This window comes from Taurulus bubalis (genome assembly GCF_910589615.1).
Source record: "Taurulus bubalis genome assembly, chromosome: 15".
NCBI lineage: Eukaryota > Metazoa > Chordata > Actinopteri > Perciformes > Cottidae > Taurulus > Taurulus bubalis.
In genome coordinates, this window is record NC_136603.1 from 6260829 (window position 1) to 6332917 (window position 72089).

The 72089-nt window shown below is 40.5% G+C and overlaps 6 protein-coding genes and 3 pseudogenes across 9 annotated transcripts; 8 read left to right on the forward strand and 1 right to left on the reverse strand.

Annotated features, from left to right (window-relative positions):
- Nucleotides 1-1213: 1213 nt before the first annotated feature.
- Nucleotides 1214-2078, forward strand: LOC306748071 (olfactory receptor 11A1-like; annotated as a pseudogene). The gene has a single exon. The product of its transcript is annotated as an olfactory receptor 11A1-like (transcript).
- An 11121-nt stretch (nucleotides 2079-13199) lies between these two features.
- Nucleotides 13200-14064, forward strand: LOC306748047 (olfactory receptor 2AT4-like; annotated as a pseudogene). Its single transcript has one exon. The product of its transcript is annotated as an olfactory receptor 2AT4-like (transcript).
- Nucleotides 14065-19098: 5034 nt separating this feature from the next.
- Nucleotides 19099-22416, forward strand: LOC306747497 (putative olfactory receptor 13C6; the record flags this gene model as incomplete). Its single annotated transcript, XM_079230554.1, has 3 exons — nucleotides 19099-19381; nucleotides 21788-21925; nucleotides 22187-22416. 3 exons carry the CDS (start codon nucleotides 19099-19101, stop codon nucleotides 22414-22416), a joined length of 651 nt encoding a protein of 216 aa, XP_079086680.1.
- Nucleotides 22417-26866: 4450 nt separating this feature from the next.
- Nucleotides 26867-28489, reverse strand: LOC306747498 (general transcription factor II-I repeat domain-containing protein 2; the record flags this gene model as incomplete). The annotated part of the gene is made up of 1 exon (XM_079230555.1): nucleotides 26867-28489. The coding sequence occupies one exon, from the start codon at nucleotides 28487-28489 to the stop codon at nucleotides 26867-26869; it is 1623 nt and encodes a 540-aa protein (XP_079086681.1).
- Nucleotides 28490-29710: 1221 nt separating this feature from the next.
- Nucleotides 29711-30628, forward strand: LOC306747728 (olfactory receptor 11A1-like; the record flags this gene model as incomplete). The annotated part of the gene is made up of 1 exon (XM_079230813.1): nucleotides 29711-30628. One exon carries the CDS (start codon nucleotides 29711-29713, stop codon nucleotides 30626-30628), a length of 918 nt encoding a protein of 305 aa, XP_079086939.1.
- Nucleotides 30629-32100: 1472 nt separating this feature from the next.
- Nucleotides 32101-32965, forward strand: LOC306747456 (olfactory receptor 11A1-like; the record flags this gene model as incomplete). The annotated part of the gene is given in 2 exon segments (XM_079230514.1): nucleotides 32101-32940; nucleotides 32942-32965. Coding segments are annotated over 2 exon segments (864 nt in total).
- A 2886-nt stretch (nucleotides 32966-35851) lies between these two features.
- Nucleotides 35852-36760, forward strand: LOC306748054 (olfactory receptor 11A1-like; the record flags this gene model as incomplete). Its single annotated transcript, XM_079231175.1, has 1 exon — nucleotides 35852-36760. The coding sequence occupies one exon, from the start codon at nucleotides 35852-35854 to the stop codon at nucleotides 36758-36760; it is 909 nt and encodes a 302-aa protein (XP_079087301.1).
- A 7690-nt stretch (nucleotides 36761-44450) lies between these two features.
- Nucleotides 44451-45315, forward strand: LOC306747499 (olfactory receptor 2AT4-like; annotated as a pseudogene). The gene has a single exon. The product of its transcript is annotated as an olfactory receptor 2AT4-like (transcript).
- An 8074-nt stretch (nucleotides 45316-53389) lies between these two features.
- LOC306748181 (olfactory receptor 11A1-like) lies at nucleotides 53390-54254 on the forward strand (the record flags this gene model as incomplete). The annotated part of the gene is given in 2 exon segments (XM_079231315.1): nucleotides 53390-54229; nucleotides 54231-54254. Coding segments are annotated over 2 exon segments (864 nt in total).
- Between the last annotated feature and the right edge of the window lie 17835 nt (nucleotides 54255-72089).

Below are 72089 nucleotides of genomic sequence, written 5' to 3' on the forward strand. Positions count from 1 at the left end.
AACACATTTTGTTGTTTTTCATAATCTGAGCCAGTGGACGCATGTAGATGTTGAACAGAAGAGGCCCCAGTATTGAACCTTGGGGAACACCACAGGTCATCCTAGTCAGCTCTGATGTGTAATTAGCTACCGACACAAAGTATTGTCGGTCCTCAAGTAGGATTCAAGGATTCAATCTAGTAGTATGTCATGATCAACCGTGTCAAATTCAGCACTGAGATCCAGTAATACTAAGACTGAAGTTCTCCCACTTTCTGTGTTTAAGTGCATGTAATTGAACACCTTAACAAGAGCAGTTTCAGTGCTGTGGTGCTGACGAAAGCCGGACAGGATGACATCAAATGTAGATGAAATAAACACATCGATCACAGAATCACTACCTCCTTTAATAAACAACGTCACCATGAAGTGTAATTGCCAAAGACTCTTCACTTCATTTCACTATGCATGTGTAGTAAATATTTGTTTTAGTCTAAGTGAATTAGGCTCTGATTGAAATAGTTATTGTCCTACTAGTGAAATGCTTGTTCAAAACATGCTTGTTCAGAATGAGCTGAACCCTTGGCCTGTGGTGCTGCTGCTTGCAGCTTTCTCAAAACAACTGAACATGGTGCTTCCTCGGGTTTTTGAGAAATACATCTGCCATGACACACTTGTGCACACACGCATTACATTACATGGCTACTCACGGTCTAAAACAGGTGAAATTGGCCTACGGTGTTGTTCACTGGCAAAAAACACCAGGGAAAAACTTTACTGTTCTGCAAGGTCGGCGACCTGAGCCTGGGGCGCTCAACTAAAAAGGCCCCAAACCGCTATAGATTAGTTATGACGTTTACATAAACTGATTGATGGGAAATTCACTATAAAAACCACATGTGCGCCAACAAAACGGTTAATGCAAAATACAGTTTGACACTTGTTGTGATGATATGTTTTTTCATAGGGCATGGAAAACATGTATGACTTCATGCCTCAAGAATCAAGTTGTTTACTTAGCTCAATCTTTGGAGAGTTTAGTGAGATCCATAGAGGATGAAGAAATCTTATAAAAACATCAAACCGACTCAAACAGATCACTTTCCTGGTCCTGTGTCTGCTGGATCACGCCAGTGCATATCCAGGTCAGGCACTGAAGACTGAATAAGACAATCTAGTGCTGGTTGCATGAGCTCCTTTATTTTAATTTATCATTTCATTTGATATATCATTCATGGATATTAGAATAAATGTGACGTATATCACTTTTGATGGGCATGTGGAAGTGCACAAATATAGATATCTTTATTTTGTGATCATGTTTACAGTGTATATTTTAATAATTAGCAGTAATTTAACTATTGTGTACATCATAGTGATTCACAAATCCCTCCATGAGCCAATGTACATTTTCATTGCAGCTTTGTTAATCAACTCTGTTCTTTTCAGCACTGCTATCTACCCGAAGCTTTTGATTGACTTTTTATCAGAAAAACAGATCATATCTTATTCAGCCTGTCTCTTGCAGTGGTTTACATATTACTCTCTAGGCTGTTCAGATTTCTTCCTGTTGTCGGTCATGGCCTATGATAGATATGTGTCTATATGTAACCCTCTGCAATATCCAACCATCATGAGAAAAACAACTGTTTGTATTTTGCTGATTTCTGCTTGGATTCTGCCCGCTTGTCAGGATTCAGTCATGATAATATTAAGTGCTAAAAAGAAAATCTGTAACTTTCATTTGAAAGGAATACTTTGCAACAGCACAGTTCACGAACTTCACTGTGTGCGTTCAAGAATGCTGAATATTTATGGCTTGGTTCTTTTTGTGAGTGCTGGACTTCTCCCTGTGCTCTTCATACTTTTTACATACACCAGGATACTTGTAGTAACCTATCGATGTCAAGGAGTCAGGAGAAAAGCTGCACAGACATGTTTACCCCACCTGCTGGTTCTAATCAGCTTTTCCTGTTTAAGTGCATTTGATGTACTTCTTGCTCGACTGGAATTTGATTTTCCGAAATCTTTCCGTTTGATAATGGCTTTACAAGTAGTAATATATCATCCACTTCTTAATCCAATCATTTATGGACTAAAAATGAGAGGAATTTATGAACACCTTAAGAGGCTGTTCTGCAAAACAATCTAATGTATTCACACTGAGGACTGAGCAATACACTGCTGTGATTTCACTGCAGTTTAAAAAAAAAACAAAGTTAATGTTTAGGACGAACAGATAACCACAACTTAATATTACATTTTCAAGTTTGATTTTCGTTATCGGTAAGTGGATTGCTAAAGTTTATAATTGCTCTCAAATTAGATGAGATAAGGCAATTCAGTGTTTTAGCAGCAATAAATACACATATGAGAAATAAAAATAAGTATCATGATATAGTATGTGGTGCAGTTTGACGGCCCTCTGGCTTCAGGCAGGGCCTGCTGTGTGTGTAACTGGGATCACCTGGCCAGAGTCCCTGAAGGTATCTGAGGCTTGTCTGCTCCAGCGCTGGGGGAGCTGGATCTCCGTTCCGCCAGCACTCTGTTGTGTTGACACTGTAATTTGCTGTGTGCTGCTATTAAATGTTTGTTCCTTGTTTAAAACCCCATGTGTCTCCCGTCTTTGTCGTGACCTAAGAGCCGGGTCATGACAGCAGTGAGCTGTGATCTGGCAGTGTTTATTATGAGGAGGGTGGGGGTCGGGAAGTTTTTAAAATGCTATAGTAAAAATGAAAAAAGTGTTTATTTCATCATTTTTACTCCATCTGGAGTACATAATCTAATTTATTAAAAAGTTACATTTTTATATGTATGCTGGATTTAAAAAGTGTGGAATTTTAAGAGCTGAAAGTATAATGTTTTATGTTATATTTGAGTGTTTTTAATTGAACATTGTAGGCTGGAATCTTTGTAAAAAAACTGTATCATGTGCTCACCATCGTAACATCCAAGTTTTGCCTGTGGGTAATTTCATAATCACATCATATTGACTACTTATTAATGTTTTTAATACATGGGAGGTAAACATGGGTGGATTCAAGCTCATACTTTCCGCTTTGTTGACCTTCTTCTAATGTTTATGATGTTAGTAAAACAGACAGCTTTGCAAATATACAATGCTTTGACACATGACTATGCAGACATGGTGATTAAGTTACAGTTGAAATACCTTCATAATAAAAATATTCTGATCAAAACTACATGTATGATGCTCTGATTGGGGTCAGCTCCCTGAACTGGTGGAGAAGTGCTGAGGTAAAGGCAAGAACAAAATAATAAGAAAAGAGTGATTCCTTTTCATCTAAACATTTCTCCAATATGTATCCAAACAGGATGTTTATTCTGGAACATCCCTTCACATGAAAACTAGCAGTCTGATTAAGCCTCTCCATAGGGAAGTTAATTGTTGTTCATCCGGTTACGGTATGGTGCCTCAGTTTTCAATATGACCTCTATAAAGGATTACTTGAAGAACTGTGTAACCAATCTAAACAACCCAACCCTTACAAGCAATGAAGAGGTTTATGGTTCACACATGCACTGCTTTACTATTCAAGATTCAAGATGGTTTTACTGTCATATGCACAGATAACAGAGTTATTCTATACAATGAAATGCTTATTTTGCTGGGTCATCCTAACACACAGAGATAGAATAAACTTAAGGTAAAAAAATAAAAATAAGGCACAAAATATAAAAGATATAACAGTATTGCACAACAAATATGAATAATAATATAATACTAATATATGAAACAACATAATTATAATTAATACAATACTAATATATATATATATATATATATATATATATATATATATATATATATATATATATATATATATATATATTACTATCACCACACGGTGCCAGCCAACACAAGACAATAACTGATGAATTCAGTCTCTTTCAGTCAGTCTTCTTGCAGCATGCACAGTGGGATTTTTAGGCCCCTTCAATAAAAATTTGGAAAGTCTTGCATACTTTTCTCTTACATGCACAATGCAGACATAAGAAGTATGAAGCTGCTTCCACTGTGTTTTAAGTACATATAGAACATCTGATATTGTTGAACAGTGTAACTCAACAGTGTTTAATCCCTTCCATATTTCATGATTTTCCTTATTTTAATGAGAATTTATTGTTAACAAGTTGTGTTTTGGAAGTTCTCTTTAGAAAATTATACTTTACTTCTATGTGGGATATCTCAGTTGTTAGTTAGATACAGTCATACAGTTTGTACTTTGATTGATGTGGACAGTTCTTTACTACCTTTACAAATCCAATGTAAGTCTAATCTTATCATAGTTAATTTATTTGAAAACCCCATCATTTAAAACGGGTGTAGAACTATATATTATTTATGCACATATATTTTTGATGGCAAAATGCACCAAAAATATGTAGAAACTGAATTCCCGAAAAAACAACTCAACATTACATTGAGGTTGTTCAACATCTAATTCCAAAACATGGCATTAATACCCTGCTTTAACATCCTCCACTCTTCTTGTTTCAGGCTCCACATGAACCTACCCACACATCAATCAATTTACATGAATGCACATACGTGTGAACAGTGGCAATTTTTTTTGTTAGGGCCATCTAATCAATTTCAACAAACATCCCGTATATATATTACACTTATATGCAATGTATAATGTACCAGCCTCTTATTTTATTTTACCATATTATGTCATACTGTTATACCACTTTACTTAGAGGAGAGGTCGCTGTTAGTCTAGAACACTGGAATAATCTTTCTACCAGGTAAACCTGAACATGCACACCTCTCTTGAGTGGAACTATATAGATTTTAATTAACGTAGTCTCGTAGTCTCGTAGTCTCTCCCAACAACGTTAGCTAACGTGATAGCAAGCTGACGAGCTTGCCATTAAAAAGCTGGTGGGAGGGAAATTAAGCGATTTTTCTACCCATATCGATTTTTCTACCCATATCCCTGGCAGAGGTCGCTAAGGTAGTCAAAAAGCTCCTTGGTGGCAAGGCGCCGGAGGTGGATGAGATGCTGAAAGCGCTGGACATTGTTGGGCTGTCTTGGCTGACACGCCTTTTCAGTGTTGCATGGGGGTCGGGAACACAGCCCATGGACTGGCAGACCGGGCTGGTGGTTCCCATCTTCAAGAAGGGAGACCGGAGAGTGTGCTCGAACTATTGTGGCATCACACTGCTCAGCCTCCTGGGAAAAGCTTATGCCAGGGTGCTGGAAAGGAGGCTCCGACCGCTTGTCGAACATCAGATTCAAGACGAACGGTGCGGATTCCGTCCCGGCCGTGGAACAGTGGACCAGCTGTTTACCCTCGCAAGACTACTGGAGGGGTCCAGGGAGTTCGCCCAACCAGTCTACATGTGCTTTGTAGACTTGGAGAAGGCCTTCGACCGGTCCCTCGGGGGGTTTTGTGTGGGGTGCTGCGGGAGTATGGGGTGCCGGACCCGTTGGCACGGGCCATCCGGTCTCTGTACGCCTGCAGTAGGAGCTGTGTTCGTATCCTCGATACTAAGTCAGACACATTCCCGGTGGGTGTTGGCCTCCGCCAGGGCTGCCCTTCATCACCGGTCCTGTTCGTGACTTTCATGGACATATCTAGGCGCAGCCGGGGGGCAGAGAAGATCCGGTTCGGGAGTCTCGGGATCGCCTCTCTGCTGTTCGCGGATGATGTGGTCCTGTTTGCCTCCTCGGACCGTGACATCCAGCATTCACTGGGGCGTTTTGCAGCCGAGTGTGAAGAGGCAGGGATGAGAGTCAGCACCTCCAAATCTGAGGCCATGGTGCTCTGCCGGAAACCAGTGGATTGCTCCCTCCAGGTGGGGACAAACTGCCTACCCCAAGCGAAGGAGTTCAAGTATCTCGGGGTCTTGTTCACGAGTGAGGGTACGGTGGAGCGGGAGATCGACAGGCGGATCGGTGCGGCTGCAGCAGTAAAACAGGCGCTGTACCGGTCCGTCTTGGTGAAGAGGGAGTTGAGCCGGATGTCGAAGCTCTCCATTTACTGGTCGGTCTACGTTCCAACCCTCACCTATGGTTACGAACTCTGGGTCGTGACCAGTGGCGGCTGGTGAAATTTTTTGGGGGGAGGGGATGGGGGCGCAGTTGGGCGGCGCGGTTTAAAGAGCACTCAATAACACCTGAAGTGGCACCCCTCATTACACTGGCACCGTCATATGCCTGGCAGATGAGTTTACTTTTCTGCTCACCTGGGAGGATGGCAGCAAGGCGTTCTTTTAATGCCACGGCAATGGTCTCTGCTGTAGCTGACTGCAGAGGGATGAACTCAAATAATCTTTCCTCCACATTAGCACCATTGATGTAGCGAAGCACAAGCACAAGTTGGGTTTGTGTGCTAATGTCCATGGTCTCATCTGCTTGGATCGATAGAAAATCGCTGCTTTGAGCTCATTCTGGACTGTTTTGGATGTTCCCTTTAAACACAGTCACGCTCTCGAGATGCTCTTTCAGTGCACTGTCAAGTGAGCCAACGACGTCCACCAAGCCACGGAATATCCATGGGTTAGCAGAGTTCTCGCTCTCATCAGGACCACGCAGAGCCAACTCAAATGCACCACAGAACTTTACACAGTCCATTATTCCAAACAGGCTTAGCTTCATGCTGTTAGCTAGATGGCTGCGGCAAGATTCGTGCTTCTAACACTTCTCGGTGAAGTGCTTAAGATCCCTCATCCCCGTTGTAGTCCAGAGTGTTTCAGTCCCAGGACTTTGGAACAACAGACAGGGGAAACAAAAAAACGCATTACTCACTGAGCATCCAGCTAACCAGCTCCGGTTAGCATATCGGCTATAGTGCTTTGCTGCTGAATTTTTAAATCCGGACGTTCGGGTCCCAACTCTTTCAGCCTCTTCTTGTCAACATCTGACCGTCGGTTGAAAGGTGTTTCGTGTAGAGATACCACAGAGTTTTCAGCCGCCATACTAACATAATCAAAGTCTCTGCTAGTGTTGCTCGCGTAGCTACGTGGGAGCTGTATGGGCTGTGAGGGAATGATAAAGGTCTCTGATTCGACGAATAGTCCAACCACGTTGCAATAAGAAACGATGTCATTGGCTAGGGCACACTTTTGTGCGCCCGAAGATTCTTGTTTCATCCGTCAATGAGAAGCTGTCCTCGCCGTAACGCCCCTGAAATGTTTGCTCGCTTCCATAGACTTCCATTTGGCCGGCTCCCCGAGAGGGGAGGGGCTTTTCTCAGTGATGATGAATGCCGATATATTATATTTGGTCACATTTAAGTGGTTGTTAACAGGGGCTTACGGTCTCCCACACACATTTAGCGCGTCAACACGGTATATTCTTATTTAAATTATTTGGTATATAATGTTTTTTGACAATATATATTATATATTTTGTTCTTCTTTTTTTTTTTTTAATCGCAAAATTTTAAGAGGGGCGGTGCCCTGGCATCCTCTATTGACGCACCGCCACTGGTCGTGACCGAAAGAACGAGGTCTCGGATACAAGCGACCGAAATGAGATTCCTGGGCTGAGGAGTGGTCGGGGCAAGGAGCTCGGACATCAGGAGGGAGCTTGGAGTCGAGCCGCTGCTCCTTCGTGTTGGAAGGAGTCAGCTGAGGTGGTTCGGGCATCTAGTCAGGATGCCTCCAGGACGCCTCCCATTAGAGGTTTTCCAGGCACGTCCAACTGGTAGGAGACCTCGGGGAAGACCCAAGACACGCTGGAGGGATTATATCTCCCGGCTGGCCTTGGAACGCCTCGGGATCCCCCAGAATGAGCTGGAAAGTGTTGCGGGTGAGAGGGAAGCCTGGGTCGGCCTGCTGAACCTGCTGCCACCGCGACCCGACCCCAGATAAGCGGCTGATAATGGATGGATGGATGGGTGAATCAAAACATAAGAAAACAAGATTTAAAAACAGTTACACACTATTTAGCACTAGTAAAGCACTTAATTCAAAATTTATAAAGCATTATTCCAACACGAATACTCATTAGTAACTCATTTGTATGCAATTCATAAACACAATAATAAATGTGATCCACTTTCCTGGTCTTAGTGAGGACTTGGGCTGCAGCGTTCTGTATCAGCTGCAGCTTTCTGATTGACTTTTTACAGAACACACCGTTACAATAGTCAAGTCTACTGAAGATAAATGCATGGACAAGTTTCTCCAAATCCTGTTGAGACATAAGTCCTCTAAACATAGATCTATTCTTCAGGTGATAATAGGCTGATTTTGTAATTGTCTTGATATGGCTGGTTGAGGTTTGAATCCATAACTACACCTAGATTTCTGGCTTGGTTTGTGGTTTTTAACTTCAGTGATTGAAGCTGAGCGCTGACTTTCAATTGTTCATCCTTGGGACCAAAAACAATTACTTCTGTTTTATCTTTCTTTAATTCAATAATTTTCAGGCACATCCAGTTGTTGATTTCTTCAATGCATTTAGCCAGCCCTTGTATGTGATTATAGTGACCCGGTGATATAGTTATGTAGATTTGTGTGTTGTTTGCCTAATTGTGATAACACATTTTGTTGTTTTTCATAATCTGAGCCAGTGCAAGCATGTAGATGTTGAACAGAAGAGGCCCCAGTATTGAACCTTGGGGAACACCACGTCATCCTAGTCAGCTCTGATGTGTAATTAGCTTCCGACACAAAGTATTGTCGGTCCTCAAGTAGGATTCAAACCAGTGAAGTGCTGCGCCAGAAAGTTCTACCCAGACTTTCAGTCTATCTCGTAGTATGTCATGATCAACCGTGTCGAATCCTTGGCCTGTGGTGCTGCTTCAGCTTTCTCAAAACAACTGAACATGGTGGTTCCTCGGGTTTCAGAGAAATACATCTGCCATTGTGTCACACACCCAAGACACGGCTACTCATGGTCTAAAACAGGTGAAATTGGCCTACAGTGTGGTCCACTGGCAAAAAACATCAGGGGCAAACTTTATTGTTCTGCAAGGTCGGCGACCTGAGCCTGGGGCGCTCAACTAAAAAGGCCCCAAACAGCTATAGATTAGTTATGACATTTACATAAACTGATTGATGGGAAATTCACTACAAACACCAGAAGTGCACCAACAAAAATTGATTTATGCAAAATAAAGTTTGACACCTGTGATGATATGTTTTTTCATGGGGCATAGAAACATCTATGACTTCATGCCTCAAGAATCAAGTTGTTTACATAACTCATTCTTTGAAGAGTTTAATGAGATCCATAGAGCAGTGTTTCTCAAATGGGGGTACGTGTATCCCTGTAGGTACATAGAGGCACTCCAGGGGTTACGCAACATATTTTTTTAAATCTATTTAAAATGAGCATCCATTTAAAAATCCTTAAAAAATTGTAATTTAATAAATATTCAACAAAGTGTAAGTGTAAATTCATAAACTGAATATATTCTAGATTAAATTAGACCCTGATAGCATAGTGCTGTGTATTAGATATTTCTTTCAATCAAAAATGTGTTATGATGGTTAGGGGGTACTTGGCTGAAAGCATTTTTCACAGGGGGTACATCACTCAAAAAAGGTTGAGAACCACTGACGTAGTGAAGTGCATGAGAGTCTGCTTAGGACATGTGCATCGAAGAAACACAGGGCTTTCTTGTTGACCCGCTCCGGAATGTCTCCATGGTAATGGAGCCATGAGATCCCAAGAGATGTGTGTTGTTTGCGAGTGTTGGTGTGACATGTGGCTACAACATATGCACCACATATATTGATACTATCATATGATTATCATAAAAACAAAAAAAAACTATAAGAAAACACAATGCTGCTGTCGTTATTTCCTTAATATGCATAATCAACAATTGGCTCGTCTGTAACTGCAGAACACCTACAGTAAAACACACACATTAAAACCTGACAATTGGAGCTCCAACAGGTCAATGTTGACTGAAGCCGTGCCAGTCAGGGACACCTAGCTGTTCAAAGGGGGGGATATCTATCTTTGAATTGTGTCTCCCAAAGTTTCTAGGTCAGGATCCTTGGTGCCACTTTCTAACGCAGTGGGCAAGGCAAGTTAATATGTAGCACATTTCAACAACAAGGATATTCAAAGTGCTTCACATGAAATCATTAATAGAATCAAAACATAAGAAAACAAGATTTAAAAACAATTAAAAACATGGTAGCACTTTATAATAAGTACACACTATTTAGCATTAGTAAAGCATGAATAATCACTTAATTTATCATTTGTAAAGCATTGTTCCAACATGAATACTCATTAGTAACTCATTAGTATGCCATTTATGAACACATTTATAAATGTTTCATTCTTGATTAATAAGCTTGACAATTATGCATTTCATGATTGGGTTTTCATACTTTATAAATTATGGATTTCCTATTTGTAAATGAAGTACTAAGGACATCTAGATGATTAATACGATAATTTATACGTGTTAGTAAATGATACAACAATGATTTAAAGGTCATTTATTCATGCATTTATTTATACATATAAGGATTTAGATATGCATTTTATGAATGCGGTTTAATACTGCAATTCATGATTAATTGAGGTAGTTACTACTCGTTAGTTAAGTAATAGTTAAGTATGTTCTGTGACCTCATTTAAAGTGAGGACTATCTATACTTTGCAAAGCATTTATAAGCAGTGCCTCAAAGCTAACACAAGTATCAGTTACCTTCTCAACAGAAAAGGGAAATAGACACAACACGAAGTGATAAAGAACATTAATATGATTGTGATGGGGGGGGGCGATGCCCGTCAGTGGCACGAGTGTTCCATAGTTAATTATTGATTATGCTAGCAATGGCTAGCTTGCTATTTAGCGGCCTAGCGAGCTAGTCCAGAGATAGGCACCGGCACGCGCCACCTCAGTTGTAAGTAGACCAATCCAGGTGATAGCGAGATACTCATAATCAATCATTTGTACCAGCAAACTGAGAAACATGCCACCACTCGTGCTACTGGTGTGCGTCGGCTCACAACACCTGCCAGCTCGGGCCACAGTGGTGACACGTCATCAACGTGGGACACACGTTTACACTCTAGGACCCGGTGTGTCCCACAGTGCCGGATCAGAAAGTTTCAGTTCCATCACCTGGCTGGAGTTATTTCTGACCTGGCACCGTGGTGGGACACACCTGGTCCTAGCGTAAACGTGTGTCCCACGTTGATGACGTGTCACCACCGTGGCCCGTGCCGGCCAGGTGTTGTGAGCCGATGCACGTCAGTCTTCAATCTGGATTTAACGGAGCTTAGGCTTTCTGCAGACCTGCAGCTTTCAGGGACCTTGTTCCATATATGTGGAGCGGAAAAGCTGAACGCTGCTTCTCCGTCTTTAGTTCTGACTCTTGGAAAAGAAAATAGACCCGTCCCAGACGACCTGAGGGGTCGAGATGGTTCATAAGGTAGCAGCAAATCAAAAATGTATTGAGGCCCGACGCCATTCAGGGCTTTTTAAACCAGCAGCAGGATTTTAAAGTAAATTATTTGTTTGACAGGACGCCAGTGCAAAGACCTCAGAACTCGAGTGATGTGATCCACTTTCCTGGTCATAGTGAGGACTCGAGCTGCAGCGTTCTGTATCAGCTGCAGCTTTCTGATTGACTTTTTACAGAGGCCTGTGAACACACCGTTACAGTAGTCAAGTCTACTGAAGATAAATGCATGGACAAGTTTCTCCAAATCTTTTTGAGACCATAAATCCTCTAACCCTTGATATATTCTTCAGGTGATAGTAGGCTGATTTTGTAATTGTCTTGATATGGCTGTTCAGGTTGAGGTCTGAATCCATAACTACACCTAGATTTCTGGCTTGGTTTGTGGTTTTTAACATCAGTCATTGAAACTGAGCGCTGACTTTCAATCATTCGTCCTTGCGACCAAAAACAATTACTTCTGTTTTATCTTTATTTAATTGAAGAAAATTCCGGCACATCCAGTTGTTGATTACTTAAATTCATTTAGCCAGCCCTTGTATAGGATTATAGTCCCCCTGTGATATTGTTATGTAGATTCGTGTGTCGTCTGCATAATTATGATAACACACTTTGTTGTTTGTCATAATCTGAGCCAGTCGAAGCATGTAGATGTTAAACAGAAGAGGCCCCAGTATTGAACCTTGGGGAACACCACATGTCATCCTAGTCAGCTCTGATGTGTAATTAGCTACTGACACAAAGTATTGTCGGTCCTCAAGTAGGATTCAAACCATTTAAGTGCTGCGCCAGAAGGTTCTACCCAGACTTTCAGTCTGTCTAGTAGTATGTCATGATTGACCGTGTCAAATGCAGCACTGAGATCCAGTAATAGTAGGACTGAAGTTCTGCCACTGTCTGTGTTTAACTTAACAAGAGCAGTTTCAGTACTTTGGTGCTGACGAAAGCCGGACGGGAAGGCATCAAATTGATGCATCAATGTATATGAAATAAACACATGGATCACAGAATCACTACCACCTTAGTACGTCACCATGGAGTGTAATTGCCAAAGACTCTTCACTATTCCATTCATCATGCATGTTGAATAAAAAAATTTTGTAATCTCAGTTATTTTTTTAATACTAGTGAAATGCTCGTTCAAAACATGCCTGTTCAAAACAAGCCGAACCCTTGGCCTGTGGTGCTGCTGCTTCAGCTTTCTCAAAACAACTAAACATGGTGCTTCTTGGGTTTCTGAGAAATACATCTGCCATTTTGTCACACAAGACACGGCTACTCACGGTCTAAAACAGGTGAAATTGGCCTACGGTGTGGTCCACTGGCAAAAAACACCAGGGAAAAACTTTACTGTTCTGCAAGGTCGGCGACCTGAGCCTGGGGCGCTCAACTAAAAAGGCCCCAAATCGCTATAGATTAGTTATGACGTTTCCATAAACTGATTGATGGGAAATTCACTATGAAAACCACATGTGCGCCAACAAAACGGTTAATGCAAAATACAGTTTGACACTTGTTGTGATGATATGTTTTTTCATGGGGCATAGAAAACATGTATGACTTCATGCCTCAAGAATCAAGTTGTTTACGTAGCTCATTCTTTGGAGAGTTTAGTGAGATCCATAGAGGATGAAGTAGTCTTATAAAAACATCAAACCGGCTCGAACAGATCACTTTCCTGGTCCTGTGTCTGCCAGGTCACACCAGCGCATATCCAGGTCAGGTACTGAAGACTGAATAAGACAATCTAGTGCTGGTTGCATGAGCTCCTTTATTTTAATTTATCATTTCATTTGATATATCATTCATGGATATTAGAATAAATGTGACGTATATCACTTTTGATGGGCATGTGGAAGTGCACAAATATAGATATCTTTATTTTGTGATCATGTTTACAGTGTATATTTTAATAATTAGCAGTAATTTAACTATTGTGTACATCATAGTGATTCACAAATCCCTCCATGAACCAATGTACATTTTCATTGCAGCTTTGTTAATCAACTCTGTTCTTTTCAGCACTGCTATCTACCCGAAGCTTTTGATTGACTTTTTATCAGAAAAACAGATCATATCTTATTCAGCCTGTCTCTTACAGTGGTTTACTTATTACTCTCTATGCTGTTCAGATTTATTCCTGTTGTCGGTCATGGCTTATGATAGATATGTGTCTATATGTAACCCTCTGCAATATCAAACCATCATGAGAAAAACAACTGTTTGTATTTTGCTGATTTCTGCTTGGATTCTGCCCGCTTGTCAGGTTTTAGTCCCCATGTGTTTGAGTGCTAAAAAGAAAATCTGTAACTTTCATTTGAAAGGAATACTTTGCAACAGCACAGTTCAAGAACTTCCCTGTGTGCGTTCAAGAATGCTACATATTTATGGCTTGTTTGTTTTTGTGAGTGCTGGACTTCTCCCTGTGCTCTTCATACTTTTTACATACACCAGGATACTTGTAATAACCTATCGATGTCAAGGAGTCAGGAGAAAAGCTGCACAGACATGTTTACCCCACCTGCTGGTTCTCATCAGCTTTTCCTGTTTAATTGCATATGATGTACTTCTTGCTCGACTGGAATTTGATTTTCCGAAAACTTTCCGTTTGATAATGGCTTTACAAGTAGTAATATATCATCCACTTCTTAATCCAATCATTTATGGACTAAAAATGAGAGGAATTTATGTACACCTTAAGAGGCTGTTCTGCTAAACAATCTAATGTGTTCACACTGACTGAGCAATTTACTGCAGTTTAAAAAACAAACAAAGATAATGTTTAAGTCGAACAGATAACCACTATTTAATATTACATTTGTTTGATTTTAGTTATCGGTGATGACATGACAAATGTCTTCAAGTGGATTGCTAAAGTTTCTAATTGCCCTCAAATAAGCATACGATTAGACGAGATAAGGCAATCCAGTGTTTTAGCAGCACATTACAGAAGTAAATACAGATAAGAGAAATAAGTATCATGATATAGTATGTGGTGCAGTGAGCTGTGATCAGGCAGTGCTTGTTATGAGAAGGGTGGGGGTTGGCAAGTTTTTTAAATGTTATAGTAAAAATGAATGATTAAACTGTGTCTGTTAAGTGTTCGTTTCATCATGTTTACTCCATCTGGAGTACATCATCTAATTTATAAAAAATTTACATTTTTATATTTATGCTGGATTTGAAAAGTGCAGAATTTGAATGAGCTGAAAGTATAATGATGTTATATTTGATTGTTTTTAATTGAACATTGTAGGCTGGAATCTTAGTAAAAAGACTATATCATGTGCTCACCATCGTAACATCCAAGTCTTGCTTGTTGGTAATTTCATAATCACATCACATTGACTACACATTAATGTTTTTATATGTGGGAGGTTAACAGGGTTGATTCAAGCTCATACTTTCAGATTGTTAACCCTCTTCTAATATTTATGATGTTAGTAATACAGACAGCTTTGCAAAAATATTATGCTTCGACACATGACTATGCAGACATGGTGATTAAGTTACAGTTGAAATACCTTCATAATAAAAGGCAAGAACAAAATATTAAGAAAAGAGTGATTCCTTTTCATGGAAACATTTCTCCAATATGTCTCCAAACAGGCTGTTTACTCTGGAGCATCCCTTCACATGAAAACTAGAGCAAGTAGGGCTCAATCAATTAGAGATATATTTTAGAACAGTTTTGTTTTCGTCAAGCTGCGATCCCTCTGTATTTCCACAGTGCTCTCTGGGGGATAGGTAGATTTGCTCCACATGAACCTACCCACACATCAATCAATTTACATGAATGCACATACGTGTGAACAGTGGCAATTTTTTTAAGGTAGGGCCATCTAATCAATTTCAACAAACATCCCGTATGATTCAATGCAAAAAAAGGTATAACGCATTCCTACTTTGCAGTTAAATATTTAACATTTATTCCATCACTTTGACATAATAAGAACATCTTATTAATACAATTCAGTATATTATAATATATATATATATATATATATATATATATATATATATATATATATATATATATATATAAAATATATTCTGTAGACTTAATACTTACAATATGCAATACTGCTGTACTATACTAAATATTGTTTTGCTACTACTACATTTCACTTCATAATATTACACTTATATGCCATGTATAATGTACCAGCCTTTTTATTTTATTTTACCATATTATGTCATACTGTTATACCACTTTACTTTGAGGAGAGGTCACTGTTAGTCTAGAACATTGGAATAATTTCTACCAGGTAAACCTGAACATGCACACCTCTCTTGAGTGGACAGCGATTATAACCGCATAACTATATAGATCATAATTAAATGGAGGATACACTTTTTTCTACACGTAGATCTTAAACCCTTAAATATAAACAGGAGCCCAGCCACCCTACGGAGGAAACTCATTTCGCCCACTTGTTTTTTAATTAAAATACAAGTTGGATAAAATCTCCACTTGTCCTCTCCTTATATGGAGTTAAGTGTCGGTAGGTAGAACTGCAGTGCCGCTGACTCGCCGCTGACTCGCCGCCGCTCTCCTGCACCTGGCTGACGCCACACGCTGCCACGGACTCGCCGCTGCCAGTAATCGCACTCGTAGTCTCTCCCAACAACGTTAGCTAACGTGATAGTAAGCTGACTAGCTTGCCATTAAAAAGCTGGTGGGAGGGAAATTAAGCGATTTTTCTACCCATATCGATTTTTCTACCCATATCCCTGGCAGAGGTCGCTAAGGTAGTCAAAAAGCTCCTTTGTGGCAAGGCGCCGGAGGTGGATGAGATGCTGAAAGCGCTGGACATTGTTGGGCTGTCTTGACTGACACGCCTTTTCAGTGTCGCATGGGGGTCGGGAACAGTGCCCATGGACTGGCAGACCGGGGTGGTGGTTCCCATCTTCAAGAAGGGGGACCGGAGAGTGTGCTCAAACTATCGTGGCATCACACTGCTCAGCCTCCTGGGAAAAGCTTATGCCAGGGTGCTGGAAAGGAGGCTCCGACCGCTTGTCGAACATCAGATTCAAGACAAACGGTGCGGATTCCGTCCCGGCCGTGGAACAGTGAACCAGTTGTTTACCCTCGCAAGACTACTGGAGGGGTCCTTGGAGTTCGCCCAACCAGTGTACATGTGCTTTGTAGACTTGGAGAAGGCCTTCGACCGGGTCCCTCGGCGGGTTTTGTGGGGGGTGCTGCGGGAGTATGGGTTGCTGGACCCATTGGCACGGGCCATCCGGTCTCTGTACGCCTGCAGTAGGAGCTGTGTTCGTATCCTCGGTACTAAGTCAGACACATTCCCGGTGGGTGTTGGCCTCCGCAAGGGCTGCCCTTTATCACCGGTCCTGTTTGTGACTTTCATGGACAGGATATTTAGGCGCAGCCAGGGGGCGGAGAAGATCCGGTTCCGGAGTCTCGAGATCGTCTCTCTGCTGTTCGCGGATGATGTGGCCCTGTTTGCCTCCTCGGACCGTGACCTCCAGCATTCATTGGGGCATTTTGCAGCCGAGTGTGAAGCGGCAGGGATGAGAGTCAGCACCTCCAAATCTGAGGCCATGGTGCTCTGTCGGAAACTAGTCGATTGGATTTACTGGTCGGTCTACGTTCCAACCCTCACCTATGGTTACGAACTCTGGGTCGTGACCGAAAGAATGAGGTCTCGGATACAAGCGGCCGAAATGAGATTCGTCCGTAGGGTGGCCGGGCTCAGCCTTAGAGATATGGTAAGGAGGGAGCTTGGAGTCGAGCCGCTGCTCCTTCGTGTCGGAAGGAGTCAACTGAGGTGGTTCGGGCATCTAGTCAGGATGCCTCCAGGACGCCTCCTATTAGAGGTTTTCCAGGCACGTCCAACTCGTAGGAGACCCCGGGGAAGACCAAGGACACGCTGGAGGGATTATATCTCCCGGCTGGCCTTGGAGTGTTGCGGGTGAGAGGGAAGCCTGGGTCGGCCTGCTGAACCTGCTGCCACCGCGACCCGACCCCGGATAAGCGGCTGAAAATGGACGGATGGATGAATCAAAACATAAGAAAACAAGATTTAAAAACAGTTAAAAACATGGTAGCACTTTATAATAAGTACACACTATTTAGCGTTAGTAAAGCACTTAATTCGTCATTTATAAAGCATTATTCCAACATGAATACTCATTAGTAACTCATTAGTATGCAATTCATAAACACAATACTAAATGTGATCTACTTCCCTGGTCTTAGTGAGGACTTGGGCTGCAGCGTTCTGTATCAGCTGCAGCTTTCTGATTGACTTTTTTCAGAATACACCGTTACAATAGTTAAGTCTACTGAAGATAAATGCATGGACAAGTTTCTCCAAATCCTGTTGAGACATAAGTCCTCTAAACATAGATATATTCTTCAGGTGATAATAGGCTGATTTTGTAATTGTCTTGATATGACTGGTTGAGCTCTGAATCCATAACTACACCTATATTTGTCTAATTGTGATAACATATTTTGTTGTTTTTCATAATCTGAGCCAGTGGACGCATGTAGATGTTGAACAGAAGAGGCCCCAGTATTGAACCTTGGGGAACACCACAGGTCATCCTAGTCAGCTCTGATGTGTAATTAGCTACCGACACAAAGTATTGTCGGTCCTCAAGTAGGATTCAAACCAGTTAAGTGCTGCGCCAGAAAATCCTACCCAGACTTTCAGTCTGTCTAGTAGTATGTCATGATCAACCATGTCAAATTCAGCACTGAGATCCAGTAATACTAAGACTGAAGTTCTGCCACTTTCTGTGTTTAAGTGCATGTAATTGAACACCTTAACAAGAGCAGTTTCAGTGCTGTGGTGCTGACGAAAGCCGGACAGGATGACATCAAATGTATATGAAATAAACACATGGATCACAGAATCACTACCTCCTTTAATAAACAACTTCACCATGAAGTGTAATTGCCAAAGACTCTTCACTTCATTTCACTATGCATGTGTATTAAATATTTGTTTTAGTCTAAGTGAATTAGGCTCTGATTGAAATAGTTATTGTCCTACTAGTGAAATGCTCGTTCAAGACATGCCTGTTCAGAATGAGCCGAATCCTTGGCCTGTGGTGCTGCTGCTGCTTCAGCTTTCTCTAAACAACTGAACATAGTGCTTCCTTGGGTTTCTGAGAAATACATCTGTCATTGTGTCACACACCGAAGACACGGCTACTCACGGTCTAAAACAGGTGAAATTGGCCTACGGTGTGGTCCACTGGCAAAAAATACCAGGGAAAAACTTTACTGTTCTGCAAGGTCGGCGACCTGAGCCTGGGGCGCTCAACTAAAAAGGCCCCAAACCGCTATAGATTAGTTATGACGTTTACATAAACTGATTGATGGGAAATTCACTACAAAAACCACATGTGCGCCAACAAAACGGTTAATGCAAAATACAGTGTGACACTTGTTGTGATGATATGTTTTTTCATGGGTCATAGAAAACATGTATGACTTCTTGCCCCAAGAATCAAATTGTTTACGTAGCTCATTCTTTGGAGAGTTTAATGAGATCCATAGAGGATGAAGTAGTCTTATAAAAACATCGCACCGGTAGATCACTTTCCAGTTCCTTTGTCTGCCGGATCACACAAGTGCAAATCCAGGTCAGGTACTGAAGACTGAATAAGACAAACTATTGCTGGTTGCATGAGCTCTTTTATTGTATTTGATCATTTCATTTGATATATCATTCATGGATATTAGAATAAATGTGACATATATTACTTTTGATGGGCATGTGGAATTGCACAAATATAGATATCTTTATTTTGTGATCATGTTTACAGTGTATGTTTTAATAATTAGCAGTAATTTAACTATTGTGTGCATTATAGTGATTCACAAATCGCTCCATGAGCCAATGTACATTTTCATTGCAGCTTTGTTAATCAACTCTGTTCTTTTCAGCACTGCTATCTACCCAAAGCTTTTGATTGACTTTTTATCAGAAAAACAGATCATATCTTATTCAGCCTGTCTCTTCCAGCGGTTTATATATTACTCTCTTGTCGGTTCAGATTTCTTCCTGTTGTCGGTCATGGCCTATGATAGATATGTGTCTATATGTAACCCTCTGCAATATCAAACCATCATGAGAAAAACAACTGTTTGCATTTTGCTGATATCTGGTTGGATTCTGCCCGTTTGTCAGGTTTCAGTCCCGATGTTCTTGAGTGCTAAAAAGAAAATCTGTATCTTTCATTTGAAAGGAATACTTTGCAACAGTACAGTTAACACACTTCACTGTGTGCGTTCAACAATGCTGAATATTTATGGTTTGGTTGTTTTTGTGAGTGCTGCACTTCTCCCTGTGCTCTTCATACTTTTTACATACATCAGGATACTTGTAATAACCTATCGATGTCAAGGAGTCAGGAAAAAAGCTGCACAGACATGTTTACCCCACCTGCTGGTTCTAATTAGCTTTTCCTGTTTAACTGCATATGATGTACTTCTTGCTCGACTGGAACAAGATTTTCCTAAAACTTTCCGTTTGATAATGGCTTTACAAGTAATAATATATCAACCTCTTTTTAATCCAATCATTTATGGAGTAAAAATGAGAGGAATTTATGTACACCTTAAGAGGCTGTTCTGCAAAACAGTCTAATGTATTCACACTGACTGAGCAATTCACTGCAGTTAAAAAAAAGGTCATGTTTAAGTTGAATAGTTAACCACCACTTAATATTACATTTTCTAGTTTGATTTTAGATATCGGTGATGACTTGACTATTGCCTTTAAGTGGATTGCTAAAGTTTCTAATTGCCCTCAAATAAGCATAAGATTAGATGAGATAAGGCAATCCAGTGGTTTAGCAGCACATTACAGAAATAAATAAAGTTAAGAGAAATAAAAAGAAGTATCATGATATAGTATGTGGTGCAGTGAGCTGTGATCGGGCAGTGGTTGTTATGAGGAGGGTGGGGTGATGAAATTAATGCATGTCATTATTTTAAATGAACAACCTTGAAAGTAAGAGCATGTGCATGTTCATCATTTGGCAGTGTATGTAAGTAAAATGGTAATTTTGTGCCCTGAGAGACAAAGTTTTTTTTTTTTTTCAAATTTCTTTTAGTAAAAATGAACAATTAAACCAACTGCTGTTTCTGTGAAATGATTATGTCATCATTATTACTTCATCGAGACAGCTGCCTTTCAGGGTCTTTAAAGGGCAACAGCCATTTGAGCAGCATGTTCAGTGTGGATGAGAAAATAAAAAAGGTTATGGGTGGCGACCACCACTACAGTAGCTCTTTGAATGGTGTCTTTAGGGATAAACCCATATGAAAAAGCACAAGTGAACAGCAATTCACATGAAATCAGGGGAAGTTTATTGAATTGGAGGCCCCAGGTAGAAGATCAGTGTGAGACCCTTCTCCATTTTACTTAATGCAATCAAAACTTTTTAGAGGCAGCTCTTTTTAGTTAACAAAGTTCAAAACTTGCCTGTTCAGAATGAACCGAATCCTTGGCCTGTGGTGCTACTTCAGCTTTCTCTAAACAACTGAACATGGTGCTTCCTCGGGTTTCTGAGAAATACATCTGCCATTGTGTCACACACCCAAGACACGGCTACTCACGGTCTAAAACAGGTGAAATTGGCCTACGGTGTGGTCCACTGGCAAAAAACACCAGGGGCAAACTTTACTGTTCTGCAAGGTCGGCGACCTGAGCCTGGGATGCACAACTAAAGAGGCCCCAAACCGCTATAGATTAGTTATGACGTTTACATAAACTGATTGATGGGAAATTCACTACAAAAACCACATGTGCGCCAACAAAACGGTTAATGCAAAATACAGTGTGACACTTGTTGTGATGATATGTTTTTTCATGGGTCATAGAAAACATGTATGACTTCTTGCCCCAAGAATCAAGTTGTTTACGTAGCTCATTCTTTGGAGAGTTTAATGACATCCATAGAGGATGAAGTAGTCTTATAAAAACATCCCACCGGTAGATCACTTTCCTGGTCCTGTGTCTGCCAGGTCACACCAGCGCATATCCAGGTCAGGTACTGAAGACTGAATAAGACAATCTAGTGCTGGTTACATGAGCTCCTTTTTTTATTTTATCATTTCATTTGATATATCATTCATGGATAATAGATTAAATGTGACATATATCACTTTTGGTGGGCATGTGGAAGTGCACAAATATAGATATCTTTATTTTCTGATCATGTTTACAGTGTATATTTTAATAATTAGCAGTAATTTAACTATTGTGTATATCATAGTGATTCACAAATCCCTCCATGAGCCAATGTACATTTTCATTTCAGCTTTGTTAATCAACTCTGTTCTTTTCAGCACTGCTATCTACCCGAAGCTTTTGATTGACTTTTTATCAGAAAAACAGATCATATCTTATTCAGCCTGTCTCTTCCAGCGGTCTATATATTACTCTCTAGGCTGTTCAGATTTCTTCCTGTTGTCGGCCATGGCCTATGATAGATATGTGTCTATATGTAACCCTCTGCAATATCCAACCATCATGAGAAAAACAACTGTTTGTATTTTGCTGATTTCTGCTTGGATTCTGCCCGCTTGTCAGTTTTCAGTCATAATGTTATTGAGTGCTAAAAAGAAAATCTGTAACTTTCATTTGAAAGGAATACTTTGCAACAGCACAGTTAACACACTTCACTGTGTGCGTTCAAGAATGCTGAACATTTATGGTTTGGTCGTTTTTGTGAGTGCTGTACTTCTCCCTGTGCTCTTCATACTTCTTACATACACCAGGATACTTGTAATAACCTATCGATGTCAAGGAGTCAGGAGAAAAGCTGCACAGACATGTTTACCCCACCTGCTGGTTCTCATCAGCTTTTTCTGTTTAAGTGCATATGATGTACTTCTTGCTCGACTGGAATTTGATTTTCCGAAAACTTTACGTTTGATAATGGCTTTACAAATAGTAATATATCATCCACTTCTTAATCCAGTTATTTATGGACTAAAAATGAGAGGAATTTATGAACACCTTAAGAGGCTGTTCTGCTAAACGGTCTAATGTGTTCACACTGACTGAACAATTTACTGCAGTTTAAAAAACAAACAAAGATAATGTTTAAGTCGAACAGATAACCGCTATTTAATATTACATTTGTTTGATTTTAGTTATCGGTGATGACATGACTATTGTCTTCAAGTGGATTGCTCAAGTTTCTAATTGCCCTCAAATAAGCATACGATTAGACGAGATAAGGCAATCCAGTGTTTTAGCAGCACATTACAGAAGTAAATACAGATAAGAGAAATAAGTATCATGATATAGTATGTGGTGCAGTGAGCTGTGATCGGGCAGTGCTTGTTATGAGGAGGGTGGGGGTCGGCAAGTTTTTTAAATGTTATAGTAAAAATTAATGATTAAACCGTGTCTGTTAAGTGTTCGTTTCATCATGTTTACTCCATCTGGAGTACATCATCTAATTTATAAAAAATTTACATTTTTATATTTATGCTGGATTTGAAAAGTGCGGAATTTGAATGAGCTGAAAGTATAATGATGTTATATTTGACTGTTTTTAATTGAACATTGTAGGCTGGAATCTTTGTAAAAAGACTATATCATGTGCTCACCATTGTAACATCCAAGTCTTGCTTGTTGGTAATTTCATAATCACATCACATTGACTACACATTAATGTTTTTATATGTGGGAGGTTAACAGGGTTGATTCAAGCTCATACTTTCAGATTTGTTAACCCTCTTCTAATATTAATGATGTTTGTAATACAGACAGCTTTGCAAAAATATTATGCTTCGACACATGACTATGCAGACATGGTGATTAAGTTACAGTTGAAATACCTTCATAATAAAAGGCAAGAACAAAATATGAAGAAAAGAGTGATTCCTTTTCATGTAAACATTTCTCCAATATGTCTCCAAACAGGCTGTTTACTCTGGAGCATCCCTTCACATGAAAACTAGAGCAAGTAGGGCTCAATCAATTAGAGATATATTTTAGAACAGTTTTGTTTTGGTCAAGCTGCGATCCCTCTGTATTTCCACAGTGCTCTCTGGGGGATAGGTAGATTTGACGATGTATTTAGAAGGCACTAACAGTCTGATTAAGGATAGCAGTGAGAGTTCCTCCACATCTGCAGAATATTTACCAGCTATACCATCCAAAGCCTCTACATAAGGAAGTTAATTGTTGTTCAACAGGTTATGGTATGGTGCCTCCGTTTTCAATATGACCTCTGACCTCTGTAAAGTTTCCCTTGAAGAACTGTGCTCCAGAGGGTGAAACCAATCTAAACAACCCAACCCTTACAAGCAATGAAGAGGTTTATGGTTCACAAATGCACTGCTTTACTATCACCACACGGTGCCAGCCAACACAAGACAATAACTGATGAATTCAGTCTCTTTCAGTCAGTCTTCTTGCAGCATGCACAGTGGGATTTTATAGGCACCTTCAATACTAATTGGGAAAGTCTTGCATACATCTTTTTCTCTCACATGCACAATGCAGACATAAGAAGTATGAAGCTGCTTCCACTGTGTTTTAAGTACATATAGAACATCTGATATTGTTGAACAGTGTGACTCAACATTGTTTAATCCCTTCCATATTTCATGATTTTCCCTATTTCATGAGAATTTATTGTTAACAAGTTGCGTTTCAGAGGTCGTCTGCCGAAAATTATACATTACTCCTATGTGGAAAATCTCAGTTGACGGTTAGATACAGTCAAACAGTTTGTACTTTGATTGATGTGGACAGTTCTTTACTACCTTTACAAATCCAATGTAAGTCTATTCTTATCATAGTTAATGTATTTGGATCCCCATAATTTAAAACAGGTATGGAACTGCATTGGGATCAAGTTCAGGCCGCAAAATGGACAAACACATTAATACGCACGTTGCACATATATTTTTGATAGCAAATTGCACCAAAAATATGTAGGAACTGAATTCCCGAAAAAACAACTGAACATTACATTGAGGTTGTTGAACATCTACTACCCTGCTTTAACATCCTCCACTCTTCTTGTTTCAGGCTCCACAGGAACCTACCTACACATCAATTAATTTACATGAATGCACATACGTGTGAACAGTGGCAATTTTTTTTGGTAGGGCCATCTAATCAATTTCAACAAAAATCCCGTATGATTCAATGCAAAAAAAGGTATCACACATTACTACTTTGCAGTTAAATATTTAACATTCATTCCAACACTTTGACATAATAAGGACATCTTATTAATACAATTCAGTATATTATAATATATATATATATATATGTATATTATAATATATATATATATATATATATATATATATATATATATATATATATATATATATATATATATATATAATGTATTTTGTAAGGCAAGGCAAGGCAAGGCAAGTTTATTTGTATAGCACATTTCAACAACAAGGCGATTCAAAGTGCTTCACATAAAACCATTAGAAGCATCAAAACATAATGCAGATTTAAAAACAGTTAAGAAAACATTAAAACAGTCAAAAAGCAAAATTAAAAATAAAAGTTGAAAAAGCAAAATAAAAAATTAAAGTTGAATAAAAGTTGCAGTGCAGTTTAAGAAATAACATGCAGTAGTGAGATGCAGTAATTGAATCTGGTTCAGTTAAAGGCAGCAGCAAACAGAAAAGTCTTCAATGTGGACTTAAAGGAGCTGAGGGTCCCACAGACCTGCAGCTTTCAGGGACCTTGTTCCAGATATGTGGAGCAGAAAAGCTGAACGCTGCTTCTCCGTGTTTAGTTCTGACTCTTTGAGCAGAAAGTAGACCCGTCCCAGACGACCCGAGTGGCCGGGATGGTTCAAAAGGTAGCAGCAGATCACAAACATACTTAGGCCCTAAACCATTCAGTGCTTTATAAACCAGCAGCAGGATTTTAAAGTAAATTCTTTGTTTGACAGGGAGCCAGTGCAAAGACCTCAGAACTGGAGTGATGTGATCCACTTTCCTGGTCTTAGTGAGGACTCGAGCTGCAGCGATCTGAAACAGCTGCAGCTTTCTGATTGACTTTTTACAGAGGCCTGTGAACACACCGTTACAGTAGTCAAGTCTACTGAAGATAAATGCATGGACAAGTTTCTCCAAATCCTGTTGAGACATAAGTCCTCTAACCCTTGATATATTCTTCAGGTGATAGTAGGCTGATTTTGTAATTGTGTTGATATGGCTGTTCAGGTTGAGGTCTGAATCCATAACTACACCTAGATTTCTAGCTTGGTTTGAGGTTTTTTACATTAGTGATTGAAGCTGAGCGCTGACTTTCAATCGTTCGTCCTTGGGACCAAAAACCAGCCAGAACCTCACTACACAACACGCACTGTGGCTTCGGGCAATCTGCATTGCCAATCCAAGTGAAGCCCAGACCCAGATAATTGTCATCATATTTCCTCTTTTTTTTCCCAGCCTGATGCTCACTCTCGTTTCCTCTTTTTTCACCTTGACTCCGCGATGGGCCTCTGTGCTCACGCTTCGTCTCCTCTTTCTCCGACTCTCGGTCGATTTCTTCTCCCGGTCTCTCCCCAACGCACTTCTCCGTTTCTCTCCCTCCGTTTCCTCCCTCTCTCTCTGTCTCTCTCCTCTTTTATTACTGATAGCTTCAGATGTCCCACCTGACAGCTTCCCCGATTTCAGCCAGTTTAACATATTTTCATGGATGTTGCTGAATGAATGAAATGACGTTAGGTGCACAAGCTAGCTAGTTTGTACGTAAAAGACAGTCTGGCGGCCGGACCGGAAGTGCATCTATTTATTAAATTGTACGTTTTTAATTTTAAATGTAAATCTTACAAAGGGAATTTTTATAATTAAAAAATCCTGCTTAATTTTTTTTAAATTATGTTTAATATTAATTATTACACCATTAGACCACCATTACATTTTCCCTCTCGCGTACCCCCTAGAGCAGGGGTGTCGAACTCAATTGCACAGGGGGCCAAAATTCAAAACACACTTTAGGTCGCGGGCCGAACAGAATAAACATTTATTGAACACACTAAAACTAAATGTTTTTTGAACATAAATATGAATAAAAACAGACAGGAATCTTATTCTGGAATAAATAAACTTAAACTTTAAATAACTTAAAATATCTTGCTCTCCATAAAAAAATATCCAGTCAAAATTATACAAGTTAGACATATGAACATGCTGCAAAAAACGCCTGAAAAGATAAATAAAAATTGTGACAGTGCTTGTGCTTTAAGTAAACATTAAAATAACAAATCAAAACATTTGAATTTGCTTTTACTTTGCTTTTATGTCATTTTATATAAAAAAACTTAAATTTTATATATCCCAAATGATTTTACTCTCCATAAAAATATCTCCTGTCAAAATTATACAAGTTAGAAATATGACATGCTGCAAAACAAAACCTGGAAATATAAATAAAACTTGTGCTTTTTTAGCAATAACAAATAACGAATCAAAACATTCAGTTTTCTTTGCTCTTATGTCATTTTATCAGAGCTGGATGCTTGGCATCTTTTTTTGGCAACAAGTTCGTTTATGTTTGGTGTGAGGTCCCGTGCTGTGGAGACTGTCAGGATGGACTGCAGGTGCTCATCAGTGAGACGACTCCTGTGTGCTGTTTTGTTTGTCTTCATCACTGAGAACAGCTTCTCACACAGATATGTGCTACCAAACATGCACAAGGTTCGAGCCGCAAGTCGACGAAGCTGGGGCATTGCTGCGGGAATGGAGTGAATAAACTCTGTGGGCCCTGCAGTGTCGTACTTTGCCTTTAGTGTCTCATTACACTGCAGCTCAATCAGCTCCATCTGAATCTGCACAGGTGCAGTTTCCACGTCGACGGCAAATGGGTTGCGAAGCAACTCGAAATTCTTTTTTTGTTCTTTAAAGTCACCAAAGCACCGTGCGAACTCCGTGCGCAGTGCGCTCAGTTTATCAGCAAACTGCGTATTTGGGTTCAGCATTACTTGGCAACAGGGAAAGTGGGGCAAGTTGCACTGGTGCATTTGTGTCTCCCATAAAAGCAGCTTCACTTGAAATGCCTTCACTGCGTCATGCATGTCAGTGATCATGCGGTCACGTCCCTGGAGCTGGAGGTTTAAGGCATTGAGATGAGCTGTAATGTCAGCCAGAAACGCCAACTCACATTTCCACTTTTCATCCCGCAAAACGGTGGAGTCTTTTTTTTTACTGTCCATGAACTGACAGATTTCGTTGCTGAGCTCAAAAACTCTGTTGAGAACTTTTCCCCGACTTAGCCAACGCACCTCTGTATGATAAGGAATGTCGGCAAACTCTGAATCTATCTCTTGCATAAAGGACTGAAATTGCCGGTGATTTAAACCTTTACTTCGGATAAAGTTTACGGTTTGCGTTACAGTGCTCATTACATGGTCCATCTTCAGGACTTTGCCACATAGTGCTTCCTGGTGTATGATGCAGTGATATGCTGTTAACTCACCAGTAGAGTTCTCCTCCTGCATCTTTACTCGCATCCTTCCCACTAGTCCACTTTTTTCACCGCACATAGCCGGTGCTCCATCAGTTGTAAGTCCAATAAGTTTGTCCCAGGGCAGTTTCATGTCGGTTACACTTTGACATACGTTTTCAAAAATGTCCTTTCCAGTCGTTGTCCCGTGCATCGATTTAATGTCCAATATTTCCTCTGTAACGCGCAAATTGGAGTCCACCCCACGGATGAAGATGGCTAGCTGTGCAGTGTCAGTCACGTCAGTACTTTCATCCACAGCAAGAGAGTATGCAATAAAGTCTTTGCTTCTTTCACTCAACTGTGTTCTTAAATCAGTGGCCATCTCACAAACTCGATCAGCAACCGTATTTCTACTCAGGCTTACATTTGCCAGCATCTGCTTTTTGTCTGGACATACGACGTCGCACACCTTCATCATGCAGCTCTTCAGAAATTCTCCCTCGGTGAATGGCCGGGCTGCTTTGGCGATCTCTTCCGCCACGATAAAACTTGCTTTCACAGCAGCTTCACTTTGTAATTTTGCACGGGTAAAAAACGTCTGCTGAAATGTCAGCTTCTTTTTTAACTCTTCTACTTTCTGTATCATCTGCTCTGTATTCAGGTCTTTCATGTTATCCTGATGTTTTGTCTCATAGTGCCGTCTTAGATAAAATTCTTTAAATACAGCCACATTAGCACCACAAATGAGACAAACGGGTTTACTGGCAATGTCAGTAAACATATACGCAGCCTCCCATCGGTTTTGAAAGGCTCTGTTTTCAGAATCAACTTTTCTCTTCGGCATCATGAGGGGCTAGCTTCGCAATAACTTGCAGCAACAGGCACTTGACCTGATTGACGCGGGAAGCGCTCAGCAAGGCAGCAAGGCAGCTGAAGCGCTGCATTATGTAGTTTATTGTGTTACCAGCGCTTCATATCGACGGGCCATTAGTAACAATAATATAAAATGATCTCGCGGGCCGGATATAATTGCAAGCCGGGCCGCATGTGGCCCGCGGGCCTTGAGTTTGACACCTATGCCCTAGAGGCAGCTGCGCGCACCACACTTTGGGAATCCCTGGTCTAGAACACTGGAATAATCTTTCTACCAGGTAAACCTGAACATGCACACCTCTCTTGAGTGGACAGCGATTATAACCGCATAACTATATAGATTATAATTAACTGGAGGATACACTTTTTTCAACACGTAGATCTTAAACCCTTAAATATAAACAGGAGCCCAGCCACCCTATGGAGGAAACTCATTTCGGCCACTTGTTTTTTAATTAAAATACAAGTTGGATAAAATCTCCACTTGCCCTCTCCTTATATGGAGTGAAATGTCGGTAGGTAGAACTGCAGTGCCGCAAAAAACACCAGGGAAAAACTTTACTGTTCTGCAAGGTCGGCGACCTGAGCCTGGGGCGCTCAACTAAAAAGGCCCCAAACCGCTATAGATTAGTTATGACGTTTACATAAACTGATTGATGGGAAATTCACTATAAAAAACACATGTGCGCCAACAAAACGGTTAATGCAAAATACAGTTTGACACTTGTTGTGATGATATGTTTTTTCATAGGGCATGGAAAACATGTATGACTTCATGCCCCAAGAATCAAGTTGTTTACGTAGCTCATTCTTTGGAGAGTTTAGTGAGATCCATAGAGGATGAACTAGTCTCATAAAAACATCAAACCGGCTCAAACAGATCACTTTCCTGTTCCTGTGTCTGCTGGATCACACCAGTGCATATCCAGGTCAGGTACTGAAGACTGAATAAGACAATCTAGTGCTGGTTGCATGAGCTCTTTCATTTTATTTGATCATTTCATTTGATATATCATTCATGGATAATATAATAAATGTGACATATATCACTTTTGGTGGGCATGTGGAAGTGCACAAATATAGATATCTTTATTTTGTGATCATGTTTACAGTGTATGTTTTAATAATTATCAGTAATTTAACTATTGTGTACATCATAGTGATTCACAAATCCCTCCATGAGCCAATGTACATTTTCATTGCAGCTTTGTTAATCAACTCTGTTCTTTTCAGCACTGCTATCTACCCGAAGCTTTTGATTGACTTTTTATCAGAAAAACAGATCATATCTTATTCAGCCTGTCTCTTACAGTGGTTTACTTATTACTCTCTATGCTGTTCAGATTTCTTCCTGTTGTCGGTCATGGCTTATGATAGATATGTGTCTATATGTAACCCTCTGCAATATCAAACCATCATGAGAAAAACAACTGTTTATATTTTGCTGATTTCTGCTTGGATTCTGCCCGCTTGTCAGGTTTCAGTCCCAATGTTATTGAGTGCCAACAAGAAAATCTGTAACTTTCATTTGAAAGGAATACTTTGCAACAGCACAGTTCACGAACTTCACTGTGTGCGTTCAAGAATGCTGAATTTTTATGGCTTGGTCGTTTTTGTGAGTGCTGTACTTCTCCCTGTGCTCTTCATACTTTTTACATACACCAGGATACTTGTAGTAACCTATCGATGTCAAGGAGTCAGGAGAAAAGCTGCACAGACATGTTTACCCCACCTGCTGGTTCTAATCAGCTTTTCCTGTTTAAGTGCATATGATGTACTTCTTGCTCGACTGGAATTTGATTTTCTGAAAACTTTACGTTTGATAATGGCTTTACAAGTAGTAATATATCATCCACTTCTTAATCCAATCATTTATGGACTAAAAATGAGAGGAATTCATGAACACCTTAAGAGGCTGTTCTGCAAAATGGTCTAATGTATTCACACTGACTGAGCAATTTACTGCAGTAAATTCAAAAGTGTTTCAAAAACCCAAAGGTAATGTTTAAGACGAACAGATAACCACAACTTCTTATTACATTTTCTTGTTTGATTTTAGTTATCGGTGATGACATGACTTTTGTTTTCAAGTGGATTGCTCAAGTTTCTAATTTCCTTCAAATAATCATAAGATTAGATGAGATAAGGCAATCCAGTGTTTTAGCAGCACATTACAGAAGTAAATACAGATAATAGAAATAAAAAGAAGTATCATGATATAGTATGTGGTGCAGTGAGCTGTGATCAGGCAGTGGTTCTTATGAGAAGGGTGGGGTGATGAAATGAATGCATGTCAATATTTTAAATGAACAACCTTGAAAGAAAGAGCATGTACATGTTCATAATTTGGAAGTTCATGTCAGTCAAATTGTAGTTTTGTGCCCTGAGAGAATTGCTTTTTTTTCCAATTATCTTTTAGTAAAAATGAACAATTAAACCAACTGCTGTTTCTGTGAAATTATTATGCCATCATTATTACTCCATTAAGACAGCTGCCTTTCAGGGTCTTTAAAGGGCAACAGCCATTTCAGAGCAGCATGTTCAGTGTGGATGAGAAAATAAAAAAGGTTATGGGTGGCGACCACCAATGCCAGTAGCTCTTTGAATGGTGTCTTTAGGGATAAACCCATATGAAAAGGCACAAGTGAACAGCAATTCACATGAGATCAGGGGAAGTTTATTGAATTGGAGGCCCCAGATAAAAGATCAGTGTGAGACCCTTCTCCATTTTACTTAATGCAATCAAAACTTTTTGGAGGCACTTTTCAGTGAACAAAGTTCAAAACATGCCTGTTCAAAACGAGCCGAACCCTTGGCCTGTGGTGCTGCTTGCAGCTTTCTCAAAACAACTGAACATGGTGCTTCCTCGGGTTTCGGAAAATTACATCTGTCATTGTGTCACACAAGACACGGCTACTCACGGTCTAAAACAGGTGAAATTGGCCTACGGTGTGGTCCACTGGCAAAAAACACCAGGGGCAAACTTTACTGTTCTGCAAGGTCGGCGACCTGAGCCTGGGATGCACAACTAAAGAGGCCCCAAACAGCTATTGATTAGTTATGACGTTATGAAGTATTCCAACAAAAATCGGTTAATGCTAAATAAAGTTTGACACTTGTTGTGATGATATGTTTTTTCATGGGGCATAGAAAACATGTATGACATCATGCCTCAAGAATCAAGTTGTTTACGTAGCTCATTCTTTGGAGAGTTTAGTGAGATCCATAGAGGATGAAGTAGTCTCATAAAAACATCCCACCAGCTCAAACAGATTACTTTCCTGGTCCTGTGTCTGCCAGATCACACCAGTGCATATCCAGGTCAGGTACTGAAGACTGAATAAGACAATCTAGTGCTGGCTACATGAGCTCCTTTTTTATTTTATCATTTCATTTGATATATCATTCATGGATAATAGATTAAATGTGACATATATCACTTTTGGTGGGCATGTGGAAGTGCACAAATATAGATATCTTTATTTTGTGATCATGTTTACAATGTATATTTTAATAATTAGCAGTAATTTAACTATTGTGTATATCATAGTGATTCACAAATCCCTCCATGAGCCAATGTACATTTTCATTGCAGCTTTGTTAATCAACTCTGTTCTTTTCAGCACTGCTATCTACCCGAAGCTTTTGATTGACTTTTTATCAGAAAAACAGATCATATCTTATTCAGCCTGTCTCTTACAGTGGTTTACATATTACTCTCTAGGCTGTTCAGATTTCTTCCTGTTGTCGGTCATGGCCTATGATAGATATGTGTCTATATGTAACCCTCTGCAATATCCAACCATCATGAGAAAAACAACTGTTTGTATTTTGCTGATTTCTGCTTGGATTCTGCCCGCTTGTCAGTTTTCAGTCATAATGTTCTTGAGTGCTAAAAAGAAAATCTGTAACTTTCATTTGAAAGGAATACTTTGCAACAGCATAGTTCAAAAACTTCACTGTGTGCGTTCAAGAATGCTGAACATTTATGGTTTGGTTGTTTTTGTGAGTGCTGTACTTCTCCCTGTGCTCTTCATACTTTTTACATACACCAGGATACTTGTAGTAACCTATCGATGTCAAGGAGTCAGGAGAAAAGCTGCACAGACATGTTTACCCCACCTGCTGGTTCTCATCAGCTTTTCCTGTTTAAGTGCATATGATGTACTTCTTGCTCGACTGGAACAAGATTTTCCGAAAACTTTACGTTTGATAATGGCTTTACAAGTAATAATATATCATCCACTTCTTAATCCAATCATTTATGGACTAAAAATGAGAGGAATTTATGAACACCTTAAGAGGCTGTTCTGCTAAACGGTCTAATGTATTCACACTGACTGAGCAATTTACTGCAGTTTAAAAAACAAACAAAGATAATGTTTAAGTCGAACAGATAACTGCTATTTAATATCACATTTGTTTGATTTTAGTTATCGGTGATGACATGACTATTGTCTTCAAGTGAATTGCTCAAGTTTCTAATTGTCCTCAAATAAGCATAAGATTAGATTAGATAAGGCAATATAGTGTTTTAGCAGCACATTACAGAAGTAAATACAGATAAGAGAAATAAAAATAAGTATCATGATATATTATGTGGTGCAGTGTGACGGCCCTCCGGCTTCAGGCAGGGCCTGCTGTGTGTGTGTTACTGGAATCACCTGGCCAGAGTCCCAGAAGGGAATATTTGACTGTTTTTAATTGAACATTGTAGGCTGGAATCTTTGTAAAAAGACTATATCATGTGCTCACCATCGTAACATCCAAGTCTTGCTTGTTGGTAATTTCATAATCACATCACATTGACTATACATTAATGTTTTTATATGTGGGAGGTTAATAGGGTTGATTCAAGCTCATACTTTCAGATTTGTTAACCCTCTTCTATTATTTATGATGTTTGTAATACAGACAGCTTTGCAAAAATATTATGCTTCGACACATGACTATGCAGACATGGTGATTAAGTTACAGTTGAAATACCTTCATAATAAAAGGCAAGAACAAAATATGAAGAAAAGAGTGATTCCTTTTCATGTAAACATTTCTCCAATATGTCTCCAAACAGGCTGTTTACTCTGGAGCATCCCTTCACATGAAAACTAGAGCAAGTAGGGCTCAATCAATTAGAGATATATTTTAGAACAGTTTTGTTTTCGTCAAGCTGCGATCCCTCTGTATTTCCACAGTGCTCTCTGGGGGATAGGTAGATTTGACGATGTATTTAGAAGGCACTAACAGTCTGATTAAGGATAGCAGTGAGAGTTCCTCCACATCTGCAGAATATTTACCAGCTATACCATCCAAAGCCTCTACATAAGGAAGTTAATTGTTGTTCAACAGGTTATGGTATGGTGCCTCCGTTTTCAATATAACCTCTGACCTCTGTAAAGTTTCCCTTGAAGAACTGTGTAACCAATCTAAACAACCCAACCCTAACAAGCAATGAAGAGGTTTATGGTTCACAAATGCACTGCTTTACTATCACCACACAGTGCCAGCCAACACAAGACAATAACTGATGAATTCAGTCTCTTTCAGTCAGTCTTCTTGCAGCATGCACAGTGGGATTTTATAGGCACCTTCAATACTAATTGGGAAAGTCTTGCATACATCTTTTTCTCTTACATGCACAATGCAGACATAAGAAGTATGAACCTGCTTCCACTGTGTTTTAAGTACATATAGAACATCTGCTATTGTTGAACAGTGTGACTCAACATTGTTTAATCCCTTCCATAGTTCATGATTTTCCCTATTTCAATGAGAATTTATTGTTAACAAGTTGCGTTTCAGAGGTCGTCTGCCAAAAAGTATACATTACTCCTATGTGGGAAATCTCAGTTGACGGTTAGATACAGTCATACAGTTTGTACTTTGATTGATGTGGACAGTTCTTTACTACCTTTACAAATCCAATGTAAGTCTATTCTTATCATAGTTAATGTATTTGGATCCCCATAATTTAAAACAGGTGTGGAACTGCATTGGGATCAAGTTCAGGCCGCAAAGTGGACTCATCATGTTTTGCTTTTTGGCCTAAGCTACATGATTTAAGTCTGGCTCAGTGCCGAAAGTGTCCAACATGTGCAAAGTTCTAGACACAAACACATTAATACGGACGTTGCACATATATTTTTGATGGCAAAATGCACCAAAGATATGTAGAAACTGAATTCCCGAAAAAACAACTGGACATTACAGTGACGTTGTTGAACATCTAACTCCAAAACATGGCATTAATACCCTGCTTTAACATCCTCCACTCTTCTTGTTTCAGGCTCCACATGAACCTACCAACACATCAATCAATTTACATGAATGCACTTACGTGTGAACAGTGGCAATTTTTTTTGGTAGGGCCATCTAATCAATTTCAACAAACATCCCGTATGATTCAATGCCAAAAAAGGTATCACGCATTACTACTTCGCAGTTAAATATTTAACATTTATTCCAGCACGTAATACACATAATAAGGACATCTTATTAATACAATTCAGTATATTATTCCATAATATTACACTTATATGCCATGTATAATGTACCAGCCTTTTTATTTTATTTTTATTTTTTTTCTGCTTCAGCTTTCTCAAAACAACTGAACATAGTGCTTCCTTGGGTTTCTGAGAAATACATCTGCCATTCTGTCACACACCCAAGACACGGCTACTCACGGTCTAAAACAGGTGAAATTGGCCTACGGTGTGGTCCTCTGGCAAAAAACACCAGGGGCAAACTTTACTGTTCTGCAAGGTCGGCGACCTGAGCCTGGGATGCACAACTAAAGAGGCCCCAAACCGCTATAGATTAGTTATGACGTGCTCCAACAAAAATCGGTTAGTGCAAAATAAAGTTTGACACTTGTTGTGATGATATGTTTTTTCATGGGGCATAGAAAACATGTTTGACATCATGCCTCAAGAATCAAGTTGTTTACGTAGCTCATTCTTTGGAGAGTTTAGTGAGATCCATAGAGGATGAAGAAGTCTTATAAAAACATCCCACCAGCTCAAACAGATCACTTTCCTGTTCCTGTGTCTGCCAGATCACACCAGTGCATATCCAGGTCAGGTACTGAAGACTGAATAAGACAATCTAGTGCTGGTTGCATGAGCTCCTTTTTTATTTTATCATTTCATTTGATATATCATTCATGGATAATATAATAAATGTGACATACATCACTTTTGATGGGCATGTGGAAGTGCACAAATATAGATATCTTTATTTTGTGATCATGTTTACTGTGTATATTGTAATAATTATCAGTAATTTAACTATTGTGTACATCATAGTGATTCACAAATCCCTCCATGAGCCAATGTACATTTTCATTGCAGCTTTGTTAATCAACTCTGTTCTTTTCAGCACTGCTATCTACCCAAAGCTTTTGATTGACTTTTTATCAGAAAAACAGATCATATCTTATTCAGCCTGTCTCTTACAGTGGTTTACTTGTTACTCTCTTCTCAGTTCAGATTTCTTCCTGTTATTGGTCATGGCTTATGATAGATATGTGTCTATATGTAACCCTCTGCAATATCAAACCATCATGAGAAAAACAACTGTTTGTATTTTGCTGATTTCTGCTTGGATTCTGCCCGCTTGTCAGCTTTCAGTCCCAATGTTATTGAGTGCTAAAAAGAAAATCTGTAACTTTCATTTGAAAGGAATACTTTGCAACAGCACAGTTCAAGAACTTCACTGTGTGCGTTCAAGAATGCTACATGTTTATGGCTTGGTTGTTTTAGTGAGTGCTGCACTTCTCCCTGTGCTCTTCATACTTCTTACATACATCAGGATACTTGTAATAACCTATCGATGTCAAGGAGTCAGGAGAAAAGCTGCACAGACATGTTTACCCCACCTGCTGGTTCTCATCAGCTTTTCATGTTTTAGTGCATATGATGTACTTCTTGCTCGACTGGAACAAGATTTTCCGAAAACTTTACGTTTTATAATGTCTTTACAAGTAGTAATATATCATCCACTTCTTAATCCAGTTATTTATGGACTAAAAATGAGAGGAATTTATGAACACCTTAAGAGGCTGTTCTGCTAAACGGTCTAATGTGTTCACACTGACTGAGCAATTTACTACTGTGACTTCAAAAGTGTTTCAAAAACCCAAAGGTAATGTTTAAGACGAACAGATAACCAAAACGTATTATTATATTTTCTTGTTTGATTTTAGTTATCGGTGATGACATGACTTTTGTTTTCAAGTGGATTGCTCAAGTTTCTAATTGCCCTCAAATAAGCATAAGATTAGATGAGATAAGGCAATATAGTGTTTTAGCAGCACATTACAGAAGTAAATACAGATAAGAGAAATAAAAATAAGTATCATGATATAGTATGTGGTGCAGTGTGACGGCCCTCCGGCTTCAGGCAGGGCCTGCTGTGTGTGTGTTACTGGAATCACCTGGCCAGAGTCCCAGAAGGGAATATTTGACTGTTTTTAATTGAACATTGTAGGCTGGAATCTTTGTAAAAAGACTATATCATGTGCTCACCATTGTAACATCCAAGTCTTGCTTGTTGGTAATTTCATAATCACATCACATTGACTACACATTAATGTTTTTATATGTGGGAGGTTAACAGGGTTGATTCTAGCTCATACTTTCAGATTTGTTAACCCTCTTCTAATATTTATGATGTTAGTAAACAGCTTTGCAAAAATATTATGCTTCGACACATGACTATGCAGACATGGTGATTAAGTTATAGTTGAAATACCTTCATAATAAAAGGCAAGAACAAAATAATAAGAAAAGAGTGATTCCTTTTCATGTAAACATTTCTCCAATATGTATCCAAACAGGATGTTTACTCTGGAGCATCCCTTCACATGAAAACTAGAGCAAGTAGGGCTCAATCAATTAGAGATATATTTTAGAACAGTTTTGTTTTCGTCAAGCTGCGATCCCTCTGTATTTCAACAGTGCTCTCTGGGGGATAGGTAGATTTGACGATGTATTTAGAAGGCACTAACAGTCTGATTAAGGATAGCAGTGAGAGTTCCTCCACATCTGCAGAATATTTACCAGCTATACCATCCAAAGCCTCTACATAAGGAAGTTAATTGTTGTTCATCAGGTTACGGTATGGTGCCGCCGTTTTCAATATGACCTCTGACCTCTGTAAAGTTTCCCTTGAAGAACTGTGTAACCAATCTAAACAACCCAACCCTAACAAGCAATGAAGAGGTTTATGGTTCACAAATGCACTGCTTTACTATCACCACCAGAGGTGTCAAAAGTATTCACATTCATTACTCAAGTAGAAGTATAGATACTAGGGTTTAAAAATACTTCTGTAAAAGTTGAAGTATCAACTCAAGCTTTTTTCTTAAGTAAAAGTGTAAAAGTACTGGTTTAAAAACTACTTAAAAGTATAAAAGTAAAATTAATGTAAGGGGATTTTTTTTTTTTTTCATTAAGGACAAACTCTTAAGCCGCGTCTCAGGGGCCTATAGTGCACTACCCCACCTCCCCCCAAAACAATAATTTTTATAAAGGCCATAATGACTATAATGTTTTAAAATATTATGTTGAAAAATGTGAGATGCACTAGGCTACCCGTTTCAGCTGCATCTTTGCCCATTTAAAATGACCACATTTTGTTACAATGCAAATACATTAAAGTACCATATGTGTACTGAGCATAAACATGTGTTTTATGGAGCGGAAGACATGATAACTAGTTGCCTATAAGTATTGTAATAGTGCAAAATAGGCGGCGGTCGCGACTCCGACACAAACACTTAAAGCTGTGGTTCTCAAACCTTTTCTGTAAATAACATAATTGTGTGACTCATCTGTGCTTTTATAAATAAGAGAATAAAGAAAATTGCAATCACTTTCAAGTAAATCAGATTTCCCCATCAGACAATGTTTTGTGTAAGTTCTATCTGTGCAAAAATATATAACTATATTTAGTTACTACTGAATAGCTCATTGTGGAAAACAATAAGCTTTTAATTTTTGTTGCCAAACAAAACAGAATGAGTGCAGATATGTGAGCCATCAGGTTGTATCAGTATTAGTGGCTGCAGTGAGCTGCTTTCCTCGACACATATGTTATAAACGGGGTTGTAGATTTGATACGGCCTCTCTCAATTCATGCTCAATATTGAGCTTACATCTGTTTTTTTATTTTGAGAAACGCAACAGCAGGAAAAGACGAGCTCACGGAGCTCACTGCTTCGCGTCAAATCGCGCATGCGCAAGCGTAACCTGTTAACGGCGTACCGTAACCATTTACCCGAAAGTACAGGCATTTGTCCATGTATTTATTAATGACTTCGTTTTATATCCGTGTACTTTGTACTTTTGTAATATGTGAAGCCAGCAGCTCATTGTTGGTAGAAGACACGAGCACCGTGGCTCGTTTCACCTGGAGCAGGAGAGCTGCTCCGGGTTCAGAGAGCTGCTCCGGGTTCAGAGAGCTGCTCCGGGTTCAGAGAGCTGCTCCGGGTTCAGAGAGCTGCTCCGGGTTCAGAGAGCTGCTCCGGTGTGAGGAGAACTCCGCTGCTCCTCACAGGAGAGCTGCTGTTGCCATCTTCACCCTGGGAGTGTTTAAAACGCAGATATAGCGGTCTGCTTTTCACGCGACATATTTTTCGCAGCGCTCTGTCCGCTGGTGTGTGTGCTCAGTGCTCACCTGTGTGCGCGCGCACGTATCTGTGCACAACGGGGCGGAGAGGGTTTTTTTGTGTGTGTTTTTGAACGATGACAAGCCGGAGTGAAAACAAACCAAAATTAAATAGTAACGAGGCTATTTTTAAAATGTAGGGAGTAGAAAGTACAGATATTTGCGTGAAAAGGTAAGGAGTAGAAGTAAAAAGTCGTCTGAAAAATAAATACTCCAGTAAAGTATAGATACCCAAAATTTCTACTTAAGTAAAGTAACGAAGTATTTGTACTTCGTTACTTGACACCTCTGATCACCACACGGTGCCAGCCAACACAAGACAATAACTGATGAATTCAGTCTCTTTCAGTCAGTCTTCTTGCAGCATGCACAGTGGGATTTTTAGGCACCTTCAATAAAAATGTGGAAAGTCTTGCATACATACTTTTCTCTTACATGCACAATGCAGACATAAGAAGTATGAAGCTGCTTCCACTGTGTTTTAAGTACATATAGAACATCTGATATTGTTGAACATTGTTACTCAAAAGTGTTTAATCCTCGAAAATGTGTTTCATCCATACCCCTGTTTTAATCAGAGGTGTCAAGTAACGAAGTACAAATACTTCGTTACTTTACTTAAGTAGACATTTTGGGTATCTATACGTTTGAGAACCACAGCTTTAAGTGTTTGTGTCGGAGTCGCCGCCACCGCCGCCGATTTTGCACTATTACAATACTTATAGGCAACTAGTTATCATGTCTTCCGCTCCATGAAACACATGTTAATGCTCAGTACACATATGGGACTTTAATGTATTTGCATCGTAATAAAATGTGATCATTTTAAATGGGCAAAGATGCAGCTGAAACGGGTAGCCTAGTGCATCCCACATTTTTCAACATAACATTTTAAAACATTATAGTCATTGTGGCCTTTATAAAAATTATTGTTTTGAGGGAGGTGGGGTAGTGCACTATAGGCCCCTGAGACGTGGCTTAAGAGTTTGTCCTTAAAAAATCCCCTTACATTACTTTTACTTTTAAACTTTTAAGTAGTTTTGAAACCAGTACTTTTACACTTTTACTTAAGTAAAAAGCTTGAGTTGATACTTCAACTTTTACAGAAGTATTTTTAAACCCTAGTATCTATACTTCTACTTGAGTAATGAATGTGAATACTTTTGACACCTCTGGTTTTAATGACAATTTATTGTTAACAAGTTGCGTTTCAGAAATCGTCTGCCGAAAATTATACATTATTTCTACGTGGGATATCTCAGTTGACGGTTAGATACAGTCGTGCAGTTTGTACTTTGATTGATGTGGACAGTTCTTTACTACCTTTACAAATCCAATGTAAGTCTATTCTCATCATAGTTAATTTATTTGGATCCCCATTATTTAAAACAGGTGTGGAACTGCATTGGGATCAAGTTCAGGCTGCAACATGGACTCATCATGTTTTGCTTTTGGGCCTAAGCTACATGATTTATGTCTGGCTCAGTGCCGAAAGTGTCCAACACGTACAAAGTTCTACACACAAACACATTAATACGCACGTTGCGCATATATTTTTGACGTCAAATTGCACCAAAAATATGTAGAAACTGAATTCTGAATTTAATTTTACTGTTGTAAATTTAATTCGCAAACCTGAACTCTGTTTACAAGTAATGGCATCCATATTTGTATCTTTGGCTCTGGGTGTATTGATCAAGTTAAATAGTGAAATTCAAAAATGTAAGTTGTATTAATGCAGATGGCTGATGTGTTAAGAGTACAATGAAAGTGTGTACATGCCTGTGTTCCAGACAAGATTCTCTCATTTTATTGTACCACACAGATTATCATTTTTCTAACACTTCAAATTAAGTTATTTTGAGTAACAATGATCATTGTTGTTTAGAGCAGTAACAGGTAATAACAGTAATCTGGCATTTTTTTCTATGTCAGAAGTGCCATATTAAAGAGCCTGGCGGGTTGGTTTGCATCAATTATAATGTTTTTTAAATGTACGAGGAATGTAGTGGTAGAAGTTGATGCAAATTCAGGAGTCGACAAGAGATGAAATCGAGATGGACTTTATCTGCATAGAAAGGCAGATAAAGCCCGTTGATACTCTTATAACCTTCTGTGTGTGCGTTTATTTATATGTTTGTGTACATGTGCGCCTTTGGGCTCAACTAAATATTGCCTAGAATGGTAAGATATTGGCTCAACTAAATGTGATCTAACATGTTGATAATTTCTGAGAAGAGGACTTGTTGACCCGCTCTGGAATGTCTCCATGGCGATGGAGCCATGAGATCCCGAGAGATGTGTGTTGTTTGTGAGTGTTGGTGTGACGTGTGGCTACAACATATGCACAACATATATTGATTCTATCATATGAGAATCATACAAAAAAAAAACTATAAGAAAGCACAATGCTGCTGTCGTTATTTCCTTAATATGCATCAACAATTGGCTCGTCTGTAACTGCAGAACACCTACAGTAAGACACACACATTAAAACCTGACAATTGGAGCTCCAACAGGTCAATGTTGACTGAAGCTGTGTCAGTCAGGGACACCTAGCTGTTCAAAGGGGGGGGGATATCTATCTTTGAATTGTGTCTCCCAAAGTTTCTAGGTCAGGATCCTTGGTGCCACTTTCTAATGCAGTGGGCAAGGCAAGTTAATATGTAGCACATTTCAACAACAAGGTGATTCAAAGTGCTTCACATAAAACCATTAATAGAATCAAAACATAAGAAAACAAGATTTAAAAACAATTAAAAACATGGTAGCACTTTATAATAAGTACACACTATTTAGCATTAGTAAAGCGTGAATAAACACTTAATTCAAGCAATGGCTAGATCGCTAGTTAGCGGCCTAGCAAGCTAGTCCAGAGATAGGCACCGGCACGCGCCACCTCAGTTGTAAGTAGACCAATCCAGGTGATAGCGAGATACTCATAATCAATCATTTGTACCAGCAAACTGAGAAACATGCCACCACTCGTGCTACTGGTGTGCGTCGGCTCACAACACCTGCCAGCTCGGGCCACAGTGGTGACACGTCATCAACGTGGGACACACGTTTACGCTCTAGGACCCGGTGTGTCCCACAGTGCCGGATCAGAAAGTTTCATTTTCAGTGTTCAATCTGGATTTAACGGAGTTTAGGCTTTCTGCAGACCTGCAGCTTTCAGGGACCTTGTTCCATATATGTGGAGCGGAAAAGCTGAACGCTGCTTTTACGTCTTTACTTCTGACTCTTGGAAAAGAAAAAAGACCCGTCCCAGACGACCTGAGAGGTCGGGATGGTTCATAAGGTAGCAGCAAATCAAAAATGTATTGAGGCCCGACGCCATTCAGGGCTTTTTAAACCAGCAGCAGGATTTTAAAGTAAATTATTTGTTGGACAGGAAGCCAGTGCAAAGATCTCAGAACTGGAGTGATGTGATCCACTTTCCTGGTCTTAGTGAGGACTCGAGATGCAGCGTTCTGAATCAGTTGCAGCTTTCTGATTGACTTTTTACAGAGGCCTGTGAACACACCGTTACAGTAGTCAAGTCTACTGAAGATAAATGCATGGACAAGTTTCTCCAAATCTTTTTGAGACCATAAATCCTCTAAGCCTTGATATATTCTTCAGGTGATAGTAGGCTGATTTTGTAATTGTCTTGATTTGGCTGTTCAGGTTGAGGTCTGAATCCATAACTACAGCAAGATTTCTAGCTTGGTTTGTTGTTTTTAACATCAGTGATTGAAACTGAGAGCTGACTTTCAATCATTCGTCCTTGGGACCAAAAACAATTACTTCTGTTTTATCTTTATTTAATTGAAGAAAATTCCGGCACATCCAGTTGTTGATTTCTTAAATGCATTTAGCCAGCCCTTGTATGGGATTATAGTCCCCCTGTGATATTGTTATGTAGAGTTGTGTGTCGTCTGCATAATTATGACAACACACTTTGTTGTTTTTCATAATCTGAGCCAGTGGACGCATGTAGATGTTAAACAGAAGAGGCCCCAGTATTGAACCTTGGGGAACACCACATGTCATCCTAGTCAGCTCTGATGTGTAATTAGCTACCGACACAAAGTATTGTCGGTCCTCAAGTAGGATTCAAACCAGTTAAGTGCTGCGCCAGAAAGTTCTACCCAGACTAATAATAATAATACTAATACTAGTACTACTACTAAGTAATACTAAGACTGAAGTTCTGCCACTGTCTGTGTTTAACTGGATGTCGTTGAAAACCTTAACAAGAGCAGTTTCAGTACTGTGGTGCTGACGAAAGTCGGACGGGAAGGCATCAAATTGATGCATCAATGTATATGAAATAAACACATAGATCACAGAATCACTACCACCTTAGTACGTCACTATGGAGTGTAATTGCCAAAGACACCTCACTATTCCATTCATCATGCATGTTGAATAAAAAATGTTTTTAATCTCAGTTATTTTTTTAATACTAGTGAAATGCTCGTTCAAAGCATGCCTGTTCAAAACAAGCCAAACCCTTGGCCTGTGGTGCTGCTGCTTCAGCTTTCTCAAAACAACTGAACATGGTGCTTCCTTTGGTTTCTGAGAAATACATCTGCCATTGTGTCACACACCCAAGACACGGCTGCTCACGGTCTAAAACAGGTGAAATTGGCCTACGGTGTGGTCCACTGGCAAAAAACACCAGGGGCAAATTTTACTGTTCTGCAAGGTCGGCGACCTGAGCCTGGGATGCACAACTAAAGAGGCCCCAAACAGCTATTGATTAATTATGACGTGCTCCAACAAAAATCGGTTAGTGCAAAATAAAGTTTGACACTTGTTGTGATGATATGTTTTTTCATGGGGCATAGAAAACATGTATGACTTCATGCCTCAAGAATCAAGTTGTTTACGTAACTCATTCTTTGGAGAGTTTAATGAGATCCATAGAGGATGAAGTAGTCTCATAAAAACATCAAACCGGCTCGAACAGATCACTTTCCTGTTCCTGTGTCTGCCAGGTCACACCAGTGCATATCCAGGTCAGGTACTGAAGACTGAATAAGACAATCTAGTGCTGGTTGCATGAGCTCCTTTTTTATTTTATCATTTCATTTGATATATCATTCATGGATAATATAATAAATGTGACATACATCACTTTTGATGGGCATGTGGAAGTGCACAAATATAGATATCTTTATTTTGTGATCATGTTTACAGTGTATGTTTTAATAATTAGCAGTAATTTAACTATTGTGTGCATTATAGTGATTCACAAATCCCTCCATGAGCCAATGTACATATTCATTGCAGCTTTGTTAATCAACTCTGTTCTTTTCAGCACTGCTATCTACCCGAAGCTTTTGATTGACTTTTTATCAGAAAAACAGATCATATCTTATTCAGCCTGTCTCTTACAGTGGTTTACATATTACTCTCTAGGTAGTTCAGATTTCTTCCTGTTGTCGGTCATGGCTTATGATAGATATGTGTCTATATGTAACCCTCTGCAATATCCAACCATCATGAGAAAAACAACTGTTTGTATTTTGCTGATTTCTGCTTGGATTCTGCCCGCTTGTCAGCTTTCAGTCCCAATGTTATTGAGTGCTAAAAAGAAAATCTGTAACTTTCATTTGAAAGGAATACTTTGCAACAGCACAGTTCACGAACTTCACTGTGTGCGTTCAAGAATGCTACATGTTTATGGCTTGGTTGTTTTAGTGAGTGCTGCACTTCTCCCTGTGCTCTTCATACTTTTTACATACACCAGGATACTTGTAATAACCTATCGATGTCAAGGAGTCAGGAGAAAAGCTGCACAGACATGTTTACCCCACCTGCTGGTTCTCATCAGCTTTTCCTGTTTAAGTGCATATGATGTACTTCTTGCTCGACTGGAATTTGATTTTCCGAAATCTTTACGTTTGATAATGGCTTTACAAGTAGTAATATATCATCCACTTCTTAATCCAATCATTTATGGACTAAAAATGAGAGGAATTTATGAACACCTTAAGAGGCTGTTCTGCTAAACGGTCTAATGTGTTCACACTGACTGAGCAATTTACTACTGTGACTTAAAAAGTGTTTCAAAAACCCAAAGGTAATGTTTAAGACGAACAGATAACCAAAACGTATTATTATATTTTCTTGTTTGATTTTAGTTATCGGTGATGACATGACTTTTGTTTTCAAGTGGATTGCTCAAGTTTCTAATTGCCCTCAAATAAGCATAAGATTAGATGAGATAAGGCAATATAGTGTTTTAGCAGCACATTACAGAAGTAAATACAGATAAGAGAAATAAAAATAAGTATCATGATATAGTATGTGGTGCAGTGTGACGGCCCTCCGGCTTCAGGCAGGGCCTGCTGTGTGTGTGTTACTGGAATCACCTGGCCAGAGTCCCAGAAGGGAATATTTGACTGTTTTTAATTGAACATTGTAGGCTGGAATCCTTGTAAAAAGACTATATCATGTGCTCACCATTGTAACATCCAAGTCTTGCTTGTTGGTAATTTCATAATCACATCACATTGACTACACATTAATGTTTTTATATGTGGGAGGTTAACAGGGTTGATTCTAGCTCATACTTTCAGATTTGTTAACCCTCTTCTAATATTTATGATGTTAGTAAACAGCTTTGCAAAAATATTATGCTTCGACACATGACTATGCAGACATGGTGATTAAGTTATAGTTGAAATACCTTCATAATAAAAGGCAAGAACAAAATAATAAGAAAAGAGTGATTCCTTTTCATGTAAACATTTCTCCAATATGTATCCAAACAGGATGTTTACTCTGGAGCATCCCTTCACATGAAAACTAGAGCAAGTAGGGCTCAATCAATTAGAGATATATTTTAGAACAGTTTTGTTTTCGTCAAGCTGCGATCCCTCTGTATTTCCACAGTGCTCTCTGGGGGATAGGTAGATTTGACGATGTATTTAGAAGGCACTAACAGTCTGATTAAGGATAGCAGTGAGAGTTCCTCCACATCTGCAGAATATTTACCAGCTATACCATCCAAAGCCTCTACATAAGGAAGTTAATTGTTGTTCATCAGGTTATGGTATGTGCCGCCGTTTTCAATATGACCTCTGACCTCTGTAAAGTTTCCCTTGAAGAACTGTGTAACCAATCTAAACAACCCAACCCTTACAAGCAATGAAGAGGTTTATGGTTCACAAATGCACTGCTTTACTATCACCACCAGAGGTGTCAAAAGTATTCACATTCATTACTCAAGTAGAAGTATAGATACTAGGGTTTAAAAATACTTCTGTAAAAGTTGAAGTATCAACTCAAGCTTTTTTCTTAAGTAAAAGTGTAAAAGTACTGGTTTAAAAACTACTTAAAAGTATAAAAGTAAAATTAATGTAAGGGGATTTTTTTTTTTTTTCATTAAGGACAAACTCTTAAGCCGCGTCTCAGGGGCCTATAGTGCACTACCCCACCTCCCCCCAAAACAATAATTTTTATAAAGGCCATAATGACTATAATGTTTTAAAATATTATGTTGAAAAATGTGAGATGCACTAGGCTACCCGTTTCAGCTGCATATATGCCCATTTAAAATGACCACATTTTGTTACAATGCAAATACATTAAAGTACCATATGTGTACTGAGCATAAACATGTGTTTCATGGAGCGGAAGACATGATAACTAGTTGCCTATAAGTATTGTAATAGTGCAAAATTGGCGGCGGTCGCGACTCCGACACAAACACTTAAAGCTGTGGTTCTCAAACCTTTTCTGTAAATAACATAATTGTGTGACTCATCTGTGCTTTTATAAATAACAGAATAAAGAAAATTGCAATCACTTTCAAGTAAATCAGATTTCCCCATCAGACAATGTTTTGTGTAAGTTCTATCTGTGCAAAAATATATAACTATATTTAGTTACTACTAAATAGCTCATTGTGGAAAACAATAAGCTTTTAATTTTTGTTGCCAAACAAAACAGAATGAGTGCAGATATGTGAGCCATCAGGTTGTATCAGTATTAGTGGCTGCAGTGAGCTGCTTTCCTCGACACATATGTTATAAACGGGGTTGTAGATTTGATACGGCCTCTCTCAATTCATGCTCAATATTGAGCTTACATCTGTTTTTTTATTTTGAGAAACGCAACAGCAGGAAAAGACGAGCTCACGGAGCTCACTGCTTCGCGTCAAATCGCGCATGCGCAAGCGTAACCTGTTAACGGCGTACCGTAACCATTTACCCGAAAGTACAGGCATTTGTCCATGTATTTATTAATGACTTCGTTTTATATCCGTGTACTTTGTACTTTTGTAATATGTGAAGCCAGCAGCTCATTGTTGGTAGAAGACACGAGCACTTTGGCTTGTTTCACCTGGAGCAGGAGAGCTGCTCCGGGTTCAGAGAGCTGCTCCGGTGCGAGGAGAACTCCGGTTGCTCCTCACAGGAGAGCTGCTGTTGCATCTTCAACCTGGAAGTGTTTAAAACGCAGATATAGCGGTCTGCTTTTCACGCGACATATTTTTCGCAGCGCTCTGTCCGCTGGTGTGTGTGCTCAGTGCTCACCTGTGTGCGCACGCACGTATCTGTGCACAACGGGGCGGAGAGGTTTTTTTTGTGTGTGTTTTTGAACGATGACAAGCCGGAGTGAAAACAAACCAAAATTAAATAGCAACGAGGCTATTTTTAAAATGTAGGGAGTAGAAAGTACAGATATTTGCGTGAAAAGGTAAGGAGTAGAAGTAAAAAGTCGTCTGAAAAATAAATACTCCAGTAAAGTATAGATACCCAAAATGTCTACTTAAGTAAAGTAACGAAGTATTTGTACTTCGTTACTTGACACCTCTGATCACCACACGGTGCCAGCCAACACAAGACAATAACTGATGAATTCAGTCTCTTTCAGTCAATCTTCTTGCAGCATGCACAGTGGGATTTTTAGGCACCTTCAATAAAAATGTGGAAAGTCTTGCATACATACTTTTCTCTTACATGCACAATGCAGACATAAGAAGTATGAAGCTGCTTCCACTGTGTTTTAAGTACATATAGAACATCTGATATTGTTGAACAGTGTTACTCAAAAGTGTTTAATCCTCTCCATGTGTTTCATCCATACCCCTGTTTTAATCAGAGGTGTCAAGTAACGAAGTACAAATACTTCGTTACTTTACTTAAGTAGACATTTTGGGTATCTATACGTTTGAGAACCACAGCTTTAAGTGTTTGTGTCGGAGTCGCCGCCACCGCCGCCGATTTTGCACTATTACAATACTTATAGGCAATTAGTTATCATGTCTTCCGTTCCATGAAACACATGTTAATGCTCAGTACACATATGGGACTTTAATGTATTTGCATTGTAATAAAATGTGATCATTTTAAATGGGCATATATGCAGCTGAAACGGGTAGCCTAGTGCATCCCACATTTTTCAACATAACATTTTAAAACATTATAGTCATTGTGGCCTTTATAAAAATTATTGTTTTGAGGGAGGTGGGGTAGTGCACTATAGGCCCCTGAGACGCGGCTTAAGAGTTTGTCCTTAAAAAATCCCCTTACATTACTTTTACTTTTAAACTTTTAAGTAGTTTTGAAACCAGTACTTTTACACTTTTACTTAAGTAAAAAGCTTGAGTTGATACTTCAACTTTTACAGAAGTATTTTTAAACCCTAGTATCTATACTTCTACTTGAGTAATGAATGTGAATACTTTTGACACCTCTGGTTTTAATGACAATTTATTGTTAACAAGTTGCGTTTCAGAAGTCGTCTGCCGAAAATTATACATTATTTCTACGTGGGATATCTCAGTTGACGGTTAGATACAGTCGTGCAGTTTGTACTTTGATTGATGTGGACAGTTCTTTACTGCCTTTACAAATCCAATGTAAGTCTATTCTTATCATAGTTAATTTATTTGGATCCCCATTATTTAAAACAGGTGTAGAACTGCATTGGGATCAAGTTCAGGCTACAACATGGACTCATCATGTTTTGCTTTTGGGCCTAAGCTACATGATTATGTCTGGCTCAGTGCCGAAAGTGTCCAACACGTACAAAGTTCTACACACAAACGCATTAATACGCACGTTGCGCAAATATTTTTGACGTCAAATTGCACCAAAAATATGTAGAAACTGAATTCTGAATTTAATTTTACTGTTGTAAATTTAATTCGCAAACCTGAACTCTGTTTACAAGTAATGGCATCCATATTTGTATCTTTGGCTCTGGGTGTATTGATCAAGTTAAATAGTGAAATTCAAAAATGTAAGTTGTATTAATGCAGATGGCTGATGTGTTAAGAGTACAATGAAAGTGTGTACATGCCTGTGTTCCAGACAAGATTCTCTCATTTTATTGTACCACACAGATAATCATTTTTCTAACACTTCAAATTAAGTTATTTTGAGTAACAATGATCATTGTTGTTTAGAGCAGTAACAGGTAATAACAGTAATCTGGCATTTTTTTCTATGTCAGAAGTGCCATATTAAAGAGCCTGGCGGGTTGGTTTGCATCAATTATAATGTTTTTTAAATGTACGAGGAATGTAGTGGTAGAAGTTGATGCAAATTCAGGAGTCGACAAGAGATGAAATTGAGATGGACTTTATCTGCATAGAAAGGCAGATAAAGCCCGTTGATACTCTTATAACCTTCTGTGTGTGCGTTTATTTATATGTTTGTGTACATGTGCGCCTTTGGGCTCAACTAAATATTGCCTAGAATGGTAAGATATTGGCTCAACTAAATGTGATCTAACATGTTGATAATTTCTGAGAAGAGGACTTGTTGACCCGCTCTGGAATGTCTCCATGGCGATAGAGCCATGAGATCCCGAGAGATGTGTGTTGTTTGTGAGTGTTGGTGTGACGTGTGGCTACAACATATGCACAACATATATTGATTCTATCATATGAGAATCATACAAAAAAAAACTATAAGAAAGCACAATGCTGCTGTCGTTATTTCCTTAATCTGCATCAACAATTGGCTCGTCTGTAACTGCAGAACACCTACAGTAAGACACACACATTAAAACTTGACAATTGGAGCTCCAACAGGTCAATGTCGACTGAAGCTGTGTCAGTCAGGGACACCTAGCTGTTCAAAGGGGGGGGGATATCTATCTTTGAATTGTGTCTCCCAAAGTTTCTAGGTCAGGATCCTTGGTGCCACTTTCTAATGCAGTGGGCAAGGCAAGTTAATATGTAGCACATGTAAACAACAAGGTGATTCAAAGTGCTTCACATAAAACCATTAATAGAATCAAAACATAAGAAAACAAGATTTAAAAACAATTAAAAACATGGTAGCACTTTATAATAAGTACACACTATTTAGCATTAGTAAAGCGTGAATAAACACTTAATTCTAGCAATGGCTAGATCGCTAGTTAGCGGCCTAGCGAGCTAGTCCAGAGATAGGCACCGGCACGCGCCACCTCAGTTGTAAGTAGACCAATCCAGGTGATAGCGAGATACTCATAATCAATCATTTGTACCAGCAAACTGAGAAACACGCTACCACTCGTGCTACTGGTGTGCATCGGCTCACAACACCTGGCCGTCACGGGCCACAGTGGTGACACGTCATCAACGTGGGACACACGTTTATGCTCTAGGACCCGGTGTGTCCCACAGTGCCGGGTCAGAAAGTCTAAGTACCATCACCTGGCCGGAGTTATTTCTGACCGGGCACCGTAGTGGGACACACCTGGTCCTAGCGTAAACGTGTGTCCCACGCTGATGATGTCTGTCCCACGTTGATGACGTGTCGCCACCGTGGCCCGTGCCGGCCAGGTGTTGTGAGCCGATGCACGTCAGTCTTCAATCTGGATTTAACGGAGCTGAGGCTTTCTGCAGACCTGTAGCTTTCAGGGACCTTGTTCCATATATGTGGAGCGGAAAAGCTGAACGCTGCTTCTCCGTCTTTAGTTCTGACTCTTGGAAAAGAAAATAGACCCGTCCCAGACGACCTGAGGGGTCGAGATGGTTCATAATGTAGCAGCAAATCAAAAATGTATTTAGGCCTGACACCATTCAGGGCTTTATAAACCAGCAGCAGGATTTTAAAGTAAATTATTTGTTTGACAGGGAGCCAGTGCAAAGATCTCAGAACTGGAGTGATGTGATCCACTTTCCTGGTCTTAGTGAGGACTCGAGCTGCAGCGTTCTGTATCAGCTGCAGCTTTCTGATTGACTTTTTACAGAGGCCTGTGAACACACCGTTACAATAGTCAAGTCTACTGAAGATAAATGCATGGACAAGTTTCTCCAAATCTTTTTGAGACCATAAATCCTCTAACCGTTGATATATTCTTCAGGTGATAGTAGGCTGATTTTGTAATTGTGTTGATATGGCTGTTCAGGTTGAGGTTTGAATCCATAACTACACCTAGATTTCTGGCTTGGTTTGTGGTTTTTAACATCAGTGATTGAAGCTGAGCGCTGACTTTCAATCATTCGTCCTTGGGACCAAAAACAATTACTTCTGTTTTATCTTTATTTAATTGAAGAAAATTTCCGGCACATCCAGTTGTTGATTTCTTAAATGCATTTAGCCAGCCCTTGTATGGGATTATAGTCCCCCTGTGATATTGTTATGTAGATTTGTGTATCGTCTGCATAATTATGATAACACACTTTGTTGTTTGTCATAATCTTAGCCAGTGGACGCATGTAGATGTTAAACAGAAGAGGCCCCAGTATTGAACCTTGGGGAACACCACATGTCATCCTAGTCAGCTCTGATGTGTAATTAGCTACCGACACAAAGTATTGTCGGTCCTCAAGTAGGATTCAAACCATTTAAGTGCTGCGCCAGAAAGTTCTACCCAGACTTTCAGTCTGTCTAGTAGTATGTCATGATTGACCGTGTCGAATGCAGCACTGAGATCCAGTAATACTAAGACTGAAGTTCTGCCACTGTCTGTGTTTAACTGGATGTCATTGAAAACCTTAACAAGAGCAGTTTCAGTACTGTGGTGCTGACGAAAGCCGGACGGGAAGGCATCAAATTGATGCATCAATGTATATGAAATAAACACATGGATCACAGAATCACTACCACCTTAGTACGTCACCATGGAGTGTGATTGCCAAAGACTTGTCACTATTCCATTCATCATGCATGTGGAATAAAAAATGTTTTTTATCTCAGTGAATTTTTTAATACGAGTGAAATGCTCGTTCAAAACATGCCTGTTCAAAACATGCCTGTTCAAAACAAGCCGAATCCTTGGCCTGTGGTGCTGCTTGCAGCTTTCTCAAAACAACTGAACATGGTGCTTCCTCGGGTTTCTGAGAAATACATCTGTCATTGTGTCACACAAGACACGGCTACTCACGGTCTAAAACAGGTGAAATTGGCCTGAAAACATAGACTTTATTATGTTTGTCATATTCTTTTTTGGGTCTCTGCATTTAACCCATCCTTAGCAATTTAAGAGCAGATGACTGCATAGAAGCACCAGGGGAGCAAATGGGGTTCAGTGTCTTACTCAAAGACTCTTCAGCTTGCAAACTATGGGGAGAACAGAGATTGAACCGTGAACCTTGTGCTCGCAGGACGGCCACTCTACCCATGAGCCACAGCCGCCCCACAGAGTGGATTACTTGCAAAAAACACCCAACTTTACTGTTCTGCAAGGTCGGCGAGGTGAGCCTGAGGAACATAACTAAAAAGGCCCCAAACCGCTATAGATTAGTTATGACGTTATGAAGTGCTCCAAAAAAAATCGGTTAATGCAAAAAAAAGTCTGACTTGTTGTGATGATATGTTTTTTCAGGGGGCATAGAAAACATGTATGACTTCTTGCCCCAAGAATCAAGTTGTTTACGTAGCTCAGTCTTTGGAGAGTTTAGTGAGATCCATAGAGGATGAAGTAGTCTGATAAAATCATCCCACCGAATCAAACAGATCACTTTCCTGGTCGTGTGTCTGCTGGATCACACAAGTGCATATCCAGGTCAGGTACTGAAGACTGAATAAGACAAACTAGTGCTGGTTGCATGAGCTCCTTTTTTTATTTTGTCATTTTATTTGATATATCATTCATGGATAGTAGATTAAATGTGACATATATCACTTTTGATGGGCATGTGGAAGTGCACAAATATAGATATCTTTATTTTGTGATCATGTTTACAGTGTATATTTTAATAATTAGCAGTAATTTAACTATTGTGTACATCATAGTGATTCACAAATTCCTCCATGAGCCAATGTACATTTTCATTGCAGCTTTGTTAATCAACTCTGTTCTTTTCAGCACTGCTATCTACCCGAAGCTTTTGATTGACTTTTTATCAGAAAAACAGATCATATCTTATTCAGCCTGTCTCTTACAGTGGTTTACATATTACTCTCTAGGTAGTTCAGATTTCTTCCTGTTGTCGGTCATGGCTTATGATAGATATGTGTCTATATGTAACCCTCTGCAATATCCAACCATCATGAGAAAAACAACTGTTTGTATTTTGCTGATTTCTGCTTGGATTCTGCCCGCTTGTCAGCTTTCAGTCATAATAATATTAAGTGCTAAAAAGAAAATCTGTAACTTTCATTTGAAAGGAATACTTTGCAACAGCACAGTTCACAAACTTCGCTGTGTGCGTTCAACAATGCTGAATATTTATGGCTTGGTCTCTTTTGTGAGTGCTGCACTTCTCCCTGTGCTCTTCATACTTTTTACATACACCAGGATACTTGTAGTAACCTATCGATGTCAAGGAGTCAGGAGAAAAGCTGCACAGACATGTTTACCCCACCTGCTGGTTCTAATCAGCTTTTCCTGTTTAAGTGCATATGATGTACTTCTTGCTCGACTGGAATTTGATTTTCCGAAATCTTTACGTTTGATAATGGCTTTACAAGTAGTAATATATCATCCACTTCTTAATCCAATCATTTATGGACTAAAAATGAGAGGAATTTATGAACACCTTAAGAGGCTGTTCTGCAAAACGATCTAATGTGTTCACACTGAGGACTGAGCAAAACTCTGCTGTGAATTCACTGCAGTTTAAAAAAAAAAACAAAGTTAATGTTTAAGACGAACAGATAACCACAACTTAATATTACATTTTCTAGTTTGATTTTCGTTATCGGTAAGTGGATTGCTAAAGTTTATAATTGCTCTCAAATTAGATGAGATAAGGCAATTCAGTGTTTTAGCAGCAATAAATACACATATTAGAAATAAAAATAAGTATCATGATATAGTATGTGGTGCAGTTTGACGGCCCTCTGGCTTCAGGCAGGGCCTGCTGTGTGTGTGTAACTGGGATCGCCTGGCCAGAGTCCCTGAAGGTATCTGAGGCTTGTCTGCTCCAGCGCTGGGGGAGCTGGATCTCCGTTCCGCCAGCTCTCCGTTGTGTTGACACTGTAATTTGCTGTGTGCTGCTATTAAATGTTTGTTCCTTGTTTAAAACCCCATGTGTCTCCCGTCTTTGTCGTGACCAAAGAGCCGGGTCATGACAGCAGTGAGCTGTGATCTGGCAGTGTTTATTATGAGGAGGGTGGGGGTCGGGAAGTTTTTAAAATGCTATAGTAAAAATGATAAAAGTGTTTATTTCATCATTTTTACTCCATCTGGAGTACATAATCCAATTTATTAAAAAGTTGCATTTTTATATGTATGCTGGATTTAAAAAGTGTGGAATTTAGGAGCTGAAAGTATAATGTTTATGTTATATTTGAGTGTTTTTAATTGAACATTGTAGGCTGGAATCTTTGTAAAAAGGCTGTATCATGTGCTCACCATCGTAACATCCAAGTTTTGCTTGTGGGTAATTTCATAATCACATCATATTGACTACTTATTAATGTTTTTAATACGTGAATACGGAAGTTAACATGGGTGGATTCAAGCTTATACTTTCTGCTTTGTTAACCTTCCTCTAATGTTTATGATGTTAGTAAAACAGACAGCTTTGCAAAAATACAATGCTTCGACACATGACTATGCAGACATGGTGATTAAGTAACAGTTGAAATACCTTCATAATAAAAATATTCTGATCAAAACTACATGTATGATGCCCTGATTGGGGTCAGCTCCCTGAACTGGTGGAGAAGTGCTGAGGTAAAGGCAAGAACAAAATAATAAAATTCATCTAAACATTTCTCCAATATGTATCCAAACAGGATGTTTACTCTGGAACATCCCTCCACATGAAAACTAACAGTCTGATTAAGCCTCTTCATAGGGAAGTTAATTGTTGTTCATCAGGTTACGGTATGGTGCCTCAGTTTTCAATATGACCCCTGACCTCTATAAAGGTTCACTTGAAGAACTGTGTAACCAACCCAACCCTTACAAGCAATGAAGAGGTTTATGGTTCACACATGCACTGCTTTACTATTCAAGATTCAAGATGGTTTTACTGTCATATGCACAGATAACAGAGTTATTCGATACAATGAAATGCTTATTTTGCTGGGTCCTCCTGACACACAGAGTTAGAATAAACTTAAGGTAAAAAAATAAATAAAAATAAGGCACAAAATATAAAAGATATAACAGTATTGCACAACAAATATAAATAATAATATAATGCTAATATATGATACAACATAATGATAATTAATATAATACTAATATAAATATATATATTACTATCACCACATGGTGCCAGCCAACACAAGACAATAACTGATGAATTCAGTCTCTTTCAGTCAGTCTTCTTGCAGCATGCACAGTGGGATTTTTAGGCCCCTTTAATAAAAATTTGGAAAGTCTTGCATACTTTTCTCTTACATGCACAATGCAGACATAAGAAGTATGAAGCTGCTTCCACTGTGTTTTAAGTACATATAGAACATCTGATATTGTTGAACAGTATTACTCAACAGTGTTTAATCCCCTTCCATATTTCATGATTTTCCTTATTTTAATGAGAATTTATTGTTAACAAGTTGTGTTTTGGAAGTCCTCTTTAGGCCTTCTAGACTTGAGCTAAACATTCAACCAGAAAACTATTGTTGTGCCTCAATGACTGTCTATGTACCACAATATAGCCTAATTAATAGACCTGTGTTTAAGATTTGACCAAGGTAGGTTGATTGACATTTTGAATACAATAGTATTCAACTAATTCTTAACTGAAACCTAACCTATATTGTTAATACTTGTATTCTTAAGAGCACTTAATGATTATGTTCAGCAAAAAATGACACAAGATTAGTTAGGGAAAAATATTTTTCATTATCAAACAAAAAAGTGCAACAAATAAAGTGCTTAAACAGTAGCCTTTTAAAGCAAAACAATAGATCAACACATAAATAAAATAACAAAAAATGAGGTATTAGAAGGAGATCAAAAGCTGGGTAGAACGCGCGCCTGGAATGTGCGTCTGGAACGAACCCGCACCTGGAACGAACACGCGTCTGGAAGGAACACGCGTCTGGAACGAACCCGCACCTGGAACGAACAAGCGTCTGGAAGGAACACGCGTCTGAAACAAACTCGCGCTGGAAGGAACACGCGCTGGAAGGAACACGCGCTGGAAGGAACACGCGCTGGAAGGAACACGCGCTGGAAGGAACACGCGCTGGAAGGAATGCGCCTCGGTCCAAAATCAGAATTTTTTTTTGCCGTGAGAAATTGGTTGTGTGGCGTGAGTGCGTGTGAAAACATGCAAAAGCATGTGTCACACGGCGAAACCGTGAGAGTTGGTAGCTCTGATAATATATACCTTCCAGGACCTTAAGCAATTTGCGGCACCGCTCTCTCTATCACAGGCAGATGCCTCAAAAACTAGTGGCACACGAGGGGCAACTCATAAGTGCCCCGCCACCTGAGACTTGCCATCGGAAATGCTGCCTCTAAAGTAGTGGCAGCTCGCGACACATGAGACGTGCCACTGGAAATGCTGCCTCTAAAGTAGTGGCAGCTCGCAGCACATGAGATGTGCCACCGGAAATGCTGCCTCTAAAGTAGTGGCAGCTTCCGGAACAGCGGCACCTCCCTCTGGCACCGCGGCACCTCCCTTCGGTACCGCGGCATGTGCCTCCAGCACTGTGGCAACTGAGCGGTGCCACAGGAAGTGCCTGTACAAGATGCCGGTGCCGCAATTTGAGCTTGCCCTCTCTCTCAAGTTCAGGCCGCAAAATGGACTCATCACGTTTTGTTTTTTGGCCTAAGCTACATGATTTAAGTTTGGCTCAGTGCCGAAAGTGTCCAACACGTGCAAAGATCTACACACAAACATATTAATACGGACGTTGCACATATATTTTTGATGGCAAAATGCACCAAAAATATGTAGAAACTGAAAAAACAACTGAACATTACATTGAGGTTGTTGAACATCTAATTCCAAAACATGGCATTAATACCCTGCTTTAACATCCTCCACTCTTCTTGTTTCAGGCTCTACATGAACCTACCCACACATCAATGAATTTACATGAATGCACATACGTGTGAACAGTGGCGTCAATTTCTTTTGATAGGGCCATCTAATCAATTTCAACAAACATCCCGTATGATTCAATGCAAAAAAAGGTATCACGCATTACTACTTTGCAGTTAAATATTTAACATTTATTCCAACACTTTGACATAATAAGGACATCTTATTAATACAATTCAGTATATTATAATATATATATATATATATATATATATATATATATAACATGTATTTTGTAGACTTAATACTTACAATATGCAATACTGCTGTACTATACTGAATATTGTTTTGCTACTACTACATTTCACTTCATAATATTACACTTATATGCCATGTATAAAGTACCAGCCTTTTTATTTTATTTTACCATATTATGTCATACTGTTATACCACTTTACTTTGAGGAGAGGTCGCTGTTAGTCTAGAACACTGGAATAATCTTTCTACCAGGTAAACCTGAACATGCACACCTCTCTTGAGTGGATAGCGATTATAACCGCATAACTATATAGATTATAATTAACTGGAGGATACACTTTTTTCTACACGTAGATCTTAAACCCTTAAATATAAACAGGAGCCCAGCCACCCTACGGAGGAAACTCATTTCGGCCACTTGTTTTTTAATTAAAATACAAGTTGGATAAAATCTCCACTTGTCCTCTCCTTATATGGAGTTAAGTGTCGGTAGGTAGAACTGCAGTGCCGCTGACTTGCCGCTGACTCGCCGCTCTCCTGCACCTGGCTGACGCGACACGCTGCCAGTAATTGCACTCGTAGTCTCTCCCAACAACGTTAGCTAACATGATAGCAAGCTGACTAGCTTGCCATTAAAAAGCTGGTGGGAGGGAAATTAAGCGATGTTTCTACCCATATCCCTGGCAGAGGTCGCTTAGGTAGTCAAGTCAAAAAGCTCCTTGGTGGCAAGGCGCCGGAGGTGGATGAGATGCTGAAAGCGCTGGACATTGTTGGGTGGTGGTTCCCATCTTCAAGAAGGGGGACCGGAGAGTGTGCTCGAACTATTGTGGCATCACACTGCTTAGCCTTCTGGGAAAAGCTTATGCCAGGGTGCTGGAAAGGAGGCTCCGACCGCTTGTCGAACATCAGATTCAAGACGAACGGTGCGGGTTCCTTCCCGGCCGTGGAACAGTGGACCAGCTGTTTACCCTCGCAAGACTACTGGAGGGGTCCTGGGAGTTCGCCCAACCAGTCTACATGTGCTTTGTAGACTTGGAGAAGGCCTTCGACCGGGTCCCTCGGGGGGTTTTGTGGGGGGTGCTGCAGGAGTATGGAGTGCCGGACCCGTTGGCACGGGCCATCCTGTCTCTGTACGCCTGCAGCAGGAGCTGTGTTCGTATCCTCGGTAGTAAGTCAGACACATTCCCGGTGGGTGTTGGCCTCCGCCAGGGCTGCCCTTTATCACTGGTCCTGTTCGTGACTTTCATGGACAGGATATCTAGGCGCAGCCAGGGGGTGGAGAGGATCCGGTTCAGGAGTCTCGGGATCGCCTCTCTGCTGTTCGCGGATGATGTGGTCCTGTTTGCCTCCTCGGACCATGACCTCCAGCATTCATTGGGGCGTTTTGCAACCGAGTGTGAAGCGGCAGGGATGAGAGTCAGCACCTCCAAATCTGAGGCCATGGTGCTCTGCTGGAAACCAGTGGATTGCTCCCTCCAGGCAGGGACAAACTGCCTACCCCAAGCGAAAGAGTTCAAGTATCTCGGGGTCTTGTTCACGAGTGAGGGTACGGTGGAGCGGGAGATCGACAGGCGGATCGGTGCGGCTGCAGCAGTAAAACAGGCGCTGTACCGGTCCGTCTTGGTGAAGAGGGAGTTGAACCGGAAGGCGAAGCTCTCCATTTACTGGCCGATCTACATTCCAACCCTCACCTATGGTTACGAACTCTGGGTCATGACCAGTGGCGGCTGGTGACATTTTTTTGGGGGGGGGGCGCAGTTGGGCGGCGCGGTTTAAAGAGTACTTAATAACACCTGAAGTGGCACCCCTCATTACACTGGCACCGTCATATGTCTGGCAGATGAGTTTACTTTTCTACTCACCTGGGAGGATGGCAGCAAGGCGTTCTTTTAATGCCACGGCAATGGTCTCTGCTGTAGCTGACTGCAGAGGGATGAACTCAAATAATCTTTTCCACATTAGCACCATTGATGTAGCGAAGCACAAGCACAAGTTGGGTTTGTGTGCTAATGTCCATGGTCTCATCTGCTTGGATCGATAGAAAATCGCTGCTTTGAGCTCATTCTGGACTGTTTTGGATGTTCCCTTAAACACAGTCGCGCTCTCGAGATGCTCTTTCAGTGCACTGTCAAGTGAGCCAACGACGTCCACCAAGCCACGGAATATCGCTGGGTTAGCAGAGTTGTCGCTCTCATCAGGACCACGCAGGGCCAACTCAAATGCACCACAGAACTTCACACAGTCCATTATTCTAAACAGGCTTAGCTTCATGCTGTTAGCTAGATGGCTGCGGCAAGATTCGTGCTTATAACACTTCTCGGTGAAGTGCTTTAGATCCCTCATCCCCGTTGTAGTCCAGAGTGTTTCAGTCCCAGGACTTTGGAACAACAGACAGGGGAAACAAAAAAATGCATTACTCACTGAGCATCCAGCTAACCAGCTCCGGTTAGCATATCGGCTTGAGGAGAAGCTCCGGGTGTACGTCCTCAGTGCTTTGCTGCTGAATTTTTAAATCCGGATGTTCGGGTCCCAACTCTTTCAGCCTCTTCTTGTCAACATCTGACCATCGGTTAAAAGGTGTTTCGCGTAGAGATACCACAGAGTTTTCAGTCGCCATACTGACACAATCAAAGTCTCTGCTAGTGTTGCTCGCGTAGCGACGTGGGAGCTGTATGGGCTGTGAGGGAATGATGAAGGTCTCTGATTCAACGAATAGTCCAACCACGTTGCAATAAGAAACGATGTCATTGACTAGGGCGCACTTTTGTGCGCCCAAAGATTCTTGTTTCATCCATCAATGAGAAGCTGTCCTCGCCGTAACGCCCCTGAAATGTTTGCTCGCTTCCATAGACTTCCATTTGGCCGGCGCCCCGAGAGGGGAGGGGTTTTTCTCAGTGATGATGAATGGCGATATATTATATTTGGTCACATTTAAGTGGTTGTTGACAGGGGCTTACGGTCTCCCACACACATTTAGCACGTCAACACGGTATATTTCTTATTTATATTATTTGGTATATAATGTTTTTTGACAATATATATTATATATTTTGTTCTTCTTTTTTTTTTTTATCGCAAAATTTTATGAGGGGCGGCACCCTAGCGTCCTCTATTGACGCACCGCCACTGGTCGTGACCGAAAGAACGAGGTCTCGGATACAAGCGGCTGAAATGAGATTGCTCCGTAGGGTGGCCGGGCTCAGCCTTAGAGATAGGGTAAGGAGCTCGGACATCAGGAGGGAGCTTGGAGTCGAGCCGCTGCTCCTTCGTGTCGGAAGGAGTCAGCTGAGGTGGTTCGGGGCATCTAGTTAGGATGCCTCCAGGACGCCTCCCATTAGAGGTTTTTCAGGCACGTCCAACTGGTAGGACACCTCGGGGAAGACCCAGGACACACTGGAGGGAATATATCTCCCGGCTGGCCTTGGAACGCCTCGGGATCCCCCAGAATGAGCTGGAAAGTGTTGCAGGTGAGAGGGAACCCTGGGTCGGCCTGCTGAACCTGCTGCCACCGTGACCCGACCCCGGATAAGCGGCTGATAATGGATGGATGGATGAATCAAAACATAAGAAAACAAGATTTAAAAACAGTTACACACTATTTAGCACTAGTAAAGCACTTAATTCATAATTTGTAAAGCATTATTCCAACACGAATACTCATTAGTAACTCATTAGCATGCAATTCATAAACACAATAATAAATGTGATCCACTTTCCTGGTCTGAGTGAGGACTTGGGCTGAGGCGTTCTGTATCAGCTGCAGCTTTCTGATTGACACACCATTGAACACACCGTTACAATAGTCAAGTCTACTGCAGATAAATGCATGGACAAGTTTCTCCACATGCTGTTGAGACATAAGTCCTCTAAACATAGATATATTCTTCAGGTGATAATAGGCTGATTTTGTAATTGTCTTGATATGGCTGGTTGAGGTTTGAATCCATAACTACACCTAGATTTCTAGCTTGGTTTGTTGTTTTTAACATCAGTGATTGAAACTGAGAGCTGACTTTCAATCATATGTCCTTGAGACCAAAAACAATTACTTCTGTTTTATCTTTATTTAATTGAAGAAAATTCCGGCACATCCAGTTTTTGATTTCTTAAATGCATCTAGCCAGCCCTTGTATGGGATTATAGTCCCCCTGTGATATTGTTATGTAGATTTGTGTGTCGTCTGCATAATTATGACAACACACTTTGTTGTTTTTCATAATCTAAGCCAGTCGAAGCATGCAGATGTTAAACAGAAGAGGCCCCAGTATTGAACCTTGGGGAACACCACATGTCATCCTAGTCAGCTCTGATGTGTAATTAGCTACTGACACAAAGTATTGTCGGTCCTCAAGTAGGATTCAAACCATTTAAGTGCTGCGCCAGAAAGTTCTACCCAGACTTTCAGTCTGTCTAGTAGTATGTCATGATCGACCGTGTCGAATGCAGCACTGAGATCCAGTAATACTAAGACTGAAGTTCTGCCACTGTCTGTGTTTAACTGGATGTCGTTGAAAACCTTAACAAGAGCAGTTTCAGTACTGTGGTGCTGACGAAAGCCGGACGGGAAGGCATCAAATTGATGCATCAATGTATATGAAATAAACACATGGATCACAGAATCACTACCACTTTAGTACGTCACCATGGAGTGTAATTGCCAAAGACTCGTCACTATTCCATTCATCATGCATGTGGAATAAAAAATGTTTTTTAAACTCAGTGAATTTTTTAATACTAGTGAAATGCTCGTTCAAAACATGCCTGTTCAAACCAAGCCGAATCCTTGGCCTGTGGTGCTGCTTCAGCTTTCTCAAAACAACTGAACATAGTGCTTCCTTGGGTTTCTGAGAAATACATCTGCCATTGTGTCACACACCCAAGACACGGCTACTCACGGTCTAAAACAGGTGAAATTTGCCTACGGTGTGGTCCACTGGCAAAAAACATCAGGGGCAAACTTTATTGTTCTGCAAGGTCGGCGACCTGAGCCTGGGGCGCTCAACTAAAAAGGCCCCAAACAGCTATAGATTAGTTATGACGTTTACATAAACTGATTGATGGGAAATTCACTACAAACACCAGAAGTGCACCAACAAAAATCGATTTATGCAAAATAAAGTTTGACACCTGTGATGATATGTTTTTTCATGGGGCATAGAAACATCTATGACTTCATGCCTCAAGAATCAAGTTGTTTACATAACTCATTCTTTGAAGAGTTTAATGAGATCCATAGGGCAGTGGTTCTCAAATGGGGGTACATGTATCCCTGTAGGTACGTAGAGGCACTCCAGGGGGTACGCAACATATTTTTAAAATCTATTTAAAATGAGCATCCATTTAAAAATCCTTAAAAAATTGTAATTTAGTAAATATTCAACAAAGTATAAGTGTAAATTCATAAACTGAATATATTCTAGATTAAATTAGACCCTGATGGCACAGTGCTGTGTATTAGATATTTTTTTCAATCAAAAATGTGTTATGCTGGTTAGGGGGTTCTTGGCTGAAAGCATTTTTCACAGGGGGTACATCACTCAAAAAAGGTTTAGAATCACTGACGTAGTGAAGTGCGTCTGCTTAGGACATGTGCATCGAAGAAACACAGGGCTTTCTTGTTGACCCGCTCCGGAATGTCTCCATGGCGATCCGGAATGACCTGCTCCGGAATGTCTCCATGGCGATGGAGCCATGAGATCCCAAGAGGTGTGTGTTGTTTGCGAGTGTTAGTGTGAGGTGTGGCTACAACATATGCACGACATATATTGATACTATCATATGAGAATCATAAAAACAAAAACAAAAAAATTCTAACGCAGTGGGCAAGGCAAGTTAATATGTAGCACATTTCAACAACAAGGATATTCAAAGTGCTTCACATGAAATCATTAATAGAATCAAAACATAAGAAAACAAGATTTAAAAACAATTAAAAACATGGTAGCACTTTATATTAAGTACACACTATTTAGCATGAGTAAAGCATGAATAATCACTTAATTTATCATTTGTAAAGCATTGTTCCAACATGAATATTTATTAGTAACTCACTAGTTTGCCATTCATGAACACATTTATAAATGTTTCATTCTTGATTAATAAGCTTGACTTTTATGCATTTCATGATTGGGTTTTCATACTTTATAAATTATGGATTTCCTTTTTGTAAATGAAGTATTAAGGACATCTAGATGATTAATATGATAATTTATACGTGTTAGTAAATGATACAACAATGATTTAAAGGTCATTTATTCATGCATTTATTTATACATATAAGGATTTAGATATGCATTTTATGAATGCGGTTTAATACTGCAATTCATGATTAATTGAGGTAGTTACTACTCGTTTGTTAAGTATTAGTTAATTAACATCAATATGATGGTGATGGGGGGGCGATGCACGTCAGTGGCACGAGTGTTCCATAGTTAATTATTGATTATGCTAGCAATGACTAGCTCGCTATTTAGCGGCCTAGCGAGCTAGTCCAGAGATAGGCACCGGCACGCGCCACCTCAGTTGTAAGTAGACCAATCCAGGTGATAGCGAGATACTCATAATCAATCATTTGTACCAGCAAACTGAGAAACATGCCACCACTCGTGCTATTGGTGTGCATCGGCTCACAACACCTGCCGGCTCGGGCCACAGTGGTGACACGTCATCAACGTGGGACACACGTTTACGCTCTAGGACCCGGTGTGTCCCACAGTGCCGGGTCAGAAAGTCTCAGTCCCGTCACCTGGCCGGAGTTATTTCTGACCTGGCACCGTGGTGGGACACACCTGGTCCTAGCGTAAACGTGTGTCCCACGTTGATGACGTGTTGCCACCGTGGCCCGTGCCGGCCAGGTGTTGTGAGCCGATGCACGTCAGTCTTCAATCTGGATTTAAAAAAGCTGAGGCTTTCTGCAGACCTGTAACTTTCAGGGACCTTGTTCCATATATGTGGAGCGGAAAAGCTGAACGCTGCTTCTCCGTCTGACTCTTGGAAAAGAAAATAGACCCGTCCCAGACGACCTGAGGGGTCGAGATGGTTCATAAGTAGCAGCAAATCAAAAATGTATTTAGGCCCGACACCATTCAGGGCTTTTTAAACCAGCAGCAGGATTTTAAAGTAAATTATTTGTTGGACAGGAAGCCAGTGCAAAGACCTCAGAACTGGAGTGATGTGATCCACTTTCTTGGTCTTAGTGAGGACTCGAGATGCAGCGTTCTGTATCAGCTGCAGCTTTCTGATTTTTTACAGAGGCCTGTGAACACACCGTTACAATGGTCAAGTCTACTGAAGATAAATGCATGGACTAGTTTCTCCAAATCTTTTTGAGACTAAAAATCCTCTCATCCTTGATATATTCATTAGGTGATAGTAGGCTGATTTTGTAATTGTCTTGATTTGGCTGTTCAGGTTGAGGTCTGAATCCATAACTACACCTAGATTTCTGGTTTGGTTTGTGGTTTTTAACATCAGTGATTGAAACTGAGAGCTGACTTTCAATCATTCATCCTTGGGACAATTACTTCTGTTTTATCTTTATTTAATGGAAGAATGTTTTGGCACATCCAGTTGTTGATTTCTTCAATGCATTTAGCCAGCCCTTGTATGGGATTATAGTTACTTTGTGATATAGTTATGTAGATTTGTGTGTTGTCTGCCTAATTGTGATAACACATTTTGTTGTTTTTCATAATCTGAGCCAGTGGACGGATGTAGATGTTGAACAGAAGAGGCCCCAGTATTGAACCTTGGGGAACACCGCATGTTATCCTAGTCAGCTCTGATGTGTAATTAGCTACCGACACAAAGTACCGTCGGTCCTTCAAGTAGGATTCAAACCAGTTAAGTGCTGTGCCAGAAAGTCCTACCCAGACTTTCAGTCTGTCTAGTAGTATGTCATAGTCGACCGTGTCAAATTCAGCGTTGCGATCCAGTAATACTAGGACTGAAGTTCTGCCACTGTGTGTGTTTAAGTGCATGTCGTTGTGTAGTGGCCGGCTATGGCCAGGTGAGGGCGCACTGATATATGATGTTGGGATATACGTGGGAGAAGAAGTACTAATAAAGTTGTCGAGTTGCATCCTGATGGTTGTGTCCTTGAGTACCGAGTATATAGGCACAATACATGGTGTCAGAAGCTTGTAACCCGCGACAGACAGAGTCTAATGGTACAGACAACTAGTCGGAGTAGTTTGACGGTGTGGAGAGAAAAGACGGTGACGTGTGGAGCTAGAGAGAAAGTTTGACGGTGAAAGCTAACAACAAGCTAGCGGAAGCTACTAGCGCACAGCATGGATCACATCTTTACCATCCCACCACCGGGACCTTTCGACTTCGAGCCAAGTTCGTGGCCCGCATGGATAAAAAGATTTGAACGCTTCAGGCTTGCTTCTGGATTGAAAGAAAAAGAACAAGCTTACCAGGTGAATTCTCTCATTTACACAATGGGTGATAAGGCTGACGATATCCTGAGCACACTGCAGTTGGCTGAGGATAAACAAGATGACTATGACGAGGTAAAAAATGCTTTTGATGGACATTTTGTCGGAGTACATAATGTGATTTTTGAACGAGCCAAGTTTAATAAACGAAGTCAGGAAGTTGGCGAATCTGCAGAGAACTTCATCACAGCAGTGCACAAGCTAGCTGAACATTGCAAATATGGCGCCTTGCGTGAAGAGATGATCCGAGACAGGATTGTTGTCGGGATACGTAATGCCAAATTGTCAGAAAAAATGCAGCTCAACCCAAAATTGGATTTAGCGACAGCCATAGTTCAAGTGAGGCAGCACGAAGAGGTGAAAAAGCAGCAAGTTGTTCTCCGAGCAGCCGATTCACCGGAGCAAATGGATGCAGTGGCTTACAACAGTAAGAGACAGGTTTATAGGAAAAACTCTGCTCAACGCGTAAGCCATTTTCAGCCTCAGCCTGCCTCAACCAACCCAAAACAGTGTGGGAAGTGTGGCAGAACCCCTACACATGCATGGACTGAATGCCCAGCAAAAGATGTTGAATGTAGAAAATGTCAAAAGAGGGGACACTTTGCATCTGTGTGCAGATCATCCCAAAAGCTAGAATCCATTGAGGAGGATTATGTGGCAGCTTATTTGGGAGCTATTGACCATCCACAGGTGTCTACATGGACTGAAATGCTTACCATTAATGGTGGTCCGATGTGCTTTAAAGTGGACACGGGGGCATCTGTGACTGCCATCCCAGAAACAGAATACACGCAAGAGAAATACGGCAGTTACACGGTGACACGCAGACCTCTGCTGGGCCCCGCCAGTCAACCTCTGGAGGTCAAAGGACAAGTGCATGCTGTCATTCAGAGAGGTGACAGAAAGATTGAGGAGGAGGTGTTCATCGTGAAAGACCTGACGACACCCTTATTGGGCCTTCCAGCTATTCGCAGACTGCAGATGATTCCTCAGCTCCATAGCATAGACAGTGCAGAGACACACTTCCGCTCAACCTACGCAGATGTCTTTACAGGGCTAGGCAGGCTTAAAGGTGAATATAAAATTAAGCTGAAAGACAATGCACCACCCTATGCCCTCTCTGCCCCACGACGTGTAGCCATCCCACTCCGAGCCAAAGTTAAAGAGGAACTAGACCGGATGGAGAAAATGGAGGTCATAGCCCGTGTTGAAGAACCAACTGAATGGTGCGCAGGCATGGTCCCTATTGTGAAAACGTCAGGGAAACTACGCATTTGTGTAGATTTAACCCATTTGAACGAGAGCGTCATCAGAGAGAGACACATCTTACCGGCAGTGGACGAGACGCTGGCCAAGCTGGAAGGGGCCAGAGTTTTCACAAAGCTTGACGCGACATCAGGCTTTTGGCAAGTACCACTCCATCAAGACTCAATGCTGTTGACCACGTTCATCACACCAGAGGGCCGATACTACTTCAAGAGGTTACCCTTTGGTATATCATCGGCCCCTGAGCACTTTCAAAGGAGGATTTCCCAACTGATTGATGGCATTGACGGAGTGCTATGTCATGCTGATGACGTTCTCATCACAGGAAAGGACCGGGCAGAGCATGACGATAGGCTGCACAGGGTGCTACAGAAATTCAGAGAGTCTGGGCTCACTCTGAATGAAAAATGCCAGTTTGCACTGACAGAGGTCCGTTTTCTGGGCCACGTCATAAACTCACAGGGCACCAGAGCAGACCCGGATAAGATAAAGGCGATCCGTGACATGCCTGAGCCAAAGGATGTGGCAGATGTTCGCCGTTTCATGGGCATGGTGAACTTTGTAGGAAAATTCTCACCACGCCTGCCAGACTTGACAAAGCCCATTCGCGATCTGTTGAAGACAGAGAACAGCTGGACATGGGGAGCACCCCAACAGAAAGCGTTCATGGACACTAAGAAAGAATTGGGGTCAGAGACTGTGTTAGCCCAATACAGCCCAAACCACAAAACCATGGTGTCAGCGGATGCCTCTTCGTATGGACTAGGAGGCGTCTTGACACAAAAACAGCTAGGCGGTGAGTGGAGACCTGTGGTTTTCATTTCAAGAAGTTTGACCAAAGCCGAGTCAAGATATGCCCAAATAGAAAAAGAGGCTTTGGCTACGACCTGGGCATGTGAGCGCCTGCGCGGATACTTGAGCGGCCTAGATTTTACTATAAGAACAGATCACAAGCCACTCATAACACTCCTGAAGTCCAGAGCACTGGATGACCTTCCGCCGAGGATTATCAGATTCAGATTGAGGCTGCTCAGATTCAATTTCAACATCATCCATGTCCCAGGTAAAAACCTGATAACGGCTGATGCTCTGTCCAGAGCGCCTCTTCCAGCCACAGCCACAGAGGCGGAGCAAGACCTGGAAAAGGAATGCAAAGCTTACTTGGACAGTGTAGTAGAAAGCCTGCCAGCCACACCGACAAAGCTGGAGCAAATTAAGAGCGCACAAACCTCTGACAACACCTGCAAACGTCTCAGTCGATACATTGCAAACGGCTGGCCTGAACACAGACGAGATATGCATGAGCTGCTGTTGCCCTACTGGCCTGAGAGGTCAGTCCTGCATGAAGGAGGAGGACTGCTCATGAAAGGTGAGAGACTCATAATCCCTGAACACATGAGACCTGACATCCTGCAGAGACTTCACCAGGGACATCAGGGTATCAACAAATGCCTTGCAAGGGCTAGAGAATCTGTCTGGTGGCCAGGCATCACGTCTTCCGTAAAGCAAATGGTCGAGAGATGTGAGATTTGTGCACGTGAAGCTCAAACACCTGTTGAGCCTCTGCTCACGACTGACCTCCCAAGCAGACCTTGGCAGAGGGTCGCAGCAGATCTGTTCCAATGGCAGAATGGGAACTACTTAGTCCTGATAGACTATTTCTCTCGCTATATTGAAGTTTGCACCCTACCTGGAGGCACAACAGCTAAACAGACTATTGCAAGATTTAAAGCTGTGTTTGCTAGGTATGGATGCCCAGAAGTGCTAGTCACGGACAACGGTCCTCAGTTTCACTGTCATGAATTCTCTCAGTTTGCAAGAGATTATGACTTTACACATGTGACAAGCAGCCCCCGTTATCCCCGCAGCAATGGGGAGGCTGAACGGGCCGTCAGAACTGTTAAGTCTTTTTTAGAGAAAGAGGGTGATTTCCACAAAGCTCTGCTGGCCTACAGGTCTACTCCATTGGCACACGGGACCTCCCCGGCACAACTACTGATGGGGAGGAGACTCAGAACACCAGTTCCAGTGTCACCGCTGCAGCTACAACCACAGTGGCCAGATCTGAAGGAATTCAGGGAAAAGGACACTGTGTTGAAACTGCAACAGCAACAAACGTTCAACCGGAGACACCGCACTCAAACTTTGCCACCTCTTCAGTCTGGACAGCAGGTGTGGATCGGACCCACACACACCAGAGGGACTGTTGTGGGCCCTGCACCTACACCACGCTCATACGAGGTGGAGACTCCGGATGGAGGACGGCTGCGACGCAACCGTTCACACCTCAGGGAAGTACCAGTGCCTTCAACATCATGGGACATGTCAATGACTAGGTCAGGGAGACTTTCTAGGGCTCCTGAAAGACTGGACCTTTAAACACTAAACACACACCTACGCACTACAGAGGACAGAAAAGAAAAACATGAAAAGATGTTTAAAAAGAAGAAAAAAAAAAAAAAAGGAAAGTCGTAAGTCGGTTTGAAGAGTGAAATGTCTAGTTGAAAAGCTATGTTCTGAGTGGATGCATCTAGTGAGTAATCTCATACAATAGCTACAGTAAAATATAATTTCTTCTGTTGGTTTCTCAGTTTAGACTTAAGTTTTAATAAGGATTTGAGTGAACTCCTGACATTATAAGATAAGTTCGGAAACTGGAAAGTAGCTATAATGTTCAATGCACTTTGTCATCTTGAGGTTCTGACAAAGCAGTTCAACGTTCATCTAAAAGGGGGAGATGTAGTGGCCGGCTATGGCCAGGTGAGGGCGCACTGATATATGATGTTGGGATATACGTGGGAGAAGAAGTACTAATAAAGTTGTCGAGTTGCATCCTGATGGTTGTGTCCTTGAGTACCGAGTATATAGGCACAATACAGTTGAACACCTTAACAAGAGCAGTTTCAGTACTGTGGTGCTGACGAAGGCCGGACAGGAAGACATCAAATGTATATGAAATAAACACATGGATCACAGAATCACTACCTCCTTTAATAAACAACGTCACCATGGAGTGTAATTGCCAAAGACTCTTCACTTCATTTCACCATGCATGTGTAATAAATATGTGTTTTAGTCTAAGTGAATTAGGCTCTGATTGAAATAGTTATTGTCCTACATTACATTACATTTCATTTAGCTGACGCTTTTATCCATAACGACTTACAATAAGTGCAATTCCACCATGAGTACAAACTCAGAACAACAAGAATCAAGAAAGTACAATTTCAATGAAGTTTAACTACAAAGTGCTATTAACAAGTGCCATCTGAGTGCTACTAAGGTGCTACTACGGTGCTACTACGGTGCTACCTTCTTTATTCAAGGTGTAGTCAAAAAAGATGTGTTTTTAGTTTGCGACGGAAAATGTAGAGACTTTCTGGTGTCCTGATATCAATGGGGAGCTCATTCCACCATTGAGGAGCCAGGACAGCAAACAGTCGTGACTTTGTTGAGTGTTTAGCTCGCAGTGACAGAGCTACAAGCTGATTGGTAGAAGCCGAGCGGAGCGAACGAGCCGGGGTGTACAGTTTGACCATGTCCTGGATGTAGATTGGACCCGATCTTTTCGTAGCACGGTACGCAAGTACCAATGTTTTGAAGCGGATGCGGGCGACCACCGGTAACCAGTGAAGGTCGCGGAGGAGTGTAGTGGTGTGGGTGAATTTCTGGAGGTTAAAGACCAGTCGAGCTGCTGCATTCTGGATGAGCTGCAGAGGCCGGATGGCACTAGCAGGTAGACCTACCTTGAGGGAGTTCCAGTAGTCAAGGTGCGAGATGATCAGAGCCTGTACGAGAACCTGTGCCACCTTCTGGGTGAGAAGGGGACGTATTCTCCTGATGTTGTAAAGTATCAACCTACAGGAACGTGTTTTTGGGGTAATGTTGGCAGTCAGGGACCTACTAGTGAAATGCTCGTTCAAAACATGCCTGTGGTGCTACTGCTTCAGCTTTCTCTAAACAACTGAACATGGTGCTTCCTCGGGTTTAGGAGAAATACATCTGCCATTGTGTCACACACCCAAGACACGGCGACTGGTGGAATTGGCCTACGGTGTGATGTGGCAAAAAACATCAAGGGCAAACTTTACTGTTCTGCAAGGTCGGTGACCTGAGCCTGGGGCGCACAACTAAAAAGGCCCCAAACAGCTATAGATTAGTTATGACGTTTAGATAAACTGCTTGATGGAAAATTCACTACAAACGCCACAAGTGCTCCGATAAAACGGTTAATGCAAAATACAGTTGTGACACTTGTTGTGATGATGTGTTTTTTTTTTTCATGGGGCATAGAAAACATGTATGACTTCATGTCTCAAGAATCAAATTGTTTACGTAGCTCATTCTTTGAAGAGTTTAATGAGATCCATAGAGGATGAAGTAGTCTCATAAAAACATCCCACCGATAGATCACTTTCCAGTTCCTGTGTCTG